The sequence below is a fragment of the Vulpes vulpes genome, chromosome 12 (genome assembly GCF_048418805.1).
Source record: "Vulpes vulpes isolate BD-2025 chromosome 12, VulVul3, whole genome shotgun sequence".
NCBI classification, from domain to species: Eukaryota; Metazoa; Chordata; class Mammalia; order Carnivora; family Canidae; genus Vulpes; species Vulpes vulpes.
The window spans coordinates 27536760-27608848 of NC_132791.1; positions in this window are offsets into that span (position 1 = coordinate 27536760).

Sequence of the window (72089 nt, forward strand, 5' to 3'; positions counted from 1 at the left end):
CTCTGACACCAATATTTTATAAACATCTTAGTATTTCTTATATAAATTTGAAGTTATCTTTTAAGCAACTGTGCTTTCAGTATTTTTGTATAAAAATTTGACCTTTCTAAGATTATTAGCATTTAAAAATGGCTCTGTAAGTGATTATAGATTTACATGGGGAATTTTAAAGGTGTAGAGTATTAACCCACAATATTATAGTAGAAAAAATAGGTTGAATAAATTTTCAAATAAAGAACATAATTTGAGAAAAATACATTTAAAAGTCTGATAAAAATATTGATGTCAGGAGACTCTCACTCTTTAGTGTTTCTTCTCCCCAGAATGAAACCATTATTCACTGTTTCCATTTCAGATCTTTGCTTTCATTCACCCAACTGTGTTTCAGATGACATATTTTAAGCATTTCTTGTAGCTCTTCCTTTGTGTCTGTTTGGAGTTACAGTTGCAAAAGCAGTACTCACTTTAAATATATATATATATATATTTAATATATATATAAATAATAAAATATTTAATAAAAATAATAATATATTTTATATATTTAAATATATATTTAAATGAATATTTAAATGAATTCATTCATTCATATATTATGAATATATATATATTCATGCAAGAGAGATATTGATCCTGTGCGTGCTTGAGTAGGGGGGTGAAGCAGAGAGAGAGGGAGAGAGAATCTCAAGTGGACTCCCCTCTGAGCTGGGAACTGACCACCAGGGGCTGGTGCATTGGGGCTCCAAGCCAAGAATTGAGGATAGGGGAGAGAGGGCTTGATCTTAGGACTCTGAGATCATGACCTGAGCTGAAACCAAGAGTCTCATACTCAACTGACTGAGTCATCCAGGCACCCAAAGCAATACTCACTTTCACTGAGCACTAATTGTGTGTCAATCATTATTAAGCACCTTACCTGCAGGAGCTAGTTTAATCTTGATAACTGAGAGAATAAATGTTCTTGTCAGAATTTAAAATTAGAGAACTGAAGATCATAGAGGCTACATGACTTGTGAGATCCAGCTGTTAGAACTCATAGCTCGGATTTTTGTTTTAATATTTTATTTATTTATTTATTCATGAGTGACATAGAGACAGAGGCAGAGACGTAGGCAGAGGAAAAAACAGGCTCTCTATGGAGAGCCCGATGCCGGACTCAATCCCAGGACCCTGAGATCATGACCTAAGCCAAAGCCAGATGCTCAACCACTGAGCCACTCAGGTGTCCCCACAGCTGGGATTTGAATCCAAATCTTTTTTTTAATATAAATTTATTTTTTATTGTTGTTCAATTTGCCAACATATAGAATAACACACAGTGCTCATCCCATCAAGTGCCCCCTGTCACCCAGTCACCCCCACCCCCGCCCCCTCGCCTTCCACCACCCCTAGTTCGTTTCCCAGAGTTATGAGTCTCTCATGTTCTGTCTCCCTCCCTGATATTTCCCACTCATTTTTTCTCCTTTCCCCTTTATTCCCTTTCACTCTTTTTTATATTTCCCAAATGAATGAGACAGTATAATGTTTGTCCTTCTCCGATTGACTTATTTCACTCAGCATAATCCAATTCTTGTTTTATCATTTTCCTTCCTCTGCCTCTATTTCAATTTAGCGTTAATATGTAGTCTCTTTTCTCACCATTTGATTACTTAAAATTGACGTGAAATCTGCATGTGGTATTTCCCTCATACTTCTGGATATTGACTAGAAATGGCAGACTTCAAAGTTTTTGAGGATAAAGAGCTACATCTCAATTTTTGAATTCCCCACTAGTGATTTTAATACTGGGAAGAAAGATGATATTAATTATTTGATATTTATTCCATACATTAATGGTGAAATTTAAGTAAAAAGCATTTTGTATACATAAAATAAAAAATAAAATAAATGGACAGTGCATTTGAAACAGATTATACATATTATACTGGAACATATTATACTGGAATGTACAGTATTATTTTATTATAGATTAGTAGCAAGTGAAATAAATTGTCACTTATAACTATTAAAATGAAGAAATTTTGACCATGGAAAACTTATAATAAATATTATTTGATCATTTCTTCAAAAATTCAATTTTAATATAAAGGTCATGACTGATATCATTGTGGAATTACAAGTGCATTTTTGTGTGATTTTTCCCAGCTGCTATAAAGGCACTATATAAGTCTATACAAGTTCAGAGAATGGTAAAAAGAGAGTTTTACTAGCTAACTCTGAATATTTTCCTCTTCTGTGATTATTTAAAGCATAATCCTAATAGTTGTTTGAGGTGATACTTAGAATCTTTTTTGGGGTGGGGAGAAGAAAGTGGGTGCTATGGTTAACTATTGTAGCCATTATGATAAGCTGAGGTTAAAGCAATGTCATTTTCTGTTGAAAATGCATTTCTGATCACCTTAATATTCCTTTGTTTACTTCAGTATATTTGGAGATTCTGTTATGTTTTAATTTAGCTTATTTTCATGTTTATACTCAGCCTGTAAGGCAAGTTATTAAATCAAATAGAGTTACTCTTAATGTAGAAGTGTTGCTTTTTGAGTAGGTATTTTTTCCTCTCTTTGGAGATTATAGAAGTGGAGAGGATGCTTCTAAACATTGTTTGTTAGATTCAGAATTTTAATGTGTCACGTAAATGTCAGTGTGTGTCTCTAGATATAATGTTTCCTATTCAGTATATTTTAATATACTGAAACAATGTTGTGATACCAACAAAAATAGTGGTATTTATTTCACTATAAAGAATAGCACGTGAAAAGAAATACTGAAAAAGTAGTGTTGCATTCACTATTCATTCGTCTCAGACATAATCTCATGGAGTTAGTGTATATACATAGACATACACATATGATATGTGATACACACACACACGCATACACAGACACATAATCCTTCCTTCTGTTTAAGATAAAAAACTGAACTTGAACCAGGACATGTGCTAGCTTAGGTTGACATAGAAAGGAAGACAACACAATTCTTACATTTGAGGAACTTAGAATTTTAAAAAAACCCAGACCTCATTATTCTTATGAGTATATTCTTTGTGAAGGAAAAAAATCTTTGACAACTTAAAAAAAATTACTACTATCTTCTCCTTTATATGCCAATCCCCATTGTTCTGTTACTGGAAAGGACTAGAATTTTATAGATTTTATTTCTTTTGAAGCTCAAGATATTGTTAACAAATATAATCATACTTCATTCTTTGTGACAGATTAATCTCTAAAAAATCACTTACAAAGACTATTATAAAACACTGGTAAAGATAATTTAACTAAAAAAAATCCTTTTAAAACCAAGGGATTTGTCCGTAATATATATAGGAAGCCACTGGTCTTTACATACACCATGCCATCTCAAAGTATACCTTTCTCCCATTCTCACAAGATAGATTGAGGCTAATCTCCTGACAATTTTGATAAATAGTTCTTTGACTGTGGGAATTAAATTTATGTGTCTGTGATTCCAATTATGAGTCCCTTTAAATAAATTTATCCAACTAGTTGTCACATATTTTAGAAATACAGATTGCAGTTTCTTTGCTGCTTTGTTGCTGTCAGACCTACTAGTACTTTTGATTAATTGCACTAAAGGTGATATACAGAATCTACTACTTCTTTCCAAGTGTCAACACTCTCATTCCATTAAATGTTTTTTCTTTTCCCTAGTAATTAAATGACCTTGCCAAAGTTATGATATACTTTAGCCATAAAGAGAGTATTACAAGAAAGAAATTAATATGACCACCGTCTACTAATAAACATGGTGAAAGCTCAGGGGAAATAATTCTATTTATGAACTTGAGTCTTGTCACTTTCACTTTCCATCCCCATCACCATGACCTTATTACAACACACTGTTGTCTTCTGCCTAGACTACTGCATTACTTCTTAACTGATCCCTCTTTAACTGTTCTTGTCTCCCTATATTCTCTTCAACACAGAGAACTCATCCATTGTTTTACTACACATATGATCATGGTGATGACATTATCCTGCTAAAAAATTATTAAAGGCATCTAATAGAAAGTACCTTTTCAACAGTATAATTGCTAAGTCCCTGTAAGCTTTAGTTTTGACCATCTTACTAGCTTAGTAGAGCCACTTTTTCCTTGTTTTCCAGTCTGTCCATAGTGGCCTTTTAAATTTGCTCTGTAAATTGTGTGTGTGTGTGTGTGTGTGTGTGTGTGTGTGTGTGCGCGCGCGCGCACGCGCACTTCAGGAATCCCACATTCTCTTGCATCTGTCAAGGGATTGTCCACTCCTCAACCTTAACCACACCCTCCTTGAGTTTATATATACTCCTCATCCTTCACAGCTTAGCTTGGGTTCACTAATTCACTAATTCAGCCTTCCCAAGACCAGATCGTTACCCTGTCATATGCCCTTTTAGTTTCCTATAATTCTATTTCCCATACTTTTAAGTACTACTACTTCCCATAATTTTAAGTAATTAATAATGTAAGGGCATATTGACATCAGTCTTCCTAATGAGAATCCAGAGACAATGATCGTTTTGATCACTGCTATACACTCAGTGTATATTTAGGTGCTCAATCACTATTTGTAGGATGAATGAATGAATGTTTAAAAAATAACTTGTCAATATCCAACTGGCCTTTTGTACTATGGCATTTCATACCTTATTTCTATGTAGATGGATGGAACCTAGATTATATTTTCCATTCATTCATCAAAAACCCTAACTCATCTGTTCTAGCATTGTATTAGGTCTAGAATTCAAAAACAAATAAATCCCTATATTTTATTCAGATAGTAATTTCTTCTGAGGAGTTTGGGTAGGTTTACATGCATTCACCATAATCATTCTGGTGTATTAGTGATTATGATTTTCATGCTTCAGGTGAAAAAATTGCCCTGATTTATATTTATGGGCTGTATTCCTCCAATCAGATTAGCTGTCATAATATTCTTGTTAAAAAATATAAATTCCTGAGTCCCATCCCACTGAATCCTAATATCCAGGAAAAGGACATGTGTTGGTGTAATTTTTTAACATGTACTATAAGGTGCTTCTTATCCACCTTATAAAAATCCTTTAAAAATCCTTTAAAAATATTTGGATTGGCATAATATTAAAGATTGTATCATAAAACTTTTTTACTGCAATTTTAGTTAATACTTATACAGAAAATATGAAATTTTTCTACTTATACCATTGTTTAATTTACTTTAAATGACTTAAATGAGAAAGAGTATGATTTGTCAAGGTAAAACTCAAACATAGCATATGGATTTTGGTTTAGGAGCTAAGATAAATTGAAATGTAGGTAGAATTTTGGTGTATTTTATAACATCAAAAATAAATCAGTGTGGGAAACCTGGGGCTAAACCATTCGTAGATGACCTGCTTCTGGGTCGGGGTTTCCTAAGTAGCAGAGCAGTTCGCTCGCTGTGATGTATTTGAAAGTCAGACCTTGGGATCCCTGGGTGGCGCAGCGGTTTGGCGCCTGCCTTTGGCCCAGGGCGCGATCCTGGAGACCCGGGATCGAATCCCACGTCGGGCTCCCGGTGCATGGAGCCTGCTTCTCCCTCTGCCTGTGTCTCTGCCTCTCTGTCTCTCTCTGTGTGACTATCATGAATAAATAAATAAAATCTTAAAAAAAAAAAATTTGAAAGTCAGACCTTGAAACAAGTGTTTGTAAAAAAAATAAAATAATAAAAAAGAAACAAGCAAAAAATAAATCAAAAGTACTCTCAGTTATTTTTTCATCTTCTCCTGAAATAACACACTGTTTATATGTGTCCTAGTTTGCTTACAAATAATGAGATAAGGGAGATGGCTTTATAATGCTGTTTATAAAATAAACATTATCTCTGAATAATAATAAATGTAGAATATGTATATATTTTGTCATGATAAATGAAGAAAAGGAATAGGTATAATTCTTATTAAATATATAATTTTAGACGTTTGGTGTTTGATATTCTAGAGAAGTCTTGAAATGGTTCTATCTTGGGAATTTGTAGAATTCCTGTATTATGCTTCTCATTAACTTATCAAAATTCTACGTTAGTCTTTCTTATGATTTTTGCCTGTTAAGTAATAGTTGCTTGTGGGATAAATTTTGGAAGTTAAGTCTTAAAATATATGACTAATATAAACAATTAAAGTTAATATAATCATCAAAACCCTAATTGCATCTAGGAATATTCAGGTAAAGGAAAAAAGAAGACATCATCCAGTTTCCATTGATTTTCTGCATGAAATCACCTGAGATGCACTTGGAGTGTTATGTCTACAGGGGAAAATAAAATGTTGCTTTTGATTAAACTCATAATGGAAATAGATTTTATTTAGTGTTTTCATGGAAAGAACTCTATGGAACAGTGTCATAATCTCCTGAAGGTTCACAAGCTTCCCTTTGGAAAATGTGGGCTTAAGAGAATGTGAATACCATCTACTTCTTTCTTCTCTCTTTGGAGTATTTATATTCAGGTTCAGGGAAGAGATATTCATCACACAATTAAAAATCCAACCTCACCATGGTGTCAACATCTTTTGGCTTTTGAAGAGAGCTACTGGTGTAGGAATTTCCAGGACTAGTTGTGACCAATGATACAGGAAACCCAGAATCATTCCATGTCTGAGGACATGACAGATCAGCCACTGCAAGACATCTGCTCTACGATACTACCTCAATATGTTTCTCTTCTGTACAAGTTCTCAGTGGTGTTAAGACACTAGAAAATTGAAAAGTGACCATTCTTGTATGGAATAATTGAGTACTCTTGTTCTAATGGATCAATATTATTTAGAATTCTCTGTGTCTGGAAACCTATTTCTGGATGGGGAGGAATAAATAGATTTGCATAAAGGCATTTCAAACCCAATGTTTATAGTAAAACAAGTATCTGCCAATTCTTAGAGAGTACACCGAGAGTAAATTTATTAATTGCAGAAGTCTCAATCGTGCAGTTTTTTGGGGAATGTTTATTGTCTCCTCCTGTGAAGTAGTTCTTGCTTGCAAAATATTTGTTCAGTGAGTACATAGTAGATACCATGTTATCCTTCAGGTGCTATGACTTTTAAGACTAACCCATTGTGCCTTAAATGTTTTTTTCTCTCTTGCTCTCTCTCCCTCTCTCTCTCTCTCTCTTAGTATTCATGAAACCTTCAAATTAATCAATTTTCGGCTTTCAGGCAGAACATGCTTAAACTTATGAACATGGTGCTTTTTTACTTTTGAGAAATGCTGTTGCCTATTGCCATAGTTTAATCAAAAATCTATTCTTATTGGAATTATCTTCAATTATTCCCCAGTGACAGTGAAAATTCAATACTCTTTTTTCCTTTTAGCCTCTTGCTTTGCACACGTTTATCAGAGTAGAATGGGTCTTGAATTACTGTGGAGTTTAGGGAATCACATCTTAGAATAATGAAATTAATGAGTATGAAACAAAGAGAAGCACTTATTATGAAGGACAGAGTGATAATGAAGCTGTAAACATTTCTGAAACTCATTTGGCATATGTTGATAGGTCTGGTATTTAGATTATGTAAACACAGATTCTTTAATGACAAAGGATAATTTTTTTAGTTGGCTAATGAAAAATATGAAGTTACATAATAAATTACTGTAATACTTGGATATCCCTAAAATAATGTAAAAGATAATGGTCTAGAACAACACTGTCAAATAGAATTATAACATGCCCTACCCATATAATTTTAAAATGTCTAGGAGATACATCAAAAAAGGATAAAATGAAACAGGTAAAATGTCTTTTAATTATATGTTTTTATATAATATATCTCAAACACTATCTCTGAACTTAAAATTACTATAAAAAATTAGTGGATGATATTTTATGCTACTTTTTCATAGTAAGTTATCAGAATCTGGTGTGTTTATTTTGAAAGGAAAAGCTGCTTCTCTTATATTCTCCATACTTTTGACACAAGATGTTTGGGAGTTTTTCCCACATCAAGCATTCACTAATTTTTTGCAGATGTCTATGGGGTGTCCTACAAATTTAACTGAATTCTGACACTATCTACTTGGAAATAGCATCAGATCCCACAGTTTTAGGGTTTGGTCCCACAAGGCTGCCCCTACTTCAGATGCCAGTCACAAGTCTAGATTGTTACCTGTACTTCCTACCAAACAGCTGCCAGTTGGAGGTTCCCATGATCCTCCCGTCCAGTTTGATAATTTGCTAGAAAGACTCGTAGAACTCAAGGAAACATTTACTTATGTTTACTGCTTTCTTATGTAGAACACAACTCGGGGAGAGCCGCTACATAAATAACTAGGATATCTATTTGGGACTATATGTAATTATTTGCACTTGAGTACATTTTTTGACGCTTTGTAAATGGAGGATGGGAGACTATGAACCAAACTACTTACTAGCCAAGAAAACATTGGCTGTACCTTTTAATAATGAAAAATAGTGCCCAAAACAAGAATATCATGTGCATTTTGTTTACTTGTCTTTTCTCTGGAGCCTTTTAGAAATTTGGGGACCTATGAAAATTCAGGTTTGAACCTCAGTGGTTATTTATACTCAGGGCAAGGTGAATGGGTTGGATGTGGAACTGAGAGTCCAAATTATTTAGCTGCTACAGATACCCTCCTGTGACTTGGAGAAATCAGTATGTGCTTGGATTGTCCTGTGGCCAAGGTAAACGATATCTATAAATTACCTGGTGATTGAGAGCACAGATTCCACTTTCTGCCCTGCAGAGGAAGCTTCATTTCTCAGGTGGCCCAGGTTTGTAGATCTAGATTTACAATACCTTACAAGGCTTCTTGTAGCATTTTGTTAACTGTTGCTGGTAGAGAACTGTTTAACTATTATCTTGCCCTTAAGTTTAAAGAAAGTGGAATCTTTGTCACCCTTGTGTATGTTTAGCAAAAAAAAAAAAAAAAAAAAAAGCCATTTTTGAAATAATACTAATTGTATAGAATTCTTCCTTTCTATACTGCTTATAATATATTGCTTTAAAAATAAAGTTTGTACATTTAAACAGTAGAAGTCTGTGTTTCTATGGGGGTCCATTGGCAAAACTGAGAAACATAAAGAAAATGAATAGCTATGTTAGCTGTCAAAATAGAACATTCATTTGTAGCCTGTACTTTGCCCTTGCAATAATCCTTTGATAATTTCCCAAGAGTTGTCAGATTTGGAATTGCAATCTTCAATTCTCAAGAAGAATCTAAATTTTAGCCAGTGTCATGGCTATCAGTGGAAAGGCTGGACAAACAGAAAAGCTGAAATTCTTATTACATTTTCATGAGCACCTTAAGTGGGATCAAAAGAATTTAAGTTTAATGTATCTTTTTTTCTTTTATCTGAGAGGGAAAAAAATCCATATAGATAGAAATCACTATCAGCTGATGCTTCCTGTGGAAGATAATTTCAAGATCTTAATTACTGAAAAATAAGTATCAGGCTTTACATGATTCCTGGGTATGTATTGTGTATGTGTTTGCTGTAATACTATAATAGAAAATGTTGGCATTGTTTCTCTTTAGTGAATTTATGATCTGTTCACATCAAGTAATCATACTAGAGACAAGTATCTAATAAATCATTACTTTGCATTAGATTGTATATCAGATCACTGCTCATTGCTTTCTGCTTCTGAAATTTCTGGGTTGTCATATTGGGTTGATTGAATAAATCATAATCAAAATTATGATTATGAGCAAAATTAATAAGATATGTGTACTATATGGTACTTCTTAAACTCTCAGCTTATGAGAAAATATAGTGCTAAATTAATTGTTACTTCAGTATGTAGCAATTTAGAACTATATCTGTGCCAAGAAATGTGTTAGACATTTGAAATACAAAATGAACAAGTCTCGTAAGAAGCTGAGATTTGGCAGAAAATAGGCATGGACATAGATTTAGGGTCATGTGACAGTTGCCCAAGGGATTTGGAAAGGAGGTTCTGTGTGACTGGTGATGAAGGAGTATGAGGAAGGAGTATTTCAGAGGAGAGCACTGTTTGGACAGTACTTTGTTTCACATGGAGGTGGGCAGTGAAATAATGGATCTGAAAGATAGATGGAATTTCACATGACAAGCCATAGAGGGTGAAAGAGCATGATGTGTATGGGGATCAAGGAAACTCATTATGATACATTGTGATGAATGCTAGGCTTGGGGTGCATTAACAGAGCCATGGGAGCCCAATCCTTCTCTGCATTGATCCTAGTGCCTGATGTATTAAAGGCCCTCAAATATACATATTTCTCTGTATATTTTACATAGGTATATGACAGATTCCCTCACATTTTCACACTTTAAATATATAATTAAATTTTAACTTCATATATTCTTAGAGAATAAAAATGAACAGTAATGGGTTTTTGTTACTTTTAGTATGAAATAGCATTAGAACTACATATATCATTCAATATTTATCCAACAAATATATATTAAGCACCTAGAATATGCCAAAACGTAAGCATGAGACTACAGCAGTCAACAAAGCAGAAGATCCATGTACAATTGCATGTACTCTAAGAGTGTATAGTGTTTGTCATTCATGGAACTACATTGCATATACAACACAATATAAGGCCAAGCAGATAAAAATAAAAACAACAACCCCCCCCCACCACCACCACCGTTCATTCACGAACTCATCAAACAAATATTTGGTGAATTCTAATTATGTTCCAGGCATTATGCCTACAGCCTAGAAAAGTAGAAAAATAAATAAAGCATAGGGAAAATGAGAGTCTGTAGACTTTGGAGTTTATTTGGTTGAAATAACTTTTGAAAATCTTCTATAAAGTTAAAGTTGATCTTTTGTAAGCATTGTTTCCTTCCTCTGCCTTTTAGTTTTCATCATTATTTATATGCAGATCTGGAAGTAGTTTGGAACAGTGTTAAAAATAATAATACTATTATTATTTTATAGCTGTTGAAATTACTGTGAAATATTTGAAAGCCTGTGATCATTTACTTGATACAAGAGTGTATTATTGTTCAACCAAAACTACTGTGCTCTGTCCTAAGAGATATACTAGTATAATAAATATAAATAAAGTAGACTATAGTGTAAGTATAGTGAGTTTAATGTTGTTTTATGCCTATAGTCCAAACCCCACTGATTTTAATTGCTTTATGAAAACTTTTTATTTTTAGTCTACTCAAAAATGAAGGAGATGAAAGTTGTGGGGTGTATCAGTTCACTTCCAATAATGAAGATTTTCATAGTAGAAGCCCTGAACCTATTTCCTTGGACTGTGATAATTAGCATATGCAGAACAGAATGTATTTTAGCAAAATTATTTGCTATCATATTAGAAGCGCATATTTTAGAATTGAAGTCTGCTGACTTTTGTTAATAGATTTGATAGGAATATTTAGTTAGATTTTAATTCCATAAAAATTTTTTTTCAGCATTCTCTGGATCTTTTTTCTGTGTTGTCAGCATTGCCAATTCTGATGTAACTCTTCAAATAACACATCTATATCCATAAAATTCAAAGACTGTGGATTTATAGATTATCTGAAAATCACATGTAGTTTAGGTCTATAGTATAATGTATTTGCTATAAGAAAAATAATCATCTTCATTAGTATTGTTCTTATTTTTACCTCTCTGGTGGTTTATATTTCCTACCACCTTTTTAACTTAGATGGTATAATAAAGTAGCAATGGTATCAAAATGATCATTGAACACTTGCTGTAGTAAGAAATCAAGACCTGCATATCATTTGAATAAGTGGACACTATAAGGTAGTATCTAGGGTGTAAATAAAGGTGCTTTGGTTTGGGAATGCCTTTACAGTACACTAAGCATTGTGGTCACCTTTTGCATGTTACCTGTTAGAGGAAGTGAGCTGTTCTGGTTTTGCCATGAGCAGAAAAGATTGTGTATTGTCGTATAGACAATATCCTCAGAGAAACAGGTTTAGATAGTACGGGACACGGAAGATGGGAAGACCAAAAAGCATGTAGGTGTGGTTAATTCTTTGTGATTTTGGAAGCTGTATTGTACTTACTATCTAATTAATAAAAGTGATACATTATTTGATCTTATTATGAGATAATCCTCTTCTGAGGACACATTTTCTCATTTAATGCTCACAGCAACGCTTTGAGATAGGTCACTCACTTTATGAAGGAGAAAACGAAGCACAAATATTAAAAATGAAGGATTAATTATATACTTTAAAGGGCTTTTATTCATTGAGCGCTTCATATGTAGAAGCATATGACTTATTTAATATATACATTTAATTGTTAGGAGGCTGGTATAATTGTTATACCCATTTACAAATGAGAAAATTATTTTACTGAGAGGTTAAAGTACATGCCCAACATCCCATAACCAGTAAGTGCTAGAGCTGGAAAATAAAACCCAGACAGTATTAACTTCTTTTCCTTTTGAGTAATAAGGGCTAATTTTCCTCTTTCCATAGCATCTTACCTGGCCAAACCCTATACTGGGAATTATGGAAAAATGGATTATAAACAGAAGACATTTGAACAGCTTATTGTCTAATTAGAGACAAGATCAGAATACTAAAAGATGAAGAGATAAGACAGCTGGAAAGACAGGATACAAATGCCAGAGCTGCAGCCTGGGCCAGTGGTGTGGTCTGCGGGACAGGGCACACAGATTTTAAAATTTGATAGAGCTGAATTTAAATTCCAGTTTCATTGCTTCCTAATAGTGCACCCATGGGAAAGTTATTTAGTTTCTTTGAGTTTCTGTTTCTCCAACTGTATATTGGGGTTTCCAAGAAAATGTAGGTAAATTAACATCAGTATCTACCACTTTTTAAGGGTTTAATGTGTACCAGTGATTGATTTTAAGAACTATTTCCAATTTATCCTATTTGGTCCTTTAAACAACCTTTAAAGGTAAAAATCATTCTCACTTCATAGGTGAGAAACTGAGTTTTAGTCACCGTGGAATTGGGATTTAAATCTATGTGATATGATAGAGATTACTCTTCTTGATCTTTTTTAAACTAACACTTCTCCAAAGTAAATTCTGATTGTAACAGAGACTTATAAAGCTTCTTAAACTAGATCTACCTTGTAGCTCGCTTGATGAACCCATATACCTTATATGTGACTTTGATCAGATACTTTTGTTTGGAACTGTATTAATAAATACTGCAAGGAGAAAAGTAGTACATAGAAATTAAATATCTTTATTCCCTTTATACTTTCAATTATTTAAACTTCTGCTCTTAGATTTTCAGGAGAGAATTGAATAACCATAGATGTTTCAGAAGCATTCTTTTTTTTTAAAGATTTTATTCATTTATTCATGAGAGACACACACACACACACAGAGATAGAGGCAGAGACACAGGCAGAGGGAGAAGCAGGCTCTATGCAAGAGCCTGATGTGGGATTCGATCCCGGTTTCCAGGATTATGCCCTGGGCCGAAGGCGGCGCTAAACTGCTGAGCCATCCAGGCTGCCCAAGAAACATTCTTATAAAGAATGTTAACCTGCTTTATCCCCTCATATTATTGAGGGGGAAATGGAGGACCAGGGAGATGAAGCCTTACCATGGTCCAACTCAGAATGCTGTAAGTAGGATGAATATTCAGATTTGTAGTGCTTTTTTTTTTTTTTGTCAGTACCACACAATCTGCATTAGTCAAGACTTTGAAGGAAAAAAAGAATAATATGGTAAAGAATAATATGTTCTTAAAAAGTTCAATTGTATTATAAGATTTAGGGCTATATCTCATAGAATTTTTTAAGATAAATAATTAAAGAAAATACATATTTTACTCAATTAAACCATTATTCTAAGTTAAGCCCTGTATTCCTTATAGGAGTTCCTCACAGGTGCTTAATAAGAGGAATATCAACAGATACATTCTTTGATTATAGAAGTTCAGAACTTGATATGTCCTAAATTATCCTATTTTTGGCTGCTTTAATGTTTTGTTGTTCTTTTGGTTTAATTGGACAGCAAGGAGATGAGATGAAATGGATCTAGCATCCTTCCCTACCCCTTTCACTGTGTTCTCTCTCTATACTGTGGAAAAACAAATTCCACTATGGACTCAGGAACATATATGCTCCTGGCTATGGTGAGACAGAAATTGTAACTGCAAAAGTTTGAATTTCTTACAGGAATATGTAGTACAGAGGCTAAGTGCTGAAGTCATAGATTTTAGAACTGATCTGAATCTTGCCTCAGTCATTTAACAGATACATGCTAATTGGGCAAGTTACACAACCTTTGAATCTTAATTTTTTGTTGATAAATTGAGAATAATCATTTATGTAATGGTACTTATACCATATTTATCTGATAAGCTTAAGTGGGAGATCATGTATGTAACATACTTGTAATATAATAAATGCTACATTAATGTTAGCTATAATTATTAGCATCACAGTAATATTTAGCCTCACAGAGCTTCCAAAAATGAAATTGTTTCCTTCTAGCTGTTTCTTGAAGTTATCCTTTATTCAGTTCAAAATTGTTTAGAAGTTCTGTTTCTTTTTTTCATTCATTCATTTGGATCCTCAAACTTAGATATTGTGACTCTTTGATATTTTATTTCTTCCTTAAAACATGTCAAAGGAGGGTAATATCCATTTTAAATGATTATTGTGAGGAATAAATAAGTTTATGTGTTAGCTCAGGCTCTGATACATAGTAAACAATTAGGTGACGGTAGTTGCTAATATTTTTTTATCACTAGTTGTGTGTTCCTCCAGCAAGCAAGTATCTGGATATTTCTAATGCTTTAATTTATGTCTTTCCTACATGTATTAGGACATTTGGTTGCTTCCTGTTGAGCTATTTAATAAGGTAGTGACTTTGTATAACTGAGAGACTATCATATGAGATGAATTTTTGTGAAAATCAGTGATCTGAGCTGCCAAATATTAATTTTGAATCCTGCAGGTATGATAATGACAAAATAGGTTAATTTAAGAACCAATTCTCACATTCAATTGAAATGTTATCACAGTGCACTTCATATGAAAAGGAGTGCCTGTGACATAAGTTTAAAAATAATTTGGTGAGTGAATTGCTAATTAGCAGTAAAAAAAAGCAAATTACGACAATAAAATCTATATAGTTGAACTTTCTCTCAAGTTCTATTGAGTTCAAATCAAATTATTGAAATATCTTCCCAACTTGAATTCTATCAGAGTGTAAGGAACACATTTCTAAAGTAAAGATTGTCCCAGAGTAAAGTTGATTAGCTTCCTGGAGATTAAAATGAAGCCCCAAGGTACCAGGTAAAGGACTTATCATAATATTTGCTCTGGGGCTTCTTACAATGAGTTTACATAACCAAGAAATCTCTTAGAGCCAGTATCCTGCAGTAGTCTGAAGGCAGATGAAGGCATGGGATGAGAAAGGCAGGATCTTGCTAATCCTCTGGTTACAGTCCAGGAAAGTGATGGAAATGGTGTTTACAGGTGGCTTTAAACCAGTGTATCATTTGTACCTGGGTGCTTATGTCAAATCTGGTACAACCCCTTTCAAACTAATCCAACACAATCCCTGGTTAGAATAATTTGAAGACATTTTCACTTTGCAGTGCGAAATTTTGAGTCCATAAAGATGGGTTTCCATCCTAGCCATGGCAGTTTAAAACTGCCTGACTTGGGTCAAATTACCAAACTTGCCAGTTGCTTAGTTATCCTCCTATAAATTGTGACTATTCATGCCTATTTCAGAAAATTATTGTGAGAAGAAAATATGCTAATGTTTGTAAGGTATTTACTGTAATGCTTGATACATTGAAATGAATTAGTAAACTCTGGCTCTTCTTATTTTTCTTATTATGAAATAAGTAGCATACTACATAGTTATTACTCATAGCATAGCATAGTTGAAATATTTGCTCAGTACATGCTTATTCTTTTCTCTTCATCTTCTGTTATTTTGAATTATCCTTTTAGTATTTACTAGGATACGGGAGTCTTTGTTGATGGACCCACATGCCCTTATATTTGGATAAATTAGACTGTTGGAAATATACAGATATTTGCTTTCTGGAAGAATGCATATTTGCCAGTGTTTATCTGTTCTGGACAAGACCTATATGCAATGCTCTTTAAAAGAAAATAAAACCAAGGATTTCAATATAACCAAATTAATGTATGATCATCATTTTGGAAACATCTTCCTGTAGATTTCTCCTTCAGAATAGAACATATAATTTTAGCCAACTTCAGGTAAACTAGTATAGAAAAAATAGAGAGTTTATCAGAATTTCATGATACTTACAATATCTGAAGTTAAGGATATTTTAGATATAAATATTGTAATTTCTGCAATTTTATGTATTTAATAAAAAATCACTAAAAACTATTATATAGAGAAGTTATATTCCTTTTAGCAGGTATTTTCCGCTTTTATCAATGAGTTCTCATTACTTATTTTTTGTTTATGCATATTAGGTGATTGATTCATGAGAGAAAAAACTAATTCACCATTTGTCCTTGCCTTCATTTTTAATATTCCAAGACTACAAAAGGAATGATAAGTGATAGGAAAGAATTTCCATGATGCTTGTCTTCCAATTTATGCACATAACACATCTATGGTAGCATTTTTATGTTGTCAAAACAAATGTCTCTGTGTCTATACCCAAATTAGGAAAGAGAGAATACTGCAGTGGTTTAGTGGTTGGACTCTGGAGTCCAACTATGGAATCTGGACTGAATCCTGGCTCTATAACTTTGTAGTTATTTAAGAAGGTCATCTGTAAAATAATTGTAGTGTAGTGCTATTTCATAGGTTTGATATAATGCTTCAATGAAATAATACCTATAAAGTAGCAGCTTCCTAGGCCCTCTAATAATAATTCAAAAAGCCCAGCCTGGGATTTAGGAATTTGAAGATCTTTATAGATACCACAGGGAATTCTGACGTAGGTGGTCAATGGAGCATTCTTCCAGATAATGTGACAAATTGTTCTTTGTCAATCTGGATCACAGAAGCCATATGTCTGCTTTGATCTCTGTGACTTGATAACTTTCAAAGTAAGTGGTTGCTTTAAATTTAATGAAAGGTTAATTGCAATTTTGACTTCACAAACAACTTAATTGGCACATATGTGTACCTATATCCAAAGGTACAACAGTGAACCAAATTTTGAGAGCTGATGCTTAGTATGTTGTGGAAATTGCTGCATTCAGTGAACAGTTTTGAAGCTAATTCCAGTGTCAATAATAGTTACATGGTCAAAGTTTATCCAAATCAGTGGGCAGAGATATTTTTTAAGAACCTTTCATACTTGATTAAGACATTTCGTTTTCTAATTTATAAACATGAAATATAAGATTTTAACCAGTATGGTTACTCATGCTACTTTAGATGCTAATCTTAATTTTCTAAAGAAGTTATTAAAGTGAGAAATCAGTTCAGAGTTTTATATGCTGGCTTTAATCTCAATCCCTTCAGCTCCAACTAAATGAAAACCACTCTGCCTGTAGAATACTTACTCTATTCTTCTGCTTCAAGATTTTTCCCTCCATTTTCTCTCTAAATGCTAGTCCTTTTACAATCTTTATCTTTTCTTCCTTACTTCCTAAATATTGCTGAGGAGGCAGAGAATACTAAAGGATTTCTCATGTGTGATCCCTCTGTCTCTTGCAAGCTTAGTTCTCTCGTATGAAACAGAATTCTATCCTATAAAAAATGATGACTTGGATTTTCAGATTTTAGATGTCTTTCCAACATGATGTTTGCCTTATGATAGCAGCTGCTTGTCTTGTTGCATGCTTTTCTGCCCAGGCTCTCTAAGGCTAAGCTAAGTTAGCACTAGTTTTTAGAAAGTGAGTGTGCCATGATAGGTTAATATGTTTCTCCACACATTTTGTTTTTGATGGTATGTCAGCACACAAGTTTTCTTTTCCTTTTGTAAATGCTATTCATGAAGGACTGTGAAAAAATTTTCACCATCTTTCCTATTAATTTAGATTTTATTTCCATCTTTTTACTTCAGGTTTTATTTTTGCTAAGGTATAACATACTGTCTGTCAACTTTGACTTGTCTTACATTTAAGTTCAATTCAAAATATATTTATTGTTTTTATTATTTATTTTTTTAAAAAGGTTTTATTTATTCATGAGAGACACAGAGGGGGTGGGGGGCAGAGACACAGGCAGAGCGAGAAGCAGGTTCCTTGCAGGGAGCCTGACGTGGGACTCAATCCCAGGTCTCCAGGATCACGCCCTGGGCTGAAGTCAGCGCTAAACCACTGAGCCACCCGGGCTGCCCATTTATTGTTTTTAAATTTAACAAGCATTAAATATTTGTTTGATGTTTAATGAATTAGCTATAGATAATATTGGCTCCACAAATAATTTCCTTGATCTACTATAGCATATTTTAGGTTGAACCAGATCTCATTTTTCTATGCTGTATTGAAATCATTAGTTATAAATACAGGGCATATTCTGATCTACAAGTACCTCGCAAGACAGAACAGACAAAAATTTTAAGGCATAAAGTACAGTGTATGTGTTTCTTTATGATTTAGATATTTTTCTTTAAGCATAGATTAATGTAACCATGTGGAGTCAGTTTACAAATGAAACTCTAATACCGCCTCTTTTTCTCCATTTATTTTTATTTATTCATGAGAATACACAGAGAGGAGAGAGAGAGAAAGGTAGAGACACAGGCAGAGAGAGAAGCAGGCTCCACGCAGGGAGCCCAACGTGGGACTCAATCCTGGGTCTCCAGGATCACACACCCTGGGCCGAAGGTGGCGCTAAACTGTTGAGCCACCAGGGCTGCCCTTTTTTTCCATTTATAATTACTTAGTCCAAATTGTATCTATGTGTGTGTGTGTGTGTGTGTGTGTGTGTGTGTGTACACACACACATTTGATAGCTACTTAAAAAAAGCTATTAGGTAAAACTATTTAAAACACTTTTCTTGGGATCCCTGGGTGGCGCAGCGGTTTGGCGCCTGCCTTTGGCCCAGGGCACGATCCTGGAGACCCAGGATCGAATCCCACATCAGGCTCCCGGTGCATGGAGCCTGCTTCTCCCTCTGCCTATGTCTCTGCCTCTCTCTCTCTCTCTCTCTCTGTGACTATCATAAATAATAAAATAAAATAAAAAATTAAAAAAAATAAAATAAAACACTTTTCTTGGTGTTGCATGTTTCATACTTCCATGTTTCAAAGTAGCACATGGCAATAAATACCTTTTATTAAACCAATTTTTTCAATTTAAATTTTAATTAGTTAACATACAGTACACTATTGGTTTCTGGAGTAGAATTCAGTGATTCATCACTTACAGTTAACACCCATCACAAAGTGCCCTCTTTAATATCCATCACCCATCTAGCCCATCCCCCATCCACTTCTCTACATCAAATCTTAGTTTATTCTCTATTGTTAAGAATCTGCTATGGTTTGTTTCTCTCTCTCCTTTTCCTCATCCTTCCTGTATGTTCATCTGCTTTCTTTTTTTAAATTAACATGAGTGAGATCATATTTTTATTTGTCTTTCTCTTACTTATTTCACTTAGCACAATACATTCTAGCTCCATCCATGTCATTGTAAGTGGCAAGATACAATTTTTTGATGGCTAATATTCCATTGTGTGTGTATATATATATATATATATATATATATATATATATATATTATATGCCACATCTCCTTTATCCATTTATCAGTTAGTCAGTGAGCATTTGGGCTCTCTCCATGGTTTGACTATTGTTGATAATGTTGCTTTAAATATCAGGATGCATATACCCCTTCAAATCTATCTTTTTGTATCCTTTGGATAAATATATAGTAGTGCAATTGCTGTTTTTAGGGTAGTCCTATTTTTAGCTTTTTGAGAAACCTCCATACTGTTTTTCAGAGTGGCTGTACCAGTTTGCATTCCAATCAACAGTGCAAAAGGGTTCCCCTTTCTCCACATCCTTGCCAACACCTGTTGTTTCTGTGTTGTTGATTTTAGCCATTCTGACAGGTGTGAGGTGATATCTCATTGTAATTTTGGTTTTCATTTCCCTGATGATGAGGATATTGAGCATCTTTTCATGTGCCTGTTAGCCATTTGGATGTCTTCTTTGAAAAGATATCTATACATGTCTTCTGCCTGTTTTTTTTTTAAGATTTTATTTATTTATTCATGAGAGACACAGAGAGAAGGCAGAGACATAGGCAGAGGGAGAAGCAGACTCCTTGCAGGGAGCCTGATATGGGAGTCCATCCTAAAACTCCAGGATCATGCTCTGAGAGCATGATCAGACGCTCAACCGCTGAGCCAACAGGTGTCCCTTTCTGCCCATTTCTTAACTGGATTATTTGTTTTTTGGGTGTTAGTTGTTTCTAGGTGTTGAGTTTAATAAGTTCTGTATAGATTTTGGATACTAGCCTTCATCAGATGTGTCATTTGCAAATATCTTTTCCTATTCAGTAGGCTGCCTTTGTCAGTTGTTTTCTTTGTTACGCAGAAGCCTTTTATCTTGATGAAATCCCAATAGTTCATTTTTGCTTTTGTTTCTCTTGCCTCTGGCTGTACGTCTAGTAAGAAGTTGCTATGGCCAAGGTCAAAGAGGTTTCTGCCTGTGTTCTCCTTTAGGATTTTGATGGTTTCTTGTCTCGCATTTAGGTCTTAGATCCATTTTGAATCTATTTTTGTGAATAGTTTAAGAAAATGATCTAGTTTTTTCTTCTGCATTTGCTGTCCAGTTTTACCAACACCATTTGTTGATGAGACTGTTTTTTTTTTTCCCATTGCATATTCTTGCCTCTTTTGTTGAAGCTTAGTTGACCATATAATTGTGGGTCTGTTCTGGGTTCTCTATTCTGTTCCATTGATCTATGTGGCTTTGTGTCAGTACCATACAATCTTAATGAGTGCACCTTTGTAATATAGCTTGAAATCCAAAATCATGATGCTTCCAGTTTTGTTTTTCTTTTTCAGAATTACTTTTGCTGATTGGGGTCTTTTGTTGTTCCATATCAATTTTAAGTTTGTTTTAGCTATGTGAAAAATGCTGATGGCATTTTTTATTGTGATTGCATTAAATGTATAGATTGCTTTGGGTAGTTTTCTTTCATAAGTGTTCTATAGTTTCAGAGTACAGATCTTTTACCCCTTTCGATAGGTATTCTTCTAGGTATCTTGTTTTTGCTGCAATTGCAAGTGGGATTGATTCCTTGATTCTTTTTTTCTGCTGCTTCACTATGGATATTTAGAATTGCAACAGGTTTCTGCATGTTGATTTTTATATCCTGCATCTTTACTAAATTCATGTATTAGTGCTGGCAGATTTTTGGTGGACTCTCTTGGATTTTCTACACATGGTATTATGTCATCTGCAAATAGAGAAAGTTTGACTTCTTCACTGCCAATTTGGATGCCTTTTATTTAATTTTGTTGTTTGATTGCTGGGGCTAAGACTTCTGGTGTTGTATTAAATAGTTATGGTGAGAGTGGACATCTTGTCTTTTTCCTAGCCATAGGAGAAAGGCTCAGTTTTTCCACATTGAAGATACTATTAGCTGTGTGTCTTTTGCATAAGGCCTTTACAGTGTTGAGGTGTGTTTCACCTATGTCTACTTTGTTGAGAGTTTTTTTATCAAGAATGAATGCTATATTTTGACAGATGCTTCTTTCTGCATATTAAGAAGACCATAAGGTTCTTATCCTTTCTTTAATTAATGTGGTATATCACATTGATTGATTTGTGAGTATTGAACCACCCCTGCAGCCTAGGAATAAATACCACTTGATCATAGAGAATAATTCTTTTAATGTACTATTGAATTCAGTTTGCTAGTATTTTATTGAGAATTTTTATACCCATGTATAAAAATATAATATCATCAGTGATATTGGCTTGTAATTTTCCTTGTTAGGACTTTGTCTGGTTTTGGAATCAATGTAATGCTGGCTTTGAGAATGAGTTTGAACATTTTCCTTCCCTTTCTGTTCTTTTGGGACAATTTGAGAAGAATAGTTATTAACTCTTCTTTAAATATCTGATAAAATTTCCCTGAGAAACCATATGGTCCAGGACTTTTGTTTGTTGAGAGATTTTTGATTATTGCTTCAGTTTCTTTGCTGGTTATGGGTCTGTTCAAATTTTCTATTTCTTCCTGTTTCAGTTTTGGTAGTTTGTAAGTTTCTAGGAATTTGTCCATTTCCTTCAGGTTGCCCAGTTTGTTGGCATATAATTTTTCATAGTATTCTCTTATAGTTGTTGTATTTCTGTGGTGTTGGTTGTTATCTCTCCTCTTTCATTTGTGATTTTATTATTCAGGACTTTTGTCTTTTCTTTTTCATAAGTCTGGCTAAGGGTTCATCAATTTTATTAATTTTTTTCAATGAACCACCTTGAATATGTGGTGACAGCAGACACTGACAGCATAGATCAGTATGATGAGCAATAGATGAGAGTGGCAGTGTCATCTACAGTAGTAATTAAGAGCATAGGCTATATAGAGTCTCATAATTACTTTCTTTTGTCTTTTTTTAAATTTAACCTAAAATTTATATAGCACTTAGTAAGTGCCAGGCATTATTCTGAACACTTTGCAAGTTACCTATTATATTTTCATTTTACTCATGAGGAAACCATCACAGAAAGGTTAAGAAACTTGGCCAAGTTCACACAAAAGTGGATAAGTCACGATTCAAACCCAATGCAGAGTTCATATTCTTAACTACTATGCTAGGTAGGCCTAGCATGCAGTTTTTTTAAGGAATATTGTTTCAAGATTATGTGGCATAGGGACTCCTGGGTGGCTCAGTGATTGAGCACCTGCCCCCGGCTCAGGGCGTGATCTGTGGTCTCAGGATCGAGTCCCACATCAGGCTCCCGGCCTGGGGCCTGCTTCTCCCTCTGCCTACATCTCTGCCTTTCTCTCTCTCTGTATTTCATGAATAAGTAAATAAAATCTTAAAAAAGAAGATTATGTGGCATAGAGAACAATTGTTACCACTGTCTCAATCAGACTTTCACAGGAGAGGCTGTCTTCTTGACAGACACTGAAGTGCCATTCTTGCTTTCTTACTTCCTTCTGGGCACCCTTTTCTGCTCATTGCCTTTTATGGGTCTTGTCTCTCCTCTGACTACAACTGCAATGCCACTCTTTTTCCACTTAAAAACACCAGGAGTTTTAATTCACTTCTTTGCTAATTCTTCTTACTTAAGAGACAACACCAGTGTGGCTACTATTTAATTGCAATGGAAATAAAACAGTAGAAATGAAGCTATGAATGGGATGGATCTTTTTCTGGATTTAAGCCTTTCAAGAGGAAGAATTCCAAATAAAAATAAAATAGAATTTGAGCAGGGGATCTTAGGAAATTTCTAAGTCGCATTATTCCACAAAGCACTCCTTCTACCCCAGTGTATTATGCATAGGTATTGTTAGATATATTTCAGCAAATCAAACCTTTCTTTATGAAAGAATGAAAAAGGAATGTTTATAAAATGGAGTATCTAAGCAGTTAAATCTGAGATATCATGTATTATTCTATCTAGGAGAAGTGTTACAGTTTGACATACCATTTTCAGTAATCCAGTTCAGAATTTTTCTACATGCCTTTGAATTTTATTTATTACTAATACTATTAAAATTGAATGTAATAAGTGAATAGCCTAGATTCTTCAATTGCCTTTTCAGAATTAAGCCATCTTAAATTACAATTACGAATACTGCTTAAAATTAGGAACATATTTTCTAAAAGTGAAGATACAATTTCAGGTATCTTGAGGTAATTTTAAAAACATTTCAAATCATGATTTTTTATGAGTATCCTAATGGAGTTTGAAAATAAAAAAAATCAAGAACATGTTTAATCATACATGTTTAATGAAATAAAGTACACAAAATGATGAAATCTGATATATGTTACTCTCACACTTGTAAATCTACGGAAATGCCTTCTCTACTCCTCAGGCTTTTCAAGAGGTTTGCTGGGATATTGTTGATAGATACATCCTATATTACAACAAAATGAAATTTTAATACTAAATGAATAAATGAATTAAAAAAGGGAGCCAAAGGACGCATGGAAATTAATGTCACTAAGACACTTCTTATGAATTAGTTTAAATTTGTTGCAGTTTGTATAAAATATAATTATTTAAAAGTGCACATATTTTAATATTTTAAGTATAAGCTTCCACTTGATATTAGTAGATAAGAATATCAACATGATTATGATAATTTTTAATCTGTTGTTCTGTTGTCCATGGACTGCATTCAGTCTACATGTTGATTAGAAGGTATTAATCAAATAGGATTCTTTTTTAAGACTGCCATTTTTATTCCCCAGATTTATGAATGCATCTTTGGTAGAATCTAAGGCTACTTCCACATTAAAATAGTCTATATTAGAGTGCTTGGGTGGCACAGATAAGTGGCTGACTCTTGATTTCTATTTGGTTGTGATATTGATGTGGTGGGGTTGAGTACTATCTCTGGCTGAGCACTCAGCAGGAGTCTGCTTGATTTTCTTCTTCCTCTATTCCTCCCTGGCATGCGTGCATACTGTCTGTCTCTCTCTCTCTCTCAAAATGAATGAATAAATCTTTAAAAAAATTAGAAAGTTCTTTGCCTTTCATGGAATAGTTTCAAGTTTAATAGTAACTTGAATGGCTGTCTTCTAGGTTTTTTTTTTTAACAAAAAGTCAAGCATTTATTTTTAAAGGAAAATTATTGTGACAATCTAAAATATAAAATATAGTCATTATAGTCTTTGAATATTTTCTGAATAGTTGTTTTCATAGTTATAGGCCCTTTAAGGACTGAGAATAGGCTATTCAAATTTAAAATGCAGAAACCTCAGATAGTTAAAGGTGGCTGGGGCACTGCATATTCAACTTGTCAAATGGTTGTATTTGGTGTAGTAGGAAAAAACTCAGAGTAATGGATTTGAGAAAGATTCTCAGTAGCAAAAATTAAAGCCAATAAGATTAACCACAAATTATTTCTCTCTCTTCCATTTTAGAACAAGGGCTGTCAGCTATTTTCTTGAGAGGATGAGATAGTAAATATTTTGGGATATGATGGGTGTACAGTCTCTGTTGTCGCTTCTGTACTTTACCATTGTAACATGAAAGCACCAGACAATACATAAATGGTGAGAGTGGTTCTGGTCTGATAAAACTTCATTTATTGACACTTAAATATGAGTTTCATGCAATTTGCATGTGTCACAAAATATTATTCTTTATTTTTTCAGCCATTTAAAATTATAAAATATCTTTTGGCTCATAAGACAAAAATGGCAGGTTGAATTTGTCCTATGACCTTAATTTGCCTTCCCCTGCTTTATGCTAAGAGCTCCTCCTCAAAGCCAGTGAAAAGTATCCTGTTTATCTTTATATCCCAAAATACTTAGCACATAATAGGTACTTAGCAAATATATGGCAGAGAACTACTCTGATGTATTTAATTATAAATTTAATTTTTGATTTGTTTCTAATCTTGACCTTATCCTAGCAAATAAAACTTTTCGCTATGTTTATTTCCACCACATATAAATATATACACACACATGCACATATACCCTTTTCTTAATTTATATGTATATATAAAATATGTATAATGTATATATACATACATTTTAAATAGTTTCATTGAGGTATAACTTATATACCATAGAACTGATCTGTCTTAAGTGTACAAGCCAAGGCTTTTAGTAATTTAGTGAGCTGTGCAGCCATAACCATAATCCAGTTTTTGAACATTTCCATCATCTCCAAAAGATTCTGTATGTCCATTTTTGTCAGCCTCTGTTTGTATATACATATAAAATCAGTGGATTAATGTAAGATTCCATTCCATTATGTGCATCAAGGTTTCAGAAGACAAATTTAGCCTCATGAAGATATGTGAGGACTTGTGCTTTTGGCACTTCATAACTATTAACTCATGTAGTTGTCATCTAACCTAACATGTTATTTCTGTCATTATCTTCATTTTACCTATCAGGAAACTGAAGTGGCTTTCCCAAGTTTATCCAACTATAGAGTGACATCAGCTCAGCTTTTGAGTGGAGGTACAGAGCTTTAAACTGAAGCAATATGGTTCCAAGGTCCATGATCTTAATTTAAGAGTGTAGGATTTTAGAAACCATTGGTAATATTGGTAGTACTCACCAGAATAATAAATGATCTTTTCTAAAAGGCAATTATGAATTAACTTTTGACTTACCATATTAGGCAAGCAATAATTTTAATCAAAATCATAACTTCCAACCCTCTTTAATCATACATAAATCAGAATCATTAGAGAGCATAAATCAACTGACATTTTAGGTGAATAGTTGCAAGTAGTAAATAGAAGGCAATTATTATGCTACTCAGGACATGTCACCTTTAATGTTTCCAGTGTTATGAGAACACTGACTATTATTCATCTCTCAAATATATATCATTTGAAAATAACTGTTAAATAAAACTCTAACTAGGACCGATTTTGCATAGCATAAAACTTCCACCTTAGTACTTTGCTAACCTAAGTAACGGCCTATTTATTTTTGTAAACAACTAAAATGTTTTGTTTAAATTATTTTATAATTTTCATGGTATTCTACTTTCTTTATAAATTTTTCAAAAATATTACAAAAAGCAGCTAATAAGCCAATCAGCAAGAATTTGTATTCAGTTTTTTCTAAGCAGAGATATCCCCAAAAACCATTTTTGTTTTTTTAAAAAAAGTTAAATGTGGTTGTTATATATTTAAGATTGTTTTTGTACTATATGATTGTAAATGTTTATATACTGTGTATATTTTTTATTTCTGTGCTTTTCTAAGTGTAAAAAATAAACATTCATATAAAAAACATGGCCTTATTTTTTTTTCATATTCAAAACATTTTTTTTTATGATAGTCACAGAGAGAGAGAGAGAGAGAGAGAGGCAGAGACACAGGCAGAGGGAGAAGCAGGCTCCATGCACCGGGAGCCCGACGTGGGATTCAATCCCGGGTCTCCAGGATTGCACCCTGGGCCAAAGGCAGGCGCCAAACTGCTGCACCACCCAGGGATCCCCACATGGCCTTATTTTTATGCAAGTTGTTACAGGTATGGAGATTTAGGAAATTGCCATTTTTTTTGACTCTTGCTTTTGGGGAAAAAAAGTAATGTCCTACAGGGTGAAGTTAATGGTCAGATTGAGAAAAATCTCACATTCTTGACAAGAATCTGTCACTTCAAAGATTTCACATGAGTTGTCTCTCCAGGAACCTCATTTCCTTCAGAGCTACCTGATTCCCAGTAGATGTTCTCTAGCTCTTTCTATGGTTTTTTCTCTGAGGCCTCAAACTATGCTCTCTGATTGCAGCCATCTTCTTGAGGTATTTAACCCCACCAATTAACTCCACAGTTCCTTCCTTTGCTTGCCATTCTCATGATCCCTGCCATTCATGAGACTGGGTAGAGGAAGAAGGGCTGAAGTCATCACACTGCTTCTCCAAACTGAAGTTGTTGAGGCACCATAGTTTTTCTAAACTGATGTTCCACTCCATTCCATCCTGATTTTCTTCCTTGATAAGGAGGCAGAGAGCCTCAAGATCTAATAAGCAGTGCACAGTAGTTAGAGCTATGTTTTCAGTCTGTCCCAGCACTTGTTAGCTGTGATGTTGGACAAATTATCTAATTTGTTTAAGCTTTAGTTTCTTCATCTGTCCAAGGGGCTAATAGGAGTTAGAGTGAATATAAAGTGAAATAATACGTATAGAGAGTATATGTGATATATACTATATGTGAATACTAAAGTATATGGAACAAAGTGAGTAATCAATGAATGTGTAAACTATGACTGATTTTTGTGTTTTATGTTTTATTTCATGTATTGCACACTAGTAACTCTCCTGGCAATTTCAGAGTTCTTAAACTCTAATGCTACCTTTGCTGTAAATCCTGTTACACAAATCTGATCTTGTATCTTGTAAAGTATCTTGATGCTTCCTGGTTTATGGTCTTGGCTACCTATTAATAATAGAATATAGAAAGAACTTATACAGAACATAGAGACTCCTAACTCTGGGAAATGAACTAGGGGTGATGGAAGGGGAGGAGGGCGGGGGTGGGGGTGAATGGGTGACGGGCACTGAGGGAGGCACTTGATGGGATGAGCACTGGGTGTTATTCTATATGTTGGCAAATTGAAGACCAATAAAAAATAAATTTATTATTTAAAAAAATAAATAGTTCTAATCAAAAAAGAGAAAGAACTTATAAAACTCAACACCCCAAAATGAATAATCTGATTAAAAATGTGCAGAAGACATAAATAGACATTTTCCAAAGAAGACATCCAGATAGCCAACAGACACATGAAAAGATACTCAAAATCACTCATCATTGGAGAAATGCAAAGCAAAATTACAATGAGATATCACCTCACACCTGTCAGAATGGCTAAAATCAAAACAGCAGGTGTTGGCAAGGATGTGGAGAAAGAGGAACCCTCTTGCACTGTTGATTGGAATGCAAACTGGTGCAGCCACTCTGGAAAACAGTATGGAAGTTTCTCAAAAAGTTAAAAATAGAACTACCCTAAAAACAGCAATTGCACTACTATATATTTATCCAAAGAATATAAAAATACTAATTCAGAAGGCTATATGCACCTTGATGTTAATAGCAGCATTATCAACAATAGTGAAATAATGGAAAAAGCCCAAGTGTCCATTGACTGATGAATGGATAAAGAAATAGTGTAAAATATTTATATATGTACATATATATAGGCATATATATGGATATATATAGGCATATATATGTGTGTATACATACACACACAATGGAATATTAGCTATAAAAATAATGAAATCTTGCCATTTGCAACAACATGGATAGAGCTAGAGAGTACTATTCTAAGTGAGATAAGTCAGTCAGAGAAAGAAAAATACCATATGATTTCACTAATATGTGAAATTTAAGAAACAAAACAAACAAAGGGAAAATGAGAAAGAGAGAGACAAACCAAGAAACAGACTCTTAACGATAAAGAACAACCTGATGGTTACCAGAGGGGAGGTGGATGAAAGGATTAAGGAGTACATTTGTTCTGATGAGCGCTGGGTGTTGTATGGAAATGTTGAATCACTATATTATGTACCTGAAACTAATATTACACAATATGTTAACTAACTGGAATTTAAATAAAAACATATAAAAAATAAAATTTTCTACCACACTAAAATAAATTGACTCATAAAAAGAAGAATAATAAGAATATTGCAATTGGAAATAACTTCAGAATCTATTACAAACTCCCTCTCAAAGTATTTCTTACATAAAAAACCTTGCTGTTTTTTCTAGACTATATTCACAATAGTCCTGAGAAAGGTGCCTTGAAAAAAGAGTTTCTTTCAATAGAGAACTGCAATCTTCTGCCCAAGAAGGAGGAAATAGTATATTCACAATAAATATTCTGAAATTCTCTGTAATAAAATGTTTTATAAAACATATTGGACTAGAATACTTTATTTTCTAACTGACGTCTTTTTTTGAATAATTATGTCTTAGTAAAATTAAATACAACATAGAGAAAGTTTAGTCCATCCTGACATAGTTCTTATTAGAAAATTATTCTTTATCTTAAGATAAAATATACCTTATAACTTCTTACTATGTGTGCATGTTGTATCTCCTAGAACAATAGAAGAAAACTATTTTGGACATAAAAACTGTATACCCACTTCTTATTTCCTCATTTAACAGTGCAGCATCTTCATGTCATATAGTATATATGCCCCTTACCATTCTGGCCTCTCACGTCTATGTATAAGCAAATCCTTTCTCAAGTAATATTCTATATGTAGTGTTAAAGTAATAAAGAACAGTGAACAGTGGCACTCTTTCAGTTCTAGAAATGTTTTATAATACTGATGCTTAACCAAAAAAGTTATATTACCTTTTTGCATTTAATTTATGGTTAAAAGAAAAAAATCTTCTATGTCTTTGTTTTATATGTAAGTTATAACGTCCAGATTTTGTTCATACTGTAATTCCCCTTCCATTCTTGAAATGAAATACATAACTTATATATATATCCATGTACTATTTACTTTGTGTTGATTTCTACTTATTATAAATTGTCAAGATACATATGAATCCTGATTTTAAAATCCAGTTAAACTAAATTTTCTTTCATAACACTCCATGGATCGGATAAGGGCTATCCATTAGGATGAAATGGAAACATTAACTAGTATAATGAAGGTTTCTTTGCATACAGTTTGCTGCAGTTTGTGTACAGTTACTAAAATTTCATTAAAATGTGGTATTCACCATTATTGAACATAGTAATAAAATAGATCAAATGCTTTGTTACAATCAAAACATACTTATATCAATATTATAAGCCTGCTGTACCAACCGAAAAAGGATAAAGTAAGGAGATTTGTGTTATTTGATTTTAGTGACTCTATATTGGTTTTTAGTATTTGTGTTTTACTACTAAATATATTTTAATTATTTTAATTATATTCTTTAAATATTTATATATATCATTTTAATTATATTTTATATATTTATATATTTATTATTTATTATATATTTATATATTTATTTTTAATTATATATTTATATGTATTGTTTATTATACTTAAATATATTTATTTATATTATTTTAAGAATATATATCATTATGAAAGTATCCTTTCTATTAATGTATCTTTACACCTCATATTCTCCATGATTTGTTGAATGTTGCTAATTTGATTAATTTGTTTGTTGTTGTTTTATTCATGAGTCTGAGCAGACTCATGGAGGCTTAAATTCACTTGCAGTGGTTAATTACTTTTCCATAAGTTTGATTAGGAAGAATAAAATGCTAAAAACTTTGTTTGCTTTCTTATACTTTTTTCAGTTTAATGAAGAATACAAAGAAAAAATAGAATTTTTAAAATTCGTACTTTTCTTTGTCCTATATTAATATTATGCCGTCTTGTCCTAAGCAATATTCTTAATGCCAGAAATGGCTTTTAAAGCTCCCTGTTATTTCTCCATGCACTTCTCGGAAAGCTCAGTTTATTCTAGGCTTATACTTCTTGGGATTGTTGCTAAATATTTGTGTCCCTCTTCTTTTCCTTGATTATGGGTCCCTCTGTCTTTTTTTTTTTTAACATTTTTATGTATTTATTCATGAAAGATACAGAGAGAGCGAGAGAGAGAGAAAGAGGCAGAGGCAGAGACACAGGCAGAGGGAGAAGTAGCCTCCATCCAGGGAGCCCGATGCGGGACTCGATCCCAGGACTCCAGGATCACACCCTGGGCCGAAGGCAGGCGCTAAACCACTGAGCCACCCAGGGATCCCCTCCCTCTTTCTTCAAAAATATGCTCACTTATGTGTTTTCACTTTAGTGCACTCTGATTTACTTTTACATTTATATCCTTGAGTTCCTTGATTATGGAATAACTCATATCCTCTATTCTTTTAAAAATAAATATATGATTTTCTGACACATAGGGCACTTAACTTCCTTTAGCTAATTCAAAAAATTAAGATAGCATACATGTTTACTTGTTAAGAGTCTTGTAACATTCCTGTCATAAATTGAGTCTTACTTGTTGATCCAAATTACGAGACCAAATTTAGTTGATTATGTTTTGTCTCATCTGAATACTTTATAGTATGTTCTCACTATGCTCTCACTATAGGTTATAATATTTTCTTCCCTGATCCTGTCTTCCTTAGCATTTAAAATTATATAATGTGATAATTCTATGGCTCAAAAGTAGTTATTCTATTTTCATAGTATTTCCTTGACTCTTTAGAAAAGGTGTGGCCTCCAGGCCAAAGCCCAGTGAATCTTCTTCCAGTGCACTGTTAGACAATTAAGATGCACTTCCCAACCTGACTGGAGGTGGTTCTAATAATTGCTATGTGAATTTTTGCCTTTGGTTAACTTAAGAGTGTGTGAGGAATAACAGTGGGGAGGGGTCTGATTTAGAAAACCATCATAAATCATTTTTTTTCATCTTCAACTTGAAAGCAGTAACAATTACATATTAAGACTATAACCATGATATATTTTATGTGTTAAGTTAGAAATAATGTGTACTATACAAATAACTTCAGCTTCTACAACCTTCATTAACAAGATATTTAGGCTTTCTTGCCTGTCCTCATCCACACACCACTGCCCTTGCTTCAGTGCCAACTAGATTCTTGTAAATTCAGTTTGTTTTACTGCATACTAAGAAGTATTTTAACACTGTAATTTTTACCTCCATTCAAATATTGTGTCTTTCTGGTTTTATGACTCAGGGATATCAACTCTTGTCTCTAGGGTACCGCTATGAGCCCAAATACACTGAGTAACTTGCATGCCTGCTATGCAAAACACTTTGAATAACCTTTATATAACCTAGTTGGCATAGCTGAGTGTGCATTTCTCAAATTCCCTCCTCAGTTCAGGATTATTAAGACTTAGTTATGCCACAATAACTTCTCACCAAAGCACCTGCTGTCAGCCCTTCTAAAACATGACTCAGTTCTGCTATGCATCCTGGAAGGGAAATCTCCGGTTTGAGTTCTCATTACTTTAGCTTAGGTGTTCTCTACAGTGCCTTTAACTCAACTAAATCATCTATTCTCCTTTCCTTGGTGTTTCTAACGGAAGTTACTACCACTGCAAAAATAATCAAAAAAATATACAGCTGAGGAAAATACCTACAGAAGGAAATTTTAAAATCTTGATTTTTACAGAAGAGGGATTTTGAGGATGAATTTTTTTTAATCCAGCTTTTAGAGGAATTTCCACTTATATGGGGAAAAAACTTTTTTTGGGGGAAGGGGACATTTATATGCTTTTAAATTGAAGCTTTGGTAGCTGACTGAGGTAATTATTCCAATCAGGGCTGATTTTTGATAGGGTTAAATGATGCAGTGTAGGGCAAAATTACTGCCATATAAGAAGTATTCAGTAAATTATAACACTTTTGTGTCCAAACCCCCAATTTCTGGTGCAACTATGGATGGGAATTTAATGCATGTATGCACCATATGTGAACTGTGAATGTATTTGGCCATAGAATATAATCAAATAATTTTCAATGGAGAAAAAAACTATCTTAAGTTCATTTTTGCTTCTTTCCAAATTCTGTGCCACTATCCTTTAGCTTTTCAAGTTGTCAAAGGTACATGTCCCTAGCTCCTAGAAAATGAATTTAAGATTACATAATGTCTGACATAATAATACAGCAACACGAACACACACACACACACACACACAATTTGAGATTTTGATAGTGTGATAGTGACCAGATGTCATCTGTGTTAGGAAGAACTTCCTTACACCTTCAGTTAAAAATTTTTTTAAATTAAAAAAAATGGAGATTTTCTGCCCTTCCGATCCCCACACTTCTTTCCTTCCTTCTTACTTCCCCCCACTTCAGAGAAGCCAGATGTATTAAATCATTAGATCATGTTAAAAAAATAATATTCCACACGCTAAGCATGTTTTATAAAACTTTTAAACATCAGTGGGCTGTATGAAGTACTTTTATCGCATTTAATTTCTTCAAAACTATAAAAAGATTTCTGATAATTCATAAGTAGATTAAATAGCAGAAGGAGTTTCTCTGTAAGAAACTCCTACCAGCTGGGTTTGCTTCTAAAAAAATACACAATTTTTCAACCTAAAATGAGAAAATCTTTCCTGCACTGTCTAATATATAGGAATTTTTGAGATGATCCAAGATGAAAGAAATAAAATGTTTACAACTGGAAAGTTGATGAAAATTTATAACTTTGTTGCTAATTCCCTGTGCTACAATTGCATTATCCTTTTCTACTTTGAATATCAGAGTTTTGAGACTCTTGTCCTAAAACTTTTTTGAAGACTTATTCTTCCTAAAACCCTTGAAAAAAATCTCTCCCAGTTCTTTGGTGTGGAGTCTTCACTGATTTTGTGCCTTCCTTTTTTTTTTTTTTTTTAGTCTATTTCGTGGATGGAACTGGAGGGTATTATGCTGAGTGAAGTAAGTCAATCAGAGAATAACAAACATTATACAGTCTCATTCATTTGGGGAATATAAATAATAGTGAAAGGGCATAAAGGGGAAAGGAGGAAAAATAAGTGGGAAATATCAGAAAGGGAAACAGTACATGGAAGACTCCTAACTCTTGGAAATGAACTAGGGGTGGTGGAAGGGTAGGTGGGCGGGGGGTGGAGGTGACTGGGTGGCGGGCACTGAGGTGGGCACTTGACGGGATGAGCACTGGGTGTTATTCTATATGTTGGCAAATTGAACACCAATAAAAAATAAATTTATTAAAAAAAAAGTCTATCTAAAAACATTGCACAATGAGCAATTAAATTCTGACAGTTCTATTTATACTCTTGTTGTATATTTGTTATTCAGCTGATCATTGAAATGAAAATTCCACTGGTGATAAACTAAATTATTCACTTCTGAAAACAATGCCTTCCTCTAAATTTCTTAAACCATTAGGGTATATGCACTTCAAGGGGAGGAAAGCTTTCCTTAAGCATTTTATGGTTTTTTTTAAAAATAATATTCTCCATTCTTTCAACCAATATAAAGGCAGCATTTACAGTATTTTCCCCTGAAAAGTAATTTATTTCAGTCATTTTTTAAATAGTAACTATCATAGATTACTTCCAACCAAAGGTCATTGCTATAATATGTATCTTACAGGTATATTCTGAAATAATATAATTAGGATAAAAATAGTTTACATGGTTTCCTTTTAATATAGAACAACTCTGGAGCGTTTGATTTCTACAAAATGTTAATTCAAAGCAATCAGAAAGAAAGAAAAGTATAAACCACAATCTGCCATTTCTTTTTATGGTACTCTTAGAACATAATATTTTCCAGTAAATTACCAGTAGTAAGGACCAAATTAAAAGGAATATGTTTTCCATGATGATAATAATGAGTAGGAGCTGGAGGAGGAGGAGGATGGCAGCTAATATTTATTCAGTTTTGTCTTATCTGATTTAATGCCCTCAGCTTTTTATATTCTAAAGAAAAATGAAATGATGAGTAGAGAGGTTAATTTGACTAAGGTTATGGTAGTTCCATGACATGAACTCAGCCAATGTGACTCCAGGCCAATGTCAAACTGTCCTTTATGCAATCTTTCTCAATATTTCTTTACAGATTGATTTGCAAAATCATAATGCAAACCGGTATGACATAATGACTGTTTATATTTACCTCTTTAAAACCCCTCTGTTTTAAAATAAAGCAAAATCTGTAAGCTTTTATCTTATTTGTTAAAATTCCTTACTTAACCTTCCCCATCTGGAATCTCTTATGAAATATTCCAATATATATCATACATGGACAGAGATTTTAATAAAAATTAGTTCTGCAAGAAATATCCCTAATTATCATGTGTTCTTACACCTCGAAGTACACCATGATATAAAAGGAAATTAGGGCAGCCGCAGTGGCGCAGAGGTTTAGCGCCGCCTTCGGCCCAGGGCCTGATCCTGGAGACCCTGGATGGGTTCCCGTGTTGGCTCCCTCCCTGGAGCCTGCTTCTCCCTCTGCTTGTGTCTCTGCCTTTGTCTCCCTCTCTCTGTGTGTCTCTCATGAATAGATAAATAAAATCTTTAAAACAAATACCTTTAAAAAAAATTAATGCATCCACATTTAGCCTATATCATACTTTCTGTTTAAGTGTATGATCTGCCTTAGTAACATTAAAAAGGATTCTAGGTTTGGTGCATTTGGTGTGTCTGGAATTCATTTCTGGATATTTGCTGATGCTGTTAATGGTTGCTTATCAGTGTCAGAATAACCTTCCTAAATCACTTGTTTTCTTCTATTATTTACTGTATCTGTTAAATCTAGACTCCTTTCACCATGCAGCTTCATGAGCTGGCTGTCTTACCTCCCCACCATACCCACCCCTGGATCTCAACAGAAGCTCACAACTCCAATTAGTCAGTTCCTTTGTCCCTATAGTCTCCTTATCTGTAATGATCATGCCCTTCTCCATAATTTTATTTATGCTCCTTTCCAGATGCAATTAATGTTATTAATCTCTTTCTTTTTCAAAAACCTATGCATCTTTCAGCATCCTTACTTCCTTGGAGAAGTTTGTCAAGTTAACCCAAATCACAATGATCTCTCATTTTCTGAATTACTGGAGTATTTTTATTAAAATATCCAGTTCTTGGGTGTGGATTATATTGTATTCACTCTGAATTTTTGGTTCATAGTTCTTACCCACTTACCAGGTTATAAATTTATTAGATTAAAGGGAAGTTAATCAGATTCAATACAAAATCTTCTCACCTACAAACTTTAAGTTAATGCAGTTTATTGACCAGTAGAAAGGCACAGGTCAAAGAAATGTACTTCATCTTTGCAGCACATTCATACGGCTTTATAAGTTATGTAAAGTCGTGTTACTTTTGTACATCTGAATCAAGAGCCTAAGATGTATTCAGAATAATGTCTTGTTTCAAGTTTACTTATGAGAGAAAAAAGAAAGTTAAAATCCATTCTTTACAGCCTTAAAAAACAGCAATAATTGTGTACATATTGGTAGTTTTAGCTTGTGAACACATGAGTTTAGGAACAGATTTTTAGGTTTGCATCTGTTTCTAAGCACTAATCTGTATCTCACAAAGTAAGGACTCAAAAAGTAGTCCGTGTTTTGCTGATTATTTTCCACCATGGATAAAGCTTCTTGAAAATCTAAGCTAATGTATTATTTGTAAACAAATATTTTCCCCATGAATCTGTTTGGTTAATCTAACGAATTTGGTAGAATGCTGTGGATTCTAGATATAGGCACACATGTTCACAATACAGTATATATTATGCTGTACAAACGTAGATATATAACATCTATATTATGTCTGTGGTAGACTGAGAGGCATGTTAGTATCATCTTCTGCTTCTATGTCAGTTTGTTCTCCCACCCGTGTTAGTTCTCCTACTCAAAAGAATGTGCTTATTGTGGATGCTGACAAGTGAGATATATTTGCATCAGGATATAGCCCAAATTACATTTCCTTACAGTACAAAGAGAAAATGTAATCCTTAAATATCTCAAAGGGATATCTGTAGCACTATTCACAATAGCCAAGATATAGAAAAAAAACTAAATGTTTGTCAGTGGATAAATGTATAAAGAAAACCACACACTTACTACACACACACACACACAGGAATAGTATTAGCCATTAAAAAAAGAAGAAATCCTGCCACTTGAGACAGTATGTTTGAACCTGGAGGGCTTTATGCTAAGTGAAATAAACCAGATACATAAGATAAATACCACATGACCTCACATATATGTGGAATCTAAAAGAGTTAAAAGCAGAGTAGAATGGTGGTTGCAGGGGCTGTGCGGAGGGGGAAATGGTGAGATACTGATCACAAGGTACAAACTTTCGGTTACAGGATGAATGCATTCTGGATATTTAATGTACAGTATGGTTACTGTAGTTAATAAGACTGTTGTATGCTTTTAATTTGCTAAGAGAGTAGATCTTAAATGTTTTCAGAACACACACACACACACACACACACACACACACATAGAAAAGAAAGAAAATGGTATCCATACAAGATGATAGATAAGTTAATTAGCTTGATTGCAGTGATCATTTCACAATGTATACATGTATGTATACATCAAGTTATACAACTTAAGTATATACAGTTCCTATTTGTCAATTATACCTCAATAATTATACCTCAATAAATCTGAAAAAGAAACAAAAGACTCAGAAGAGCACTATATAGATTTCTTGAGTGCCCTCTCTGGACAGTTTTCTCTTTGGACATTTGCCTCACGAATTCCAGTCACTCAGTAGTTCCAAACTCAATCTCTGTCTTTTTAGCTCAAAAAGATCCCATGAACTATTTGGACCTAGTTTCCAATGTCTGAAATGGCTCTTTCATAACTGTTTGCCCATTTATGTTTATTGACTGCAGTAGGGACAATTTATTATCAGTTATTCTTTCATGGCTGAGAACCTAAATCTGATTGCCTTCACTTGTTTTTGAATGGCATAGTCAAAATCACTAATTTTTAAAAAACATAATTTTTAGCTTGTTTGTTCACTGTTCTTTTTTCTGTTTGCCATTTTTCAACCCACTTAGTCCTAACCCTCTTTTCTTTCCAATGTCCAGAATTTCTAGCCCTGTACTATGCTCATAGATGACTGCTGCCAGATGAAGCATCCAACTGCAAAGCTCTAAAATGTGTTGTATCAGAGATGGCATCTGGGCATTCAGCTGGCCCATCTGGCAGAACTTTTCTTGGTCTTTTTTATCTGGCAACACTGTTGACTATGGAGAAAGCCACTTAGCTTTTTCCAGGGTTGAGCTTGGGTCTGACCTTTCCTGACTGGCTTGAATTCTTGCATGATATGCTTTTGGCTAACTGCCTGCTGTACTTAGAGAAATTGCTTGATATTTAACCTGATAATTGGGGTGCTTTTTAAGTTTTAACCCTGAAAGCAGGGATTCATCTCAGTCACCTTTGGGCTGGAAGTTTAATTATATCAAAGTTAGATGATGCATCAGCAGGTGGGACGAGGGATGGAAGGCAGAGTGCATTGTAATTTTTTAGTGTTAAATGTAAGTAAAAACTCTCTAAAGAAAGGTTAAAAGGAAAAGGAAAAAAAGGCATAATGACCCATATCCCCTGAAAGTTTTAGACTCTTCTATGGTTGCATCTCCAATAATATGGGAGTATGTGTTGTTTTCTTGGATATTAATTTTTGGCAAAATTCTACCTGGCTATTAATTCTGGGCCATTTATTTGTGTTCCACAGTTTTTGTTATTAAGATAAAACTGAAGGACAGACTGTAGTAATAAAGTGAGCTGTCCTTGTCAGACATTCTGTCAGGAAACTGTTCATTTCCATGAAAATGTAGGTGTTTTGCTTTTTTCTTTTTTTTTCCAGATAAGAATAATTTAGTTATAAAAAAATCTTTTGAAATCATTTTAATTATTTTCTTTTACTAGTACTTTCTGGAGTTTCCAGTCAGAAGCAGCTGTGCATATATGCATTCCACAGTAAACAACAGTTACTCTATCCTTCAAAAAAGTATGACTCCATGTTTAAAAAAATTATAAATTTCTAATAAAATCAGTAATTGAATAATTTTATTCTAACTACTTAAAAATAGCTTTAGAAAACCCTGTACAAAAAAAAAAGAAAGAAAGAAAACCCTGTACAACAAAGACATTTAGGGTATCCGAAAAAGGAGGGAAACAGCCAAACAAACCACAAACCACACACAGACACACACACACACACACACACACTTTCTATATACATATCAAATGTGTAACTTTAAAGAGCTCTTAAATTGAAGCCTGTGTGCTGATAAATGCCACAAGTTGTTGGAAAACCTCATGGATTCAATTCCTTATTCATAGAGGTTGCCACAAGTTACCTCATTTGGAAACTCTTGTAGGTATTTCACTTTTTATAGCAACTAAAAGAAGAATTTCCAGTTTCAAAAATATGGTCATTATGTAACATTTTGAAGGATTAGGCAATATTCAGTTGTATGGATCAAAAAATTAATTACCAGATCTTTCAAAATTTAATTTTGTTAAAGATTTTTATTTATTTATTCATGAGAGACAGAGAGAGAGAGAGAGAGAGGCAGAGACACAGGCAGAAACGAAGCAGTCTCCATGCAGGGAGCCTGACGTGATACTCTATCTGAGGTCTCCAGGATCACCCCCTGGGCTGAAGGCAGTGCTAAACCACTGAGCCACCTGGGCTGCCCAGATCTTTCAAAATTTAACCAAATTCAACAAACTGTAAATCTCATGTTTTGTCATAAATTCATTGTGTGCTAAACTCTCTCTCTCTCTCTCTCAAAAAAAAAAAAAAAGTTATGTTCATAAGAATTTTTAAAAACCAAGGAAAGAATTAAATGATGAACTTCATTGTGATATCAGCAATAAAACTAAATTGTGAGTCATATACTGTTGGAGTTTAAAAGTTGGGGAGAGGTTAATTCTGGTTGGAGGAATAAAAGAGAGAGGGGTCAAATACTCAAAAATAAGATGTCAACTTTGAAAGAAGGTGAACATGCACTACAAGATGGAGATGGCAGGACAGAGAAGTCTGGGAAGATGGAACAGCATGATTTACACATGAGTACTAGAAATAGCATAATACAGCTATTAAATGTTGATTTTGGCAAGGTAGAAAGAGATTTTATATGTCTGAATAATATCTACTTTATTTCCCAACACAAAGCTCAAATTATATAAGATTACTTTCTCTCTCTCTCTTTTAAAGTATTTCCCTTTTAAAGACATCCTCAGATCTCCAATTAAGTCTTTTGTTTTATTTAAATTATGCCAAGAACACTTAACATGAGATCTACCTTCTTAACAAAAGGGTATAGCCAGTATGAAGAACAGTTCAGAGGTTACTCAAGAATTAAAAGTGTAATTACCATATGATCCACCAGTCTTGCTTCTGGCTATTTAGCCAAAAGAATTGAAATCAGATCTCAAAATCCTAGTTCCCTTCCACACCCCACCTCTGTTCATTGAGTCATTATTCACCATAGCCAAGATGTTGAAACAACCAATGTGTCCATTAATGGATGAGTGCATACAGAAAAAGTACTGTGTATGTATATGTATATATACATAATATACATATGTATACCTATACATACATATACACACACACTGGAATATTATTCAGTTTTAAGAAAAGATTGTCTTCTTAAAGAAGAAAATCCTGCCATAAGCAACAACATGGATGAACTTTGAGAACAAACTAGGTCATTTTTTAAAAAAAATATTTTAATTTATTCATGAAAGACACAGAGAGAGGCGAAGACATAGGTATAGGGAGAAGCAGGCTTCTCCCTGAAGGAAGCCTGATGCAGGACTCAATCCCAGGAGCTTGGGATCATGCTCTGAGCCAAAGGCAGATGCTCAACCACTGAGCCACCCAGGCGTCCCCAAACTAAGTTATTTTTGTACTTCTCATCTACATTCTACAGAGGGTATAAACCACCCACACAAAAAAAGTTTTCTTTAATATGCTAGATTCATCTATATATGTTTTATTTTATGTATTTTTCTATATATTTTGACATACCATCTCTGTACTACATGCTTGCTTATATGATTTAATGGATAGACATTGTCTAATTTGTCAATATTTCCATTACATTTAGAGTACAAAGTCCTTAAGGGCAAAACTTGTTTATTATTCTCTTTGACCCCATGATGCCACATCCTATGAGTTTCTTAACTGTCAACTCAGAAAAGGGGTTTGTCAAAAGCATGAAATAAGAATTGAGGCCCATTTTCTCCCAATGCTGTGGCAAACTGCTATTTTAAAGCATTTATAATTTTGCTGCAGGTACTAATTGAAAGCAAGAAAGCAATTCTTTGGAAATATCTTGAGTGCTTTGAAATAAATTTGTTAAAGATCAAAGCATCCCAAAGCATATACAAAAACCAATGAAATTTGTAGGCAAAAGACAACATTCAGGAAAAAACTGCTAATGCCTTCATTCACTTAGAAGAGACTCAGAAAAACCAGTTTACTACTCTGATTCAGTTCCATTTGTTTTGTTTTGTTTTGTTTTAGTTCCATTTGTTTTTATGCTTTTTCATATAGTACAAACACTGTAAAGTTTGGGATCTCTTAAAAACAGTATTTTAATAGGTCGTAAAAAGTTATATGTACTTAGTTTTGTTATACAGTTGGTATTGCTGATATTTTCTAGAAATGCATAACCTATTAAACATCTAAGTGACACATGCTATTAAATTGGGAGTTCATTATATTTGAGTTGTGTGTTTTCAGAACTGTAGTCTATAGGTATGTCTAAATATTATTTCCAGAAATTTCATCTATATACTCTAAGAGAATCCAGAGTGGACCCTCAACTTTATGGCCAACTAATATTCGAAAAAGGAGGAAAGACTATCCACTGGAAATAAGACAGTCTCTTCAATTATGGTGCTGGGAAAATTGGACATCCACATGCAGAAGAATGAAACTGGACCATTCTCTTACACAATACACAAAGATAAACTCAAAATGGATGAAAGATCTAAATGTGAGACAAGATTCCATCAAAATCCTAGAGGAGAACACAGGCAACACCCTTTTTGAACTTGGCCACAGCAACTTCTTGCAAGATACATCCATGAAGGCAAGAGAAACAAAAGCAAAAACAGACTATTGGGACTTCATCAAGATAAGAAGCTTTTGCACAGCTAAAGAAACAGTCACCAAAACTCAAAGACAACCTACAGAATGGGAGAAGATATTTGCAAATAACGTATCAGATAAAGGCCTAGTACCCAAGATCTATAAAGAACTTATTAAACTCAACAGCAAAGAAACAAACAATCCAATCATGAAATGGGCAAAAGACATGAAGAGAAATCTCACAGAGGAAGACATAGAATGGCCAACAAGCACATGAGAAAATGCTCCGCATCACTTGCCATCAGGGAAATACAAATCAAAACCACAATGAGATACCACCCACCTCACACCAGTGAGAATGGGGAAAATTAACAAGGCAGGAAACAACAAATGTTAAAGAGGATGTGGAGAAAGGGGAATCTTCCTGGACTGTTGGTGGGAATGTGAACTGGTGCAGCCACTCTGGAAAACTGTGTGGAGGTTCCTCAAAGAGTTAAAAATAGATCTGCCCTACGACCCAGAAGTTGTACTGCTGGGGATTTACCCCAAAGATACAGATGCAGTGAAATGAGAGGACCCCTGCACCCCAATGTTTATAGCAGCAATGTCCACAATAGCCAAACTGTGGAAGGAGCCTCGGTGTTCATCGAAAGATGAATGGATAAAGAAGATGTGGTCTATGTATACAATGGAATATTCCTCAGCCTTTAGAAATGACAAATACCGACCATTTGCTTTGACGTGGATGGAACTGGAGGGTATTATGCTGTGAAATAAGTCAATCGGAAAAGGACAAACATTATATGGTCTCATTCATTTGGGGAATATAAAAAATAGTGAAAGGAATTAAAGGGGAAAGGAGAAAAAATGAGTGGGAAATATCAAGAAGGGAGACAGAACATGAGAGACTCCTAACTCTGGGAAACAAACAAGGGGTGGTGGAAAGGGAGGTGGGCAGGGAGTGGGGGTGGCTGGGTGATGGGCACTGAGGGGGGCACTTGATGGGATGAGCACTGGGTGTTATGCTATATGTTGGCAAATTGAACTCCAATAAAAAAAATGAAAAAAAATTAGTAAATATAGCATGAAGATGCATGTATACTTCATTACTAGTTAATTTTTAAAAACTATTTTAAGATTATCAATCTTAAGCAAAGAAGATCCACAAGGAATCAACATATTAATGTGGGAAGTAAGTTCACTGAAGGAATGAATGTAACCACATCAGTATTGGTTTGAATGTTTTAGTAAGATAGCTTTGTCTTTTTTTCAGGAATTTTCCTGGCAGTGGGTCCATCTTTATACTACTCATTCTATGTCTGTCATTTTTTTATAAGTAAAATTTAATAAGTTGCCAACTAATAGAAATGGTGAATGGAGACAGCCTCAAGATCCATACTGGTAGTACCAATGGCTAGGTCAGAAGAGATGTTAATTCCACACCATGTCTTGTCTCTGTTTCAGTAAGATGGAGTTTGTTCAAATGAGAAGTGCCAGCTTTTCCCTTAGTGATTGTGGCCCAGGTGAAGAGAACTGCCAAAACAGAAATGCTGTATGTGACTTTAATAGCAATAAAAGACATAGCACATTTTGGATTTCAAAGTATTAAATGATTTTTTTAAACATAGAGGATTTTTAAAAAGAGTTCTAAAAATAAATCTCTTGCTATGTATAGTTAAAAGTAATGAAATTTTGCCAATAGACAGTGCACTGTTCTCCTGCCCTGGGAGATGCTTATCATAATGTGACAGGGCGTTTATTGTACATGTAAAAATGACATATTACATTTTATATTTCCAGAGCAGCAATGAATTCGTTACCAGAAACTGTTTATGCTTGTGTTGAAGTGTTTTAATACATTTCCAGCTAGCATTGGTCTCAGTTGCTAGATGGATGAATGAAAGGGCAGTACGGAACGAAGGAAATAGTATAAATTTGAGAATTTGTGAGCCCCAGGTCCTTTATCTATAGAAAATGAAGTTTACTATTCCATAGTTTACAGATTTTAAGTAGTTTCCATGCTCGTTTATTTGTGGTGATATCAAAATGTTAGCTCCACAGTTCTGAATTATGTTGAACATATGAAATTGCTATTTTTATGAGTTGGGAGATTGTTAGACATCAACAATTTCATATAATTTATTGAAATACCGCATATGCTGTAGAATAGCATTATCTTTAAAGTTTTCAACGCCCACGGTCACATACCTTTGCTAATTATGTATCAGATGCTATGCTGAGCACCTTCCAAAAAGCCATCACATTGAATCATGACAGGAATCCAATTTGTAAATAATATTATTATTCCTGTTTTAGAGATGAAGAAATTGAAACACAAAGAGATCTAGTAATTCAAGGTCATACAATCAATGAGACCTGGATGCAAAACTGAAAACCAGGCTAAGTCCAAAGCCCACCAAATGCTTTGCAATAGGGCCTCTTTGTATTCTATATTAGAAATATTCTCAGGTAGGAAACTATTGGACCGCACATTAAAAAAAAAATTGTGGAAAAGGCTTTTAGAACTCCTATTGAAGTCCTAAAAAGAAACAAAACATCTCTTAGGAAACTAGTGAAATAAGTTTATGTAAAGTATGGATAAGGGGGAATAGGTGAGAACTCAGACTGGTAGTTTTTGTTACTTATCTAGTGCATGTCATAAGAACCAGCACAGTTTAATGAAAAGACATTCTGTGCCCAACATTGTCTGAGAACAAAGCAGGAGACACATATGTTAAAAGAATCCATATTTTAGATATTACAACTTAATGACAGTAATTGCCTGTGACCATGAACTTCTCTCACTGTGTATTTCTTTTTACCACTCATTCAAACTCTTCTTTAAACTGTGGCTTAATGCTAAAAAGTATAAAATTGTTAATATACATGTATTATAATCTAAGTCCATGGTTACCCATATTTTTCTACTATTTTAAACATTGAAAAATAAACTTCATTCTTTAAACATAGAGGATTATGTTTTCCTCTTTGGCAGTATTTATCAGGACTTGTGATTTCACTGAGCAATTTTGGAAATTCTAAATAATTTAAATATGCATGCTAATTTTATAGCATTGTTGTAAACCAGCCTAACCTATACTGATTTACATTTTTTTGAAACAGCCTTCCTAATAATTTGTATTTCACCATTTGGAAAATATATGAGGCTTATTTGCATGTCTTATGGAGTTTTTTTGCCCAAAGAGGCATGCAGAGGGTTTCCCAACCATCACACTTCAAAGAGAACCTTAGTTTTGATATGTGCATTGGGAGTACATAACCAGTTTTGCTATATGAAAAGAATATACTATTAAGCTGTGAATGGATTTTCTGGAATGTACCCAGGTTTACAATGAGGTGGCTATTACAGACCTCTGAAATTTCCCTCAGCTGTTGGTGTTACAATACTCACATCTACAGGATAATTTCAGGTCATAATTTAATGAATGTAAGTCTAATAATAATTCCAAATTTGTATCCCACCTTTATGCCATAAAAGCTTATAGTAGTTTTATCAGTTCTGAAAAGTTTTTCAGCCACTACTAAAATTCATCAATCTCTAGATACAGTTGCATGATAATATAATAGATAGCCAAGAAAATTATATAATTACTTAAGAAAGGATCTGAAGATAGAATATTATATGCAGTTGAAGCCATGATCAGAATTAGGTAACCAATAATGTAATTTTAAAATTAACATTTTACGAGGATGTGAATTTCAGAAACAGTTCCACAAAAAATACAGTTTCAAATTAAAGTCTTAAAATGAAACTGTTGACCCATTTTGTTTTGGAGTTGAAAATAGGGGAGGAAAAAATGAAAATTTGACCAAAGAAAAGTAGCCTAGATATCAGTTGGAACACTGTGATTCAGAGAACCTAAAATAACTGTACTACATATTCCAATCAGTGCCTGTCCTCCTAAGTAGCTCCAGTCTACCTGCTAATCTCCATCTTGACCAATGGTGGGACCTTAGTCAACTACAGCCTGTCTGTAACTGGCCAGGTGTGCTGATATAACCAGACTTTTTTTTTTGGAATTACATTAGCCTTGGTAATGAACCTGAAATTCCATGGGACAGACCTAGAGTTAGAAAGGCTAGTGTACCCATGGGCAAGGCAGAGTAATGAGGAAATAGAGGGTATAAATAATCAGAGAAAATGTAAAGTAGAAAGTCAGGGGATGATTAGGTACAACAAGGGAAGAAGAGGCTTCATAAAAGGGAGTAAGTTGGTGTTTTCCGTGAGCGCTGTCTTGGTTCCTACTATGCTTAGTGTTTTGCTGCTTACAGACTTATTGTAGCCCCCTCTTTACATCAGTGACTCATTATTGAAGTGAAAATACCCTAATTATACAAGGGGACAATCCAGCAGGCATCCTGTCATTTTTTGTTTTTTCTTCCAGGAACATTACCTCACTGTGTTGAGCAGGCTTTATGCATACACACAAGGATTGTATTTTTCCATTTCCCCTTATTACATATCTAAGACAAACTGAAATCAATTTAGATCTATGCTAAAATGTAGGAATCCCTAGTAAATGTATTCTTAGCAACAGTAGACTGGGTGGGGGTGTGCATTCCAGTTTTGGTTGGTGCAGGATTTGTTACCCATGCCCAATTTAGGATGTTTCAAACTAACAGAATTTGGCTTAATGAACTGGTATGAACTTGTAACAAATTGTGCAGCTGTTGGCCTGCTTATTTAGATCAACCTAAAAAGACAGTCTATAATACAGTCAATTAGCACTAAGTAATGATTATTTAAGTAGTCACTGATGGATACCTTAGTAATGCATACTCATTTAAAGCCTAATGAGCAATGGCAGGAAGGTTCCTGAACAATTCATAAAGTTGGTAGACACCATTTATAGTCACTATTGAACATTTGCTAATTTAAAAGCATCTTAAAATCTTCAATTTCCCCTTTCTTTAAGATGGAAATAGTTCACTTAATCTAATTCTGTTTTTGGTGTGTGTTTTTTAAAATAATAAAAGAATTTGAAATTGTAAATGAGCATGCACATGAAAAAGATATTACCTACCCTCGAGATCAAATAGAAGCTGTATCTTTTTTTTTTTTTTTTTTAATGTACTCCTTCTAATTAGTGTGTTCTGTTTAACCCTCTTGAGCAGTCATTCTTATTTGGTTCCCTTAGACCATTTCTAGATATGCTCCTAAATTCTGATCTATCTGTAAATTTTTATTTTTCTTTAACTCTCTATATTAGCAAAATCCATTAGCTTTCATGTGGTAAAAAGTCCAGTGTACTACAAGGGAGGGGTGAAGAACACAGAATGATGGTATTCAGGAGCCAAAAGAAATTGAGTTTATTTAATCATATGTGAACATTTCCTTCATTATAATCAAATATTTCCACTCAAACTGGGACAGTGCTGCTGAGGCTAGTCATAGGAATAGGTGGAACACAAGGACATGGTGAACTAGGTACACTGTAATGGTGGTCCCATTATAATTGCTTCAGATTTGTCTGTAGTTCTTTAGTGTTGAAGGCTTCCAGTTTAACCTCAAACATTATAGAATTCAAAACTGTGCAGTGATAAACAGTTTAGGAACTCTTAGGCTATATCTTTTAATAGATGAGTGCATTAATTTATTCCATAAGTTTAATGAGAACCCAAAAAAACTCAAGACTGAAAACCATGTTGATTTTTTTGTAAATTATCAAACAGTGAAATCTGTAATACTAAATTTATAGCTCTTATTTCTATATATTCTAAATTATAGATTCCTAAATGATAGCAAGGCCAGTGATTAATCACAGCATTATTGATTTTGAAAAACAACCTTTTTTCTGCTCATAGTTTATACTTTATTTCTTATTTTGTTTATAACTTGTGTTGGAGTTAATTGGATGGTTTTTGGTCAATGACAGACTTAAATTCAGAGACTATTGCTTTTAACTATATGACTTCAGACATATTTATATTCTCTAGGATTCAGATTTTTATCAACAAAATAGAGTAGCATACTTAACTTGTCAAATTATTTTCAAGGCTATGTGAAAAAAAAAAAAAAAGATTAAAGTCTTTGGCATAGTGCCCTGTACATGCTGTATGTTAAAGGAAAGGTAGCTATTAATGTAAAGAAAATTAACCTAAAGAGCTTCAGAATGACTCAGGTGAGGTTTGTTTCTTAAGCCACCCTTGAAAAATCAATTAGGGAAATACAGTAGTAAGGCAAAAGGGAAAATTGGTGAGAGGAATGCTTCTGACTTCTAATATTGACTGTAATGAATTTATCTTAACTGCTACACTGATACTTTCAAGTATCAGTATACTTACTATTTAAGATTAAAAAATTAAGGGATCCCTGGGTTGGCGCAGCGGTTTGGTGCTTGCCTTTGGCCCAGGGCATGATCCTGGAGACCCGGGATTGAATCCCACGTCGGGCTCCCGGTGCATAGAGCCTGCTTCTCCCTCTGCCTGTGTCTCTGCCTCTCTTTCTCTCTCTCTCTCTCTCTGTGTGTGACTGTCATAAAAAATAAAAAAGATTAAAAAATTAAATGAAATAGAAGAATAAATAGGAAAATTAATAAATTGCATTTAAAATGATTGGTAAGTTTAAGTCGTAGTACTAAGATTTTAACTTTCAGTAATGCACACTAGGTACATTAGTCCAAACTTCCCAATAAAGGAAACTAGAAATATTGAAGAAAAAATAGAAAATATAAGCATGAAGACATCAGAGAGCTTACAATGCAGTGAAAATTAAAGGCCCAATATCTGAGAGAAGTAAAAACTTCAGAGCGATGACCCAAGAACGGGGGCTGTGTGTCCTCTGAGGAATTTGCTATTTCTAGAAGACAATACTGAGATGATGGATGATTGAGCAGAAGATTGGATAGCCCCAAAATGTTACAAGAACAAAAGTTTCAGTCTTGTCTGAAAAGTTTATGGGCTTGTCAAAAGTGAGACGTGTGATATAAACTCCCTTAGTTGGCTTGGGGCCCAATGGGCTTGGATGCAAGAATAGACCAGAAGTTAATCAACACTCACAGGAACTGAATCCCTGCCTTGGGACATGAGAGTGGCACAGGAGATATATAAATATTTGAAAACATATTAAGTTATTCCAGAATTAAGATGCTTGGAATAACCACATAAAAATCCTGTCTGGATAGAGAGAATAGTGTCCTAAGTCTTAAATTATTTCTACATCTTTTTAACTGGAGTGCTTGACACACCAGCAAACAAAATCAGGCACATAAGGAGATGGAATTCACCAGAATCAGCAGAAACTCCAGAGAAACAGAATAATTGGTGTTCCAGGTCTTGAATTATGAGATACAGATGTTAAAAGAACCATGCTTCCTATGCTACAGAGATAAGAGGCAACATCGAAATGTTCAGTAGAATATTGAAAACCAGCAAAAACTTGCCCTAGTTTATAGAACTTTTTAATATAACCAAGAAAATATGTTAAGTGAACAGATTCCTATTTCTATTACCAATACAAAACCTATACAACAGTAAATGAAGGAGTTTAATTCTTGGCTGACATGGGCTAAAATATTAATAAAATATTTATAGAAAAAAATTTCCTTATAGGAAAGATTCATCCATTTTGTGGTACAGTTGAGTAATGTTTCAACTTCCAAATAGCCCAGAAGTATATGTAAAAGTTAATAAGATTGCTAAACATTTGGCAGTGAAATAGTTGACTCTTACAACTGAAGCTTTTTGATATAAAACTATTGATACAGTCTCTTCAACAAATGGTGTTGGAAAAACTGGATGGCAACATACAAAAGAATGAAACTGGGGGATCCCTGGGTGGCTCAGCGGTTTGGCGCCTGCCTTTTCCCAGGGTGCGATCCTGGAGTCCTGGGATCAAGTCCCACGTCGGGCTCCCGGCATGGAGCCTGCTTCTCCCTCCTCCTGTGTCTCTGCCTCTTTCTCTCTCTCTCTCTCTCTGTGTCTATCATAAATAAAAATAAATAAATAAATCTTTAAGAAAAAAAAAAAAGGAATGAAACTGGACCACTGTGTCACACCACACAAAACTAATTCAAAATGGACAAAGGACCTAAATGTGAGGCAGGAAACCATCAAAATCCTAGAGAAGAATAGAGAAGAACACAGGCAGTAACCTTTGACATCAGCTGATGTCAAAGCAACTTCTTACTAGATATGTCTCCTGAGGCAAGGGAAATGAAAGCAAAAATGAACTGTTGGGACTTCATCAAGATAAAAAGCTTCTGCACAACAAAGGAAACAGTCAACAAAACTAAAAGGCAACCTTTGGAAAGGGAGGAGATATTTGCAAATGACTTATCTGTTAAAAGGTTAGTATCCAAAATATATATAAACTTGTACATAAAATATATATAAACTTGTATATAAACTTGTACAACTCAACATCCAAAAAACAAATAATCCAGTTAAAAAATGGGCAGAAGACATGAATGGACACCTTTTCAAAGAAGACATTTTGGTGGCTAACAGACACATGAAAAGATGTTCAATATTACTCATCATAAGGGAAATGCAAATCAAAATCAAGATGAAACACCACCTCACACCTTTCAGAACAGCAAAAAATTAACACAAGAGAAAACAGATGTTGGTGAGGATCCAGAGGAAGGGGAACCTTCTTATATTGTTGGTGGAAATGCAAATTAGTACAGTCACTCTGGAAAACAATATGGAGGTTCCTCAAAAAGTTAAAAATAAAATTACCTTATGATTGAAGCACTTAGGTGGCTTAGTTGGTTAAGCGTCTGCCTTCAGCTCAGGTCATGATCCCAGGGTCCTGGGATGGATCCCACTTTAGGCTCAGTGTTCCATGGGAAGCCTACTTCTCCCTCTGCCTCTCTGTCTCTCATGAATAGATAAATAGAATCTTACCAAAAAAAAAAATGAAAAGAATTACCTTATGATCCAGCAGTTGCACTACTAGGTATTTATTCAAAGGATACAAAATACATATTTGGGGATGCCTGGGTGGCCCAGTAGTTAAGTGTCTGCCTTTGACTCAGGGCATGATCCTAGAGTCCCGGGACTGAGTCCCACATTGGGCTCCCTGCATGGAGCCTGCTTCTCCCTCTGCCTGTGCCTCTGCTTCTCTCTCTCTCTCTCTCTCTCTCTCTCTCTGTCTTTCATGAATAAATAAATACAATCTTTAAAAAATACAGATTTGAAGGTGTATGTGTACCCTGATGTTTATAGCTACATTATCAACAGTAGTTAAACTATGGAGAAAGCCCAAATGTTCATCAATCGATGAACAGATAAAGAAGATGTAATACACACACACACACACACACACACACACACACGATGGAATCTTACTTGGTCATCAAAAAATGAGATTTTGCCGTTTGCAATGATGTGAATGAAGCTAGAGTGTATTATGTTCTATGTATTTTATTAAGCAAAATAAGTCAGAGAAAGACAAATACCATAATTTCACTCATATGTGGAATTTTAGAAACAAAACAAATGAACGTGGTAGGGAAATGAGGCAAACCATAAAAAACACTCAACCGAAGAAAACAAACTGAGGGTTGCTGGAGGGGAGGTGGCTAGGTGATGGTAGTAAGGAGGGCACTTGTTGAGATGAGCACTGGGTGTTATATGTAACTGATGAATCACTAAATTCTACTCCTGAAGCTAATATTACACCATACGTTAACAGGAATTTAAATAAAAACTTGAAAAAAAAAACTATTGGTACAAAGCTATATTGATAAAATGACTAGTCATTAAGACTGTGGTTAGTATTTTAGGAAAATAACTACAAAACAAAAATAAAAACAAAACAAAACTGTTCCAAGTAGATCATGATCCACCCATTTAAGGACAGCAACTTTAGAACTAGTGAGCACAGGACAGTTACTTACATAGGGATAGAGAAAGCAAGAGAGTAAGCAGAGAGAAGGTTTATAAGGAGGATCATTAGAATGTATTAATAAGGGAAAATTACTTGACGTAAATTTTAAAAAGTCATTTCAAGGCTAACATGTATTATACTATAGCAGATCTTTTTTTTGTATTAATAAGACCTTATAATTGGCTTATGAATTTATATATTTAATTGTAATATAATTGGTAGTTTTATCCTTCTCAAATAAACCTTTATTGAGTTTTAAATTTGAGTATGAAAGAAGCAATAGGATTTTTTTCATGAGTAAATGAAAAGTTAAAAACAGTTTGGCAGTTAAAAACATTCTGTAAGAAGTGTGTCTCTCAAACTTTCTGTAGTTGCAAGGAACAGGATAAACTGTCTTTTAGACAGTTCCAGTGATGCTGGAACTCATGCACCCCTTTCTAATTTGGCTTCCCAGACTCTCACCAAGAGCTTCCATGCTTTTATTGCCTTACCTCTGTGTTGGGTTCTCCATCATTTCAGATTTTTCCCCCTTTTTATCCTTTGCTACTCTCATGGCAACTTATGTGCCTCTGTTTTCATTTTCTCAAAGAACAAATTGGAACTAAAATGCTGATGGTTATTTGATAATGGCTTGGCACAGCTTATGAGAACTTGTATGGTTTTGTCTTCTTCCCATCAAGCCTTGTTTGTTACCCTTCTCTCATTTCCCTTTTTCCCATTATTGCACCAGCCATGCTGCATTTTGTTCTCTTCTTGCAATTTACCTTGCCTGGTTTTGACTCTAGGCTTTTCTGAATGCTAACCCCTTTACCTTGAACACTTTCCTCTCTGATTCGACATCTCTGCCTGCCAAGGTATCATCTTGGATGCTGCTGTAAAGCATATTCAACCAAGTCTTGGTTAAAGAAACTAACTTTTGTTAATAGGATATTGTATCCTCTAGAATTTTCAAGCCAGAAAGAATATTGTTAAACTAAATAAAAGATACTGGTATGTCAAGAGCTGAGTCACCTGTACCACCACTTCTGTCTTAAATAAGATAAATTACCAGTCTGTGTGACCTTTATCTCCTGAAGCACCATTTCTTCATCATAGAATCAAGGGTTTTGGTTATGGGGTCTCTGAGGTCTTTTCTATTTCTAACATGTGACAATTTAGTGATTTTTAAAAGATTATAACAAAGTATACTTTTTCTATGTTTTCTTTAAATTTGATGTTTATTCTGTACAGTTTTCAAGGTTTTATTATTTAATAATCTCAAGGGGCTTTCATGATGCAGTGAACTGACATATTTTCCATTTAAAAATGAAAATAGTAATGATGAGTTAACATTTACTGAGGCCTGTGATTCTGAACACTTTATATGTATTATTTCAAATTGACTTTCATACACCTTTTCTAAACTAGAGACAATAAAATAAAGTTCACATTAACTTTCTTTTTATATTTTAGAACAAGATCAGAGGCAAGTTCATTATGTCACTATCAATAAATTTGTGGTGCTAAAGACAACAGACATGAGAGGTGAAGGACTTACCACAGGGTCACTATAAACAGAAGGTGGGAATTGGTAAGAAGGATGATATTCCTTCTGAATTTCTTCACCTCAGTAATGCTTGATAATGTTCTGCTTTAATGATTGATGATCAAGTGGGTATCTTAAAATAACTATTGATACACACACTTATATTTAGAGCAAAATATCGATCGGAAAAGTGGTGAAAGTCATAGACATGGGCTTTATTTTTAATGGAATAAGGAAAGTCCCTCTTTCCAAAAAAGGAACAAACTAACAAAAATCATGGCAGAAATTAATTTATGGGTGGTATCTTTAAGCTGTGGTTTGCAAACTCAGATGGGCTAGATTATTGTTCAAGTTCATGTAGTAAGTTAGTGACAAAGGCTGAGCTAGCCTAGAGTATTTGGATAAGGAATTTCTGAAGTTAAATATATCTTGTTGCCACATAATATGATACATACCATGCTATATCAAACACTCTTTTGGATAAGATAGGACTTAATTAAATCAATGAATATATATGTTTTATAATTATGTTTTTATAATATGTATGTTTATATATTAAGAATGGTTTTTAAAGTCTTTAACAATTACAGTTGATATATGCATTCATTTTCCATCCAGCTGTCCATTTCTTTAACAAATATGAAATGATTAGTATGTTTCCAGTACTGTGCCAAGTGGTGAATAAATGGCATATATAATGAACTCAGGAAACCAGTATATTAAAGTAGTAACATTTTTGTTTTCTAACAGTTCTCAATACGTTTACACCAGCATTTTACCCTTCCAGCCATTCCAATAAAGGAAGTATTTACACCAGCATTTTACCCTTCCAGCCATTCCAATAAAGGAAGTAGTAAATGTAGAATATTTTTATTTTATGAATGAAGTAGAAATCATAAAATGGATTTGGAGACTTAGTCTAAGTACAAGTTAGCACCAAGACCAGAAATTAAACTTGTATCTTTTGACTTATATCTTAGTGATTCTTCTAAACAGCAATATAGTAAGAATGATGCTTGCAGCTATTAAAAAATATTTTAACCCCAAATGACAGTCATTAAAAATAATGGTCTTGGGATCCCTGGGTGGCGCAGCGGTTTGGCGCCTGCCTTTGGCCCAGGGCGCGATCCTGGAGACCCGGGATCGAATCCCACGTCGGGCTCCCGGTGCATGGAGCCTGCTTCTGTCTCTGCCTGTCTCTGACTCTCTCTCTCTCTCTCTCTCTGTGACTATCATGAATAAATAAATAAAATCTTAAAAAAAATAAAATAAAATAAAAATAATGGTCTTAAAAAAATAAAAATAAAAAAATAAAAAAATAAAAATAAAAATAAAAATAAAAATAATGGTCTTATAATAAGGCAGGTTTAGGTAAAAGGAGAAATCACACATCTGAAACGCAATCAAAACCAGAAACTTTCTTCCATGTTTTTCTGTTTCATATGCACAAGGTAGGAATAATAATGAATGAAACAATCAGAGTTTCAGAGAGGCAAAGGAGTTTTTACCATGCTCTCACGTAAACTTGGGAAATGAATGAGAGCATAATAAAGCATTGGAGTAAGTTGTACACCCACAAGAGACTGTAATTTTAAATAAAAGCCAGAAGTAAATGCAATGGAAGAATAGGAATCTGTGCCAATTTAATGGCAAGGCAAGGAAAAAGCCTGAAATGGTAAGATGGATGATGTGTGACTAAAGCATTAAAGTATGAATTATGAGGTAAGATTAGAGTTTTTCTATATATATGACATATTTTTAATCAATTTAATTCTACTTGTCCCAAGATTGGGTTAATCAGGCTATGTTTAACACGCTGACAGTCTTCAAATAAATAAATAAATCTAGGGCAGCCCAGGTGGCTCAGCGGTTTAGAAGGCGCCGCCTTCTGCCCAGGGTGTGATCCTGGAGACCTGGGATTGAGTCCCACATCAAGCTCCCTGCTTGAAGCCTGCTTCTCCGTCTGCTTCTCTCTCTCTCTCTCTCTCTCTCTCTCTCTCTCTCGGATAAATAAATAAAATCTTAAAAAAAAGAAAAGAAAAGAAAAGTGGCTGCTGTAACTAAGGAACTGAATTTTTTTTCAGTTAATTATAATTGATTTGTATTTAAATAGTCACATGCAGCTAATGGCTCCTATATCATTAAGTGTAGTTCCAGACTCTGGCATCCTTTTCTAAACTCTGTGGTTCAAATGCTCACTTGACAAAATAAGACTTATACCACAGAATTTAAGGGTAGAACCATTCTTAGAAATTATCTAAACCAATGGCTTTCAGACTTTATTGACCAGTCATTCCCAGTAAGAAATTAAAATAAATTGAAACATCATGCATGTAGGTATATCTCAAATGTCTTTTGAAGTAGGAGGGAATCAAACCAGGGATTGTTTTAAATAGAATATAGAGTATTTTGATATTGTTCATTCAGAGAGTGATGTGTATACAGTATATCATATATAAGTGATGAAAATGCATTGGCTTTTTGTACAAACAATCCGTTCTCTGTACTATTGTCAGTGTTTTAATGTTTCTACAGTTTTGTTAATGCAGGATTTTGCATTTTGCCTCTCTGACATATGGTACCCGTTCTTTGTAACTGTTAAGTGCTGTAAAGAAATATCCTAAGTGTCATTAGGATTGTTGTTGCCGGGGGTACCTGTGGTGATACCCCTCAGTGGTGGAGAATCTGCCTGGGGCTCAGGGCGTGATCCCCGAGTCAGGGATCCAGTCCCTCATCAGACTCCCCACAGGAAGCCTGCTTCTCCCTCTACCTATGTCTCTGCCTCTCTCTGCGGGTCTCTCATGAATAAATGAAATCTTTTAAAAAAAGAAAAAAAAAGGATTGTTGTTGCCAGATGAATGGCACTTAAAATAAATATGTTAACTCTAAAAAAAAAAACACACACCTTCATAAAGGAAAAAACCTTTAGTATGTGAGTTGCACCCTAATATTTTATTTAATTTTATTCTATTTTAAAGTCATTATCAACATTCCAAAAAAAAAAAAAAAAAAGAGAGAGACAGAACGAAAAAGCTATTTCCAGTTATCTCATTTTATAGACAAGGGAAGTGTGTCCTGGAAACATTGAATGAACTTCCAGGTATACCAGGAAAGTTAGGCTGAAAATCGTTGTTCTGCATGTGACAAATCACCCTAAATTAGAAATTGACTTGGGGCATGTCAGTATTTCAGTCAGTAGAGCATCTGACTCTGATTTTGGCTCAGGTCATGATCCAGGATCATGGCATTGAGCCCCGTGTTAGGCTCTGCAGTGAGCTTGAATTCTGCTTGTCCCTCTCCTCTACTCCTCTCCCCGCTCATGCTCTCTCTATCTCTCAAATTAAATAAATAAATAAATAAATAAATAAATAAATAAATAAATACTTAAAAAATAGACATTGCTTTTCCTGTGTCTTTACTTCAGAAGTGTGTACTAGTAGCTATAAATGAGTCACTGAATATGCCTACTATATTAAGCTTCTTCTCAAGGGCAGTATAATTTTCAACCAAATATGTTTTTTTCTTTGGGAATATTTAAGTCTGATGGTTTGTGCACCACCCTGTTCAAGTGTCTCTCTTGCTGCTTGGTCAGTGGAAGACTAAACATGGAACTGTATCTTCACTGCTAATCTGTGTTAGAACCCTACAGACAAGAAACTCTTGCAGGACCCAAAACCCACAGCACAGCTACAGTCTTTGCCAAATGAGATCCTGATCTCCACCTAAAATTTGGGTCACCTTTAGTTCAGTATTTTGCTAAGTGATTGAAAGAAGGCCAGTGATTAAGCAAGATCTCATTATTTTCTTTATCTTAAGGATACTGAAGAAAATAAACACTATCAAACAAAATCAATGGTGAAGTGGTTTATCACTTAGAGTTTTAAACTTATGGGAAGAGCTATTGATTTAGTTAATTTTAAAAACATATCTTACTTTTGTGTCCATATAAAAATATAAAGGAAATAAAAATAGTTGTCCTTCACAAAATTTCTTTTCTAAAAAAGATTTTTTTTATTTATTAGAGAGAGAGAGAGAGAAACAGGCAGAGGGAGAAGCAGGCTCCATGCAGGGAGCCTGACATGGGACTCGATCCCGGGTCTCCAGGATTGCACCCTGGGCAGAAGGCGGCGCTAAACCGCTGAGCCACTGGGGCTGCCCACAAAATTTCTTCAAGAAAGTTTGGGTCTGACATTTTTTTAACCACATTTTGTGCTTTTTACAAATACAGATTAAAAAAAAAATAAAGTAACACTCTGTTGTTCTCTATGTACTCACAGTCACCGGGATGCAGCATATCATGACAATGTCCCCATATCTTATCTGCTGGATTTACTTCACAGCTATCGACATGCCTTCTGTGGTTTTTGTTGTTGGCACACTCTTGATGTTATCAGGCAGTGTCAGTAGAAGGCTTTCCTATGACAACCAGCATTGATATTCCTGCCTCTATTAACCTATAAGTGGCTTGTTATTGAAAATGTACAGCAGTAGCCTTTGTCCAATCATGACACCAGAAATAAGAAGCCAGTTTGATCACACAGAGACAGTGACAGCTGTCTACTGCTAAATGGCTGATAGTGAAGGATCATCAATTTTGAGATAGATCTTGATTATAGTTACGTTAAAATGCTTTTTAACGTAAATGCACACATCAGTAATAATTGTTGCAGATAAGGTAAACTAATGATTTGATAAATTTAGTGGACAAAAGTTTAGGAGAAACAGGGAATACATCTTGTCTTAAAGTATCTCTCTAAAAGATTTTATTAATTACAGAGGGAAAAGTCTTGACATTGTGGAAACCCCACACATGCTGTCTTAACCAAACGAACTGTATTAACATTTCCATTTGTAAGACATAGTGACATCTTGAAACCCTTATATGATGGACTGAGAGGATCTAATCATGGGAAAACATTAGATACTTTTTGAGGGGAAAAGAACAGTTTTGATACTCTTGGAAAGTATTAAGATCATGAAAGACAAAGTAAGATTATCATAGGTTGAAGGAAACTGAGGAGAAAATAAAAACAATTAAATGTAATATTGGATCCTAGAGAGGATCATGGGACCAAAATAGGATATTAATAGAAAAACTGGCAAAATTTGCATTTTAGGGGAAGTTGAGTGAAGCCTATATGAGCTATTATTTTGCAACTTTTTAGTAAGCCTACCATTAGCTGAAAATGAAAAATAAAAATACGCATTATGGAATTGATGACATATCATTTTGCACAGTACTTCAGTGTAGAGGCATTTTAGATCATTCAGATTTTTCCTAGAATAATAATAATAATAATGATAATAATTTTCCTTAGAGAATGTCAGACATCTTTACAAACATGTAACAAAGTATATGTGACTATATTTGGGAGCCCAGATAGGGCTCAATTTAGTACAAATGAATTTATACTAGCATTTTACAGAACACCTTTTCCCCATAATCTTACTTTTTTTACTGACAGATTACACATTTAAAGCATATGCCCCCTTTTTAAAACAAATTCAAGTTTTTATTTAAATTTTAGTTACTGTATATGATTAAATTGGTTTTAGATGTAGAATTTAGTGATTCACCACTTACATGTAACATCCAGTGCCCACAAGTGCCTGCCTTAATATCCACCACCCTTTCAGCCTGCCCCCTGCCCACCCTCCATCAGCCCTCAGTTTGTTTTCTGTTGTTAATAGGCTTTTATGGTGTGATTCCCTCTCTTGTTTTCCCCCTCCCCTACATTCATCTGCTTTGTTTCTTCGATTCCACATGTGAGTGAAATCATATTCACTCATATTTGTCTTTCTCTGTCTGACTTATTTTGCTTAGCATAACTTCAACTCCATCCACATTGTTGCAAATGATAAAATTTCATTCTTTTGATGGCTGAGTAATATTCCATTGTAGTATATATACCATATCTTCTTTATCCATTCATCAGTCAGTTGAAATTTGGGCTCTTTCCATAGTTTTGCTGTTGTTAATAATGTAAAGCATATGCTCCTAATACCAGTTATTACCAAACAAGTTTTATCTTATCATATCAATTGGTACAGAAACATTCCTAAAACAGTTAGTGATTGTAAATACAGTCCAGAAGTTCTGGCAAATGTACATGGAAAATATATACATTACTTTTTCAGGAAAAAAAAAATCAGAGCTCATTTTCAGTAGGACTTCTGCCTCCATTCACATGTTGCATAATCCAGCACTGTTTTATGTATTCAGAATAGCATGGGGTTAGGGAATAACTGAGGCAGAAATCTGCTTGAAGAGAGGGGAGGATCTTGCCCCTCACTCTAGTCCACCTCCTGTGTTTACAAACATATTAGGGCTTGCAGCATCCACTAGCTTTTACATTTGTCCTTTAAAATGCTATATTTTCCTAGTGTTTAATGTACTGAAGTAAATGGGTTTGGAGACATGAAGCTGACAGTCTTCATATAAAATCTATCACTATTTTCATCATCCTCAGTCTAAAAAATAGTCATTCTAAGCATGACCAATCACATACTAGTGAAATTCCTGAGGGGTATATACTGAACTCTATGATTATAGGGCTCGAGATGATAAAGGCCGCAGAGTTCTCTGCTTGTACATTGTAAATGTTGATTTTAACAGTGCTTTTTTGAGCAATCTGATAATAATTAACATAATTATGCTTACTGTGTATCAACATCAGTCATTACGATGGTGCATTATCTTAATTCCTATTAGGTACATTACATGATGAGACCGTATCTGAGATTATGTAACTTGAGCTTGTAAACATGAAGCAATTTACCTAACATCACTCAGGCAGATTTCAAACCTGTGAAATCTAATCTCAAAGTCCATATTCCTTACATCTGGATCACTCTCTAAGCAGGAATTGAGCATTCAGAGATGGCGAAAACAATAATCTAGCTTTTGAAGAGTTCCAAGAATGAAAGGTTAAATCTTCTTGTTTCCACAGAACAAGTATGAAGGTAGTAAGGAGGGCTGAGTATTTTCATTTTTTCCCCAGGTCATGCTTTAAACCTCAAACCATGTGTTTAGCTATTGCTGTGTATCAAACTACCCAAAATTCATCTCAATAATAAACATATCTATTGCCCAAGAATCTGGATTTGCTAGGTCACCCTTGTGTTTTGAAACAGGCTTGACTGATGTTGGCTGGCTCATCCATTTTTCTAACTTCTGCTGACAGCCCTTCTTAATGGCTTCACTCACACATCTGGCTATTGGGTAGCTGACATCTAGCACAAAGAGAGAGATTGGGCCTCATGTCTCTGATCATCCAGCAGGCTAGCCTAGCCTTGCTCACATGGGGAATGGGACTCTAAGAAAAAGTGCATGGCCTGTTGAGATCTACGTTCAGAACGGTTACAGAATCATTTCTATCACATTGCATTGGACATTAGCAAGTCACAAAGGTAGCCTAGACAGGTTCCAAAGAACACATATATTGCATCGGTTGATTGAGAGGAGTGGTGAAGTCACATTTTAAATGTGGTATGAAGAGTTGGAGGTATATTTGCAATCAGTTACACACACACACACTCTCTCTCTCTCTTTCTCTCTTGCAAGATAGTATCTCTCTTATACAGAGGGAATTCTATGACTTTATTACCTGAGACACACTCTCAACTGCCCACATTTATCAGTGCACACATAGCCTAGATGGTTCTTATTTCTGAGAATCCACAAATACTGGTCTGCCTTCTTGACACATGAAAGGATTCAGTCTGCAGTTGTAACTTTTATGTGAATAGCTAGAAGATAGGATCTGGAAGATTGACTGATTTCTACCATAGTCTCAAATATTCTGTGTAGCAAGTGTCAGTTTGCTGAGAGGGAGAAGATCTTTTTGGGTAGCTAGTCATCTGTAAAACATATTGCACTTCATGGTTAGGGGTCATACTTTTAAAAAATCTTCAGTATAGCTTGTTTGCCTAAAGAATCAGGAAAGTTTGTTATCACCTACTTTCTACAAGTTTAATCTCTCCTTGGAGGCCCCTACTCCACCTACTAAGTTGCTACTAAGCACACTGTATTATGTATTAGTTACTCTACCTACTGTACTTCATGTATTCCTGCTAACATCACTATGAGTTAGGTATTATTCCCACTTTATTGATGTAAAAGGGAAGTTTACAGCAGTTAGACAAACTGTCTAGGGCACAGTTTTAAGTTTTTAAACAGAGTTTGAACACAAATCTATTTTACAAAAAGTTCTTTTCCTAAAAATGAAATTGTACTCTGGAAATCTTAGAACAATCAATAAATTAAAATAATTTCTAATTCTGTTTAAGAAAAACCATGTATAGTGGCACCTGGGAGGCTTAATCAGTTAAGTGTCTGCTTTCAGCTCAGGTCATGATCCTAGGGTCCTTGGATCAAGTCCCATATCAGACTCCCTGCTTAGTGAGGAGCCTGCTTCTCACTCTCTGCTCCTTCCCCCTGCTTGTGTTTTCTTTCTCTCCTCTCAAATAAATAAATTCTTATGAAAAAAAAAAGAAAAACATTGTATAAAGTCTCTGCCTTACAGAATTACTGCTATAATTTATAACTGAATACAATTCTTCATTTGATGTAGAACTGTGTTCTTTTAATTTTCTGAGTAAGATCTAGACCTCAACTTTCTAAGGTAATAAGTTGACCTGTTATTACACACATTTTTGTCTCCTTTTATTTCTTCTGTATTGTTTACTGCGTGTTACATATATTATTATCATATCTTTTTAAAAATCCTCTTTCTAGATATGTACTTTCTCCTTATAAACTAATCACTGGTTTATAACACTGGATGAAATGTGACATAATATTTTCACCTTATTGAAAAAATCTCACTGCTTGGATATTAATATTCTTTTTGGGGATACTAATATTCTTGAAACATTATTCTCATTTTGTTGTTTTGTGTTTTTTAGTTCAGTTTAAATATGTTGCTGATAGAATATGTTCTAGCCATATTGTCCAGATATGGGGATTGGTAATGACTTCATTTATTTTGAATGAGGAATATGTGATTTTATAGGCAATTAAGTCTTATCCCTAGAGGTGGTTTAAGTAAGCGTAGGTGCCCATCACAACTTAGATTGATCAGATCAATGAGAATTAGAATGGGATGTTTTCTCTGATTACAAAGAATTACATATTAAATACAAAAATAATTGAAGATTAATAAAGGAAAATGAAAATGAATCCAATAGTCAGAAGCAATTCCTAATGTTTTGGGACATTTGCTTCCAGTATTTATGCATCATTTTCTAAACTGCATAGTTGACATACATCATATAAATGTATGTATTGTTCTTTCTACATATAATATAGCATCAATGCTTTTAGCATAAACAGAAATAAGACCTAAAAACCAGGGAATGAGGGGCATTTGGGTGGCTCAGTTGGTTAAGCATCTGACTCTTGATCTTTGCTGAGGTCGTGTTCGCAGGGTCGTGAGATAGCCTGGCTTGAGGCCCACATTGGGCATGGAGCTTGCTTAGATTCTCTCTCTCCAGGGGGCACCTGGGTGGCACAGTAGTTTAAGCATTTAACTCTTGGTGTTCACTCAGGTCATGATCTTAGGTATGTGGGATTGAACTTGATGTCAGACTCAATGCTAGGCATAGAGTGTGCTTGAGTCTCTCTCTTGCTCTCCCTCTGCTCCTCCCCACTGTGTTCTCTCTCTCTTTCTCTAAAATAAGTAAATGAATCTTTAAAAAATAAAGAAGTTTCTCTCTCTCTCTCTTTCCTCTTCTGTCCCCCTTCCCATATCTAAAATAATTAAATTAAAAATCAGGGAATGAAAGAAGATAAATCATTGTATTAATACACATTAGAATGAAAATTTTCTAAATTTCATTTAATCAGTTACCTAAGGGTCATTTGTAGAAAGCCTAGTTTTTAGGCACTGGTACAAACATGGAATTTTGGTCCCTATCCTTAAGCAACTCAAACTGGTAAAACTACAATGTCATGATAGAATAGCAATAATAGAAGTATCTATAGTTTTCTGTGGGTGATCTAGAGAAGAGAATATTGCCTAGGGAGTCAGTTATTATACAATTGATGAGATGTAGAATTTCTTGTGATTTTATATATGTATTTTTGTTTGACATTTAAACATATATATATATATATTCTGAACACGAGTTCTCACTGTAATACATTAAAAAAATAGTCTAGCATTTCATTATACACAAAGATTTTAATGTTTTAGTACTTGCAAAGGGAGCTATAGCATGCATTGACCTGGAAATGATTCCTCGCAGTGTTTACCAGATGCACAGCATTCTTTATTTTGCTTCTATTTTCAAAAATCAGGGGGTTTCAGTTTATTCCTTGTTTTTTTTCTTTCATTTTTCTCTCCTTTTTATGAAGCTGAGACCTCGCAAATGTTTGAAAAATAGATGCAATCTGTGAAAGGAACATTTTCTCATCTGTTACTAGAGATACTATGGATGCATCATCAGGGAACTATAGTAGCTGTTTTTTAATAAAAGGACTCTCTTTCTTGAGGAACAATATGACTCATTGTATGGCTTCAGTAAGGGAAGAGGTCGTCCATTTTGCCATCAGACAGCTTTAATACAAGTAAAAGCCACCACAAAGTGGTAGAAATGAGATTTATAGTAAAGTTGAACTGAAGTCTTCCAGATTGAAACACACATTTCATCAAAGTGTATTTACTGTTACACATACATCTCAGCAAATTCACACAATTGTAGTAGGAAGATAATCATAATGTGTATCTCAGGGGGCTTGGGATTATGGCACTATGCAGGAGACACATTTCAACAACGCTCTCCCTTACTCTCTTTTCTGTCTCTTTCTGTCCTATTCTCATCAGGCTCGGACTATTAGAGTAGATCATTTTATAAAAGTAAGCATGTATCTGTGGGTAATCTGCTTATTAAAATGACACCCTGTTTGTATCTATTAATGAAGATATTTAAAGGTACGTGGGGAAGCCTGTTGGCCTAACCATAGTCAAATTAGCAGGAACTTGAATGGGAAATAATGTCATTAAATCTTCATTTAGCCATGATTAACATGCATACATTCCGCATTTATTTTGACATGTATTCAGTACTTACTATGTACTCAATTCTAGAAATGAAATGATGAATAAGATGTAGTCTTTTTCCTCAAACTTGTTTCCACTCAAGGTACTGTGATTATAGGTAACTATTATACTCCTTAGCAATTCTATAATAGATGTATTATAAAATTCTAAAAAATTCCATATGTCATTCAATGATGTTAAGTGTTTGGCTTTCTGTAGACATTAATATAACCCTGAAGACTGATCAGATCTGTCTGTTAGCCAGAAAATTCTAAGAGTGTGGAGAGCAGTTTAAAGAGGTTTATTGATGCTGGCATTCAGAGACTTTTGTGCCAGTTGTAATGGGTAGGTGAGAGTTGCATTGTTAGTGGGTATAAGAAGGGCCGAAGTATGCAAATGAAGGAAGAAGAAGGGAATATTTGTATTTCTCTGGACACCTGGAGGTAATAACTTTTAGCAGAGAAAAATTAATGCTTCCTAGGAAAATGTTGAACTTTTTTATATATATATTGTCATATAAGTATGTAGGCAGCTTAAGAGAGGGAACTGTTTGCATACCTAAAGATCTGACACCACAATTTTTTAATCTATGATCTTAGATTGCAAAAATATTACTTGCTTTCAGTTGTTAGTCTTAATATGTGCTAGTGGAGTTTAGCCTAAAAACTATACAACTAAATTTTTAAATTTTTTATTGGATAAAATGAATTTAGGTATTATTGATTTGAATTTCTAGAAGAGGACTTTTAACATTGATGTTAACATAAAGTATTTTAAGTATAATTGTATAACATGTAACCATTATTTTGTAACTATCTGTATTTTAGGCACATTAAATATTAATTTTGAGAAGATTCTTTAAATAAAAGAATGGTAACCAAAAGCAAATGACTATAACATTCATTTATATTTATCATGTAATTTTTCACATGGGAAGATAATTTTCAAGTAGATATCCATATTGCAATTGCTGAAAATGAATCTTTACAGATAGTAAAAGAATATACAGTATCTCAGATTATTAGACATTTGTATTTGTCATAAATGTCCTCTTTTCCTCCATTTTCCAAAATAAAGTCCATATTTATTTCCAAAAAATTATTTTGCAAAATGAGAGAGAGATGCTTTTTTTGTGTATTATCTAACCCATTTTTATATTTTCAAAAATTAGATAACCAGATTAATTAACCAGATCCTTTATTTCACTGTACCCATATGGATGTGTCCAGGTCTATACTGGTCAGAGCCCACTCAAGCTGTTGATTATTGAGTCAATAAATATGTATTTGAATGCAATGTAAGCAGCATGGTATTAGCTATGAAAGAAAGACAAGGCATTTCGTAATAATGTGTCTGTATTTTTTGGCTCAAAGAGAATAGTTTGACCTTGCTTGGTTCACTGATTATTTGGGCTCACTTATTCAGAAATGTATAATGTATGCTGAGGCAAGCACCAGATAACATGCTAGATATTGGGACAAAACTGTCTTCAGAACTCAGTAAGAGAGAATGTATACAGAAATTAACTAGCCCCTTGATAAGTGCTATTATATAACAATGAAAAGAGTACCATTTGGCCCATGGAGAAGAGAGTGAATAAGTTTGCTCAGAAGAACATGTCTAATTGCTTGATTACTTTTATGTAGTAAAAACAAACAAAAACCTACTACAGTAGTTTTAAAAGGCCAGTGTGTAACAGGCAAGGTCTAGTTATGAGCATTAGTTCAGGAAATCATATCTGAAAACAAAGTCCGCATTAAAAAAAAAAAAAAAACCACAGGTTTTGAATTGTGAGACCAACTATAAAAACCTGCATAGAATGAGTTCTGTATTGATTCAACTAATTGAATTTCAGTCACTGCCTTGAAAGAAACTTGCCAGACAGAAAGAATATAATCAAAGCTCAGACCCCTCAGTTGTTATAACTCAGAGTAGAGATATTAATTGAGAAATCATATTGTGAACAATATACATTTAGTAGCAGGTCACTGTTCTGCTTGAGTGTGAAAGGAAGTCTAGCCAGAATCTTATGGTAGGCAGAGAGAAGAAACACCATGAGGGACTAGCTGATATAAGTATTATTATTGAGCAAGACACATGACCACTAGGTACCTTGGTTTCTGATCTTGTAAAACTGAAAATATTTTCAAGATTCTTCTTTTTTTAATTTTTTAAATTTATTTATGATAGTCACACAGAGAGAGAGAGAGAGAGGCAGAGACATAGGCAGAGAGAGAAGCAGGCTCCATGCACCGGGAGCCTGACGTGGGATTCGATCCCGGGTCTCCAGGATTGCGCCCTGGGCCTAAGGCAGGCGCCAAACCGCTGCACCACCCAGGGATCCCTCAAGATTCTTCTATATGCAAAATTGTATTTTTGTTCTCTACAAAGGAGAAAACTGGTAAGTTTTCAGAAACTTTGTAGTGTGAGAAAACAGAAAGAAAATAAAATCTTTTGCAGGATCACCAGTAATTTAAGAAAGCAGAGCATTATCCCAAGATATATATATATCACCATATATATATATTTTTTTACTCTTCTGTCTTCAGTGCCATATGCAACATCAATTTAACCCCAATATTTGTGCTACTTCATGATAAACAGACACTTTCTTCTAGCAAAGTTATATGTTATGTTAATCTGTTTAAAACTTTTATTTGAAATGTGCTCCATATTGAGAGCAAAGAAATGAATAAGGAAATGTTATGTAAAACAAAACCCAAAACAAAGCAAACAAAATATGGACATTTATTTTCTTGATCTGTAGTAAAAATCAAAGCATTACTGTTTATGGTTAATCAGACTAATCTGTCTGTGGTTAGTCTTATATGTGTTCCTCTCGTTTTACAGGTGAAGTAAATGAGGCACAGTGACAATCAAAGAGCTACAGTGATTTTTTTTTTTGAGATTTTATCCATCCATTCATGAGAGACACCGAGAGAGAGAGAGAGAGAGAGAGAGAGAGAGAGAGAGAGAAAGAGGCAGAGACATAGGCAGAGGGAGAAACAGGCTCCCTAGAGGGAACCTAATGTGGGACTCTATCCCAGGAGCTCAGGATCATGACATGAGCTAAAGGCAGATCCTCAGCCACTGAGCCACCCAGGCACCCACAGTGATGGTTTCATTGCTTTATTACTTACCTGGATTTTCCCTATGGATTTCTGTAATTGTGGATCTCTGCGTGTCAGTTTTATTATCAATAATGTGAGTGAGAGGTGCCTAGGTGCTTCTGTTGCTTAAGCATCTGCCTACAGCTTAGGTCCTGATCCCTGGGATTAAGCCCCAGCATTGGGCTCCCTGCTCAGCAGGGAGTCTGCTTCTCCTTCTCCCTCTGCAGCATCCCCTGCTTGTGCTTGTTCACTCTCTTTCTGTCAAATAAATAAAATCTTTAAAAAAGTATAATATAATTGATATGGATTAAATCATATCTTTAGGTTCTTAGGGTTTTTGTTTTTTTACTGGGATTCACATAAACTACACTTGCATATACAGCTCTATTTTTGAAATATGTGAGAAGAAGGCACATTTGGCTCAGATCCTTAGGGTTCTCTTCCCACTGCCACGTGCTTACCAGGCTTCCATCATCTCATCCTCAAATTTTAACAGTGGGCCTTCTTTTCCTATCCCTTTGCACTTTATTTACCCCCCCTCCCTTCTGTAATTACCTATCTAGACCTTGATCTGAATAAAGAAAAGCATTGTGCAGTTTTTGGATTAGAGAATTGTCCCAGATACTCTCTGTCTTGTGCAGTATATAGTCTAGTGGAATCCCTAGCAAAAACAAAAACAAAAACAAACACAAACACAAACACACACACACACACACACACACACAGCCAGTGTTTCAACAAGAGTCTCTGAGATATCTTCACCCACGCTTGTTTCTTCTTCAATTCACATGACTAGGCTAATCTTCCTTTAAAAAATTACATCCTTGCTCTCATGTCTCTGCCTAAAATCCTCATCTTTCCCTAAATTCCTATACCTTACCTTAAAGCTTACATATTGTCTGTTGCAGTCCTATTTCCTATTTTTCCCCAGCACTCTGCTCTCCTTAGCTCAGTCTCCTCACTACTCACTGGCTTCCTTAATTCCCATTGTAATGTTGATGTATGTGCCATTACTCCTGTTCTTCCTTTCTCAGTGAAAGATATGCAATTTCTTATGGGTCCAACTCTATTCTTACTTTCTGTAAAGGCTTCCACTTATCCTCTTTTCTTGTTTCTTCCCCAAGTAATGGATCTAATCACTGCCTTCTAATGATGAATATTGTTTCCACTTGGAGCTTGGATTCTTGCTTTTCCCTTTTCCCAGCTCCTTAGAAACATGAATAGGGCTTATCTAATAAAAAAAACCAGTCCAGAGCTTTTTTGTTTTTGTTTTTGTTTTAGCCAAACCTATATTTACTGTAAGTTGAGAAAGCAGGAATCCTTTCTTCTGAAGTAGACACACCTGATAATATAATTCTTATTTCTGTGAATAGACTATGAAGTAAAAGGATTGAGGTTTTCATGTATGGTGTTGGTTAAAAAGAAACCCTACTTTTTTTATACATTTACCTTTGTCAGTACTTTTTGGTGTATTTGTGCCTAACTTTTGTCTCCATAGTTGGATTCATTAGTTCCAGAGCCCTGCGTTCCATATTATGTTTCTTTGGAAGAGAAATATATATGCATGAGAAGATGAGTGTCTAAATCATTCTGAGCATATGTTAGCCATTTCAGTGTTTTACCTTAAGCACTAAGGTGTAAGAGGAATTTTATATTGGATCTCTCATTAAACTGTAAATGGGAGCACTCAGCAAAACATATGGTTGTTAAACATATGCCTTCAGCCATCCTGTGCTTTCTCTTCCTTAAATTCATTCTTCCCTTTATAGAGGTTGCTGAATTTGCAACTTCTGTCTGAAGAATTTTTATCATCCCAACGAATCCTCTAAAAATCTTTCCACTGAGTATCACTGCTTAATTCCATACCTTCATTGATTAAATGTGACTCAACCCATTTATTAGGAATTGAACTCCTCTGATTCTTAAGTAAAGAAATAGGGAGACTCCTGATAATCAGTGCTTAGAAACACTATTGTATCCCAAAAGGGTTTTGCGTGTGTATTGACCAGTGTTTGCTTGCATCCTGTAAATAATTGTAAATGTTTAAGTCTTAGTCTAGTGCTACTAACCTTTCCCAAACATCTGTTATGGGCAAGGTATTATGCCATGGAATAATAAGGATGAGAATGGCTGTATCTGTTCCTCAGTAAGCAGAGTAAGTGGCAGACTTGGACTCATCTATCCAATTTTACTAGTTAAATATGATCAGTATCAGAATAAGACTATCAGTAGGAGAGAAGACGAGAAGAAGTAATTGGTTCTGCTAAAGCATCCCTTGGTCACCTTTTCATCATGGCACCACGCACTAACAGTAGACATAAATAACAGAAGTGTGCCATAGGGTTAACCAATAAACTCAAAACTGGAGTGCCTACTCTCCCCCTGAGAAATATAAAACTCATGTATTTGCAGATGTAATACATATCACATGTGTGAATATATTCCCTGAAGAACTGGTATATTTCTCTCTTCATCACAAATACTGAAAAAAATATAGTTGGGAGTCTAACCCTTAAGTTATTACCATATATCATTTCAATGGTAATAAAACAATGCCCTGTGTTGTATGTTGTGTTATTTTCTTATTTAGTCTCAAGGCTTTATTTACATTACTTAAATGGAGCAGAGTTTCAGGTCATTTTTTTTTATTTTTGATTTAAAAAATCTGGATAAATGGGTGGAAAGTTAGCACAATTGTCAAGATGTAGCAAAACCCATGGGATTATTTTATGCTTAAAAACATCTCTCAGATCACTTTTATAACTGATTGATCCTAAATACAGTTAGTTTTTTGAATTAAGATCAGCAGAGAAATCAGATATTTCTACCACTTAGTGTAGTAGTAAGTAAGCAAATTACTTAACGTACCTAAGCTTCAGACTCTTCATCTGTAAATGGAAACATCTGCCCTCACCATACTCAAACTGGTTTTAAGACTCAATTAAAAACATTTCTTTTTTTTTTTTTTAAGATTTTATTTGTTTATTCATGAAAGACACAGAGAGAGAAAGGCAGAGACGTAGGCAGAGGGAGAAGCAGGCTCCATGCAGGGAGCCTGATGTGGGACTTGATCCTGAGACCGCGGATCACGCCCTGAGCCAGGGGCAGGTGCTCAACCGCTCAGGCACCCAGGCATCCCTAAAAACATTTCTTAATCTAAAATGTGCTGCAGGTTTGAAGTGCAAAACCATACATGGTTTTCATTCATATTTGCATATGTATATTAATTAATTATTTGAAGTGAAATTTAATGCTTTACATTTTCTTTATCCATTCATCTGTGGATGGATATTTAGGTTGTTTCCATATCTTGGGTACTGTGAATAAAGCTCCAATGACCATAGGAGTAGAGCACACTCGTAAAAATGGTTTCCTTTTGTTTCTTTGTGATAATTTGGGTCAGAATGATTGTTAAAATTCTGACTGAAAGATGTTAGAGAAACCAGATGAAAGCAAGAAGTTAATGAGAGTCATGACTTTTTTACATGTGTATTACTTGCCGATGGTGCAGGCCCTGTGCATGCCTACCCTGAAAAAAATGTAACTACAGTGCAAAATTTTCACTGCATCTCCCAGCAGCTCCCCCTGATGTGAGATCTTAACTATTTTGATAATTCCTGTTATATCTAAGTGTGCTTGTGTAGTGGAGATACATAATAGCACTTTATTCACAACATTTGATCAGAATTTGGGTCTAGGCCAAAACATTGATTAATTGGGTGTTGAACAAATCACTTATTCTTATTTGATCTTTTTTTCCTTGTATAAGGGATAGCGACAATATTTTGAATTTTTTTCTCTGAATTACTTAGTATAGTATTATGAACAAGAAATGAGATGATATATGTAAAAGTCATTTGAAGAAAACAAAACACTATTCAAATATAAGTTGGTATTGCAATTTTTATTACAATTTTACATCAATGACCCTAGGGATGGAATAGTCCTGAAGTGCTAACCCAAAATAGCCTAATGCAGTGATGTCATCTGATCTAGCTGGACCCAATGACAGTTTGATATGGGGAATGTGTGAGACAAGAAATTTCAATTATTTTTGTCTATTTGAGTATGGTTTAGACATCACATTTGAATTGTTCTCATGGGGGATCCCTGGGTGGCTCAGCGGTTTAGCACCTGCCTTCGGCCCAGGGAGTGATCCTGGAGTCCTGGGATCAAGTCCCACATCAGGCTCCTTACATGGAGCCTGCTTCTCCCTCTGCCTGTGTCTCTGCCTCTCTCTCTCTCTCTCTCTCTCTCTCTCTCTCTGTGCCTCTCATGAATAAATAAATAAAATCTTAAAAAAAAAAAAAAGAATTGTTCTCATGGTGGTGGTAAAGACTCATTCATATGGATTTAGCTATACTGTATTTTTTTATTATCTTCTTCAAAGATGTGGAAGGAAAAAGATAAGTAGATCTCCATAACATATATGCTACATAGCTCATAATAGTTAATC